The following is a 62,086-nucleotide window of genomic DNA, read 5'->3' as shown; positions in this document are numbered from 1 at the left end:
TGGAGAAGGAAATGGCAAACCACTCCAGTATCTTGGCCAAGAAAACCTCAAATGAGGTCGTGAAGTTACATAGTCCTACAAACCACTAAACGACAATAAAAAGGAATTTAATTGCTAGTCACTAAACCCAGATGAGAAGCACCTTACTGTACTGAAAGAACTACTTGATATGATTGATTGCTCACCCATTGTCAGGTGATAACAATGGTTTGACCCCTTCCCTGTCATAAATCAACCACTGTCATTTCCTCAACATGCCTAGCTGATCCAGTCGCCTCTTCTGGCCTGCAGTTAGTGGTCTGTTTTGGTGGTGGCAGGCGAGGTGGAAATCCAGACAGTCCTTCCGTTTGCTGACTCTAGTAAAAAAAAGAAAAAAAAAGTTGAAGTGTAAATCTCCATGACACAGGGAGTGATGACCCCTGTAGTCATACAATATCTGGAATAGTATCCTTTCCTGGGTGTCACCTTTAGGAAAGACATTGACAAGTTGGAGATTTAGAGTAGGGAGACCAGAATGGTAAAAAAACTAGAGAACATGCATATGATTGGTTGAAAGAAATAGGGGTATTTAGCCTGGAGAAGAGACCTAGGGACATGACTACCCTCTTCAAATATTTGACTATATTCCCCACCCTCCACCCCCAACTTAAGATGCACTTTACTTAGAAAGTAAAAATTTTCTAACTTTTGTAGCCATCTAAAAGTAGACAGTTGTATCTTGGCAGGTAGAGAGCTTATTTTCCTAATACTAGTCCCTTCCCTCTGTGATTATTTCTACTTTATTCTGCCAATATCTTTTTTTGTACATAGATTTTTGCATTCAATTTCTGCCATTCGACTGTGAGTTCATGGAGAGCAGGGGTTTTTTGTTTTTTTTTTTTGTTTTTCATTGGCTGCCCATTACTTAGCACAGCTCCTGGCATATGGTTGGCACTTAATAAATACTTATTGCAGGCCTATAAGGTCAGCCAGCCATTTGTTGGGGATAAGGTAAAGGGGATTCCTGTTTAGCCTTGTCTTGGACCTCAAGATGTCTCTTCCAGTTCAGAGATTCTGAAATTTCTATTTCGATTTCTTGTTTATAACTTGGCGTGGGTCAAAGGGTCTTAAAAGGTCGGGGGGTTGGGGGGCGGGGAGGGAGAAAGGGTGACTTGTGCTGCCTTAGACAGCTTTTAGGAAAAGTTTTCTGGAGAGCGTTGCACGACCCCTGATGCCCCAGAGAGTTCTTTCTGAAAACCCCTCTGGGATCTGCTAAGGAGACGTGGCATCTAAGTTCTCTTTCCACATCTACCAGGATCTTAGCCTTTCTTCCAACCTTCCTAATATGGAAAGTGGTCGCTTTTGTTTCCCTGGCTGAAGCCTTCCCCAGTAGCCGGTCGCCCTGGGCTTCCTAAAACAAGGAGAAGATGGGACAAATCAGCAGCTAAGGCTTTCCTCACAGAAGGCTTTCGTGCCGGGCGGGAGCCGGAGGGGAAGCTGGAAGAGATGGAGAGGCGGGAGCAGCCTGCGGACCAAAGGGCGGAGTAGAGAGAAGAGGGGAGGGGAAGGAGGCGCGTTCTCGGGGTTCTCTGGCTCGTGACCGTCAGCAGCTGCTGGAGTAGGAGCCCAGCCTTGGGTAGGCAGCATCAGAGATGCTGTCCTTTGAGCGCAGGAATGGGGCAGCAAAGCCTTGGCGTACAGCAAGAACTCTTTCCCTGCTAGTGGCAATAGCCTACCTTTTCCTAGATGTATGTGGGTACAAAAGTAGTGCCACTACCTGGACGCAGGAAAAGGTAAGGGAGATAGTGAATGAGAGGGAGTGAGAGAATGAGTGTGTGTGTATATGTGTGTGTGTGTGTGTGCGCGCGCGCATACAAAGATTTGGGGAGGGGGGAGGGGAAGTAGTGAGAAAGATGACATGTTCTGCCTGTGCAAAGTTGATAGGTAGGGATGGGAGTCTAAGAGGTACGGGGCTGGTATGGTTCCCCCCTCCCCCAGCCTTGGGAGAGACGCCCCCACACTATTCACTCATACATCAGCAACACTGGGTACTGGGGGCCCGATACTCAGAATAGGGATTTGGCTGTCTCCGACCCAGAAAGACTGGTTAGATGATGTCATGGGTCTGTCCCCTGTTGTGGTTCGATTGGGGGTGTTGAAGGCAGGCACAGGAAGTCTGCCTTGACGGGCAGTGGAAGATAGGGAGATAAGAGATAGTCTTTGGGCTCTGCCACCCACTCTGGTTGATGGATGGTAAGGCTCATTACGCACACAGCACACAGCCTTACAGCAAAGGCTAGGTACTCCTGGAAACACTCCTGCTCTTCATTGATGAGTGAAAACCTGCCCTTTGATTGCTGATTGTAGTACTCAGATAATGGGTTTTCTTTCCTTCCTTCTTCCTTCCCTTCCTTCTTTCTTCCCTCCCTTTGTTTCCCTTCTCCCTTCTCCCTTTCTTCCCATCTTTTTCTGCTTCTCTCTTCCTCCTTTTCTCCTCTCCCTAATTTTCCTTCCTTCCTTCCTTCCTTCCTTCCTTCCTTCCTTCCTTCCTTCCTTCCTTCCTTCCTTCCTTCCTTCCTTCCTTCCTTCCTTCCTTCCTTCCTTCCTTCCTTCCTTCCTTTTTCTTCTTTTTTTTTTGAGAAAGGTGGAACCAAGTATCTCAACTAGAGATATATTATTTTAAAAGCAACTTATGGTTGGGAGAGAGAGAATTTTTTAAAAAATAGAAGCAAGCTAAAAATGTGAAGATTGTAGAGATCTGTACTACTAGGATATTGAAAACTTAAGGATTAAAGGAATTAAAAGGCTCTGTGAAGCAAGCAGTTTCATGCTCATTTCCTTACTTACACAATTAGATTTTGAAATTTGAAATTAGATTTTGAAATACATTTACAGAGGCTTGTGAAAAGTGGGGTGTTTTTTTTTTGTGGTAACACCCTCTCTGTAACTTCCAAAGATATTAAGGTAAATAAAAAAGTAAAAGATCTCTTTAAAGTAATTTCTATTGGATAATGGGGAAAGTTTTATTTTTAAACACAAACCAAGCCATTCAGAAAATTTTCATACATTTAATCCAATGTGTTTTTCAACATTTTAAAAGTACAAGGTACAGAAAGAGATTTATTGGGACACAGACATATGTTCATCCAGACTAGTGAGTCTTCTCATTTTAATACCATGATTCATGTGCTCTCCGTAAAGATTATTAAAGACATCTAGTTCCTGAGTTAGTTTGGTTTTGCTTTGTTTTATAGTCACATTCTGACTGTCCATCTTGCAAATTTACCTTGTTGGCCAAAAGGGGGATCTGATAGAGATTTGAGTAAAGCAGTCAAAAGCTATTATCACTCTTTAAGTAGTATCCTTATATATTATCATCTTACTATGTGCATGGAAACATCTCTGAGGTACCCTCCAGGCTCTCTTCATTATGCTTACCACAATCTTTACTTTCCTGGGGAAAATTGGCAAAGGGGAATTATGAAAACTAGAACTTGGAGACCCACCAACTATCCTTGGTAATACATAAAGTGTCATGAATACCAACTAGTAAAGAGTACTTATAGTTTTCTCCAGGTGTGTGCAGACAGGACAATTGTGTATTGAAATGAGGTGCTGTGATTTTATAATAGTTTAACTATGATTTGAGTTCAAATCTAGGCTTTGACACTTAATGTCATTGTGACCCTAACTAGATAAGCAACTTAATTTTTCTAATAACTCATGTCTGTAGTGTTATAAGGTTTACAGTTTCCTCAAAATCACCCTGTATATTAGGAAATACAAGTATTATTATATTCTATTTTCAGATAAGGAAACTGAGTGGTAAATGAGTTAAGTGAATTGTAAATGGATACAAGATTCCAAGGCAGGTCTCCTGATTCCAATTCTGAGACTCTATGATGCCATCTTTATTTAGATCCCTTATCTATAAAATGGAAATAATAGTACTTATATAACCTACCATATAGTGCTGTTATAAGAGAAATGCTTTCTAAGTATTGAAGCACAATGAAAATTCAAGATATTGTTACTAATAATTGTAGTTGAAATAACTTTTCAGAATATTGTGGACAGTGTGCTAGTTTTGGAGTCACCAAAGGCCTGAGTTATAACATTACTGCCAACATTTGCTAGTTGTATAACCACAGATAAGTTATTTATCTAAACTTCAAGCCTCAGTTTCCTGAAGATTACAGGAGATTAATACACATAGGAGAATTTAAAACCTTAAAGTGGCATACAAATGTGAACAACTAAATATTTACTTCCAATCAATGTAAAATATTAATTTTTTTTCATTTTCTCTTGTTGGCCTTTAAAAGTCTCCTGATTATGTCTCTCTGGTGAGTGGTTAAATAAGTCATGCCAAGGATACCATTTTAATAACATGAGGAATTTCTAGGTATATTAATGTGTCCATTTTTTGTAAAGTGTGGCAAAGAAAGATTTTGAGATTTATTTCCATCTCTTTTAAATTAGGGTATGTCTTATTTATGGTGTCACCTAATATGAAAATATTGGAAAGTCTCCACCTTATGAATATGTTTAAAAATGTGCTAATGAGTTGGTTATTTGGAACCTTGGGGGCATTTCCTCATAGATACAACATTATAGAGTATAAAATGATTCAAACTGACCATAAAAGCCATCTTTAAGTCTCTATAACTGAACTATTATACTAAAAGAATGATTCACTAGGGACCATGTGGTGCAGGAAGGAGGAGGAGCAACATAATTTTTTCCCTCATCTTGAGTTCAAGGGCCATATTTCAAAACAGGTGCAGTTTATCTTTGTCATATGTCATCTCCCTTTCTGGACTTCTCTCACACATCCCAGTGAACCTCTCCCCATTGATCTCATGGTATTTTAAGCCACCCTCTGTGGCATTTCTACTTTGAAGAATTCCAGGTTCCAAGAATATTTATCATTCAATTTAAACCCTTACTCCTTTAGTGTGTCCATTATGTGCTCCAGTGAAAATAACTAGATTAAACTAATTTGCTTCCTATTCTCAATTGAATCAATCAATCAAAGCTGTAAATTAGATGTGAATGTCTATAAATCAATTTGGGAACTGTGAAGTGCTCTGATCATTGGATGAAGATAGATAAATGCCAAACATACCTCTGGGTCTTTACATAACATTTTAAACCAATTCAAAGTTGGGCATTCTAGCAACAGTTCAGTTGGGTACTGAATGGTTAAATCCACTGGTGAGGGAATTCTGAGAATGAATTTGTTCTCCCCCACCCATTGACAAGGTAATAATCTTTCAAACCCTGAAATACTGAAAGATCTAGCATCCTCATTAAATGGTTAAAGGTAGTGTCTGCTTCAAGAACTGTGAGACACATTGAGGACAAACTAGATGCACTGTGAAAAAAGCACTCAATACCTTAGGGATTCTACAGAGAGATTGATCCTTGAAGCCCAGCAGAGGGCTACACTTAAGGGGAACTTTATTAGAGTTTCACAAAGGGAGAAAAGATCTTCCAGTAACTAGGAGTTTTGAGTTCACTTTAGACATATGCTTTTAATTTTATCTCACTCTCCCCAAGGACCTTGTGTGTACAAGGGAAAAGACATTCTCATTTAGGGAATTGTTTTTGGAAAACCTGAATTTGCTATACTTGTTTACCGTTTATAAAAGTTAATAAACTGTGGCTAATAATTGGTTGGGACTTATAAGCAATAATACTAGAAACTGCAGCCCCTTACATTTTCCCTTAGAACCCTGAGAGAAGTAGGAGTCAGCTATCTTTTGGGGACAGGTTGCCATACTAAGTATCCATTGAGGATGCTTTCTTTGTTGGCACATAGTAGGGGTTTAATAATGTTGAATGATTGACTAACTAGTATAGAGGGGGTACTATAAAAATATATATGACCATGAGCAAGTCACTTAATCTTTAATTTCTTAATCTGTAAAATGAGCGGGAAAGGGAAATGGCAAAACACTCCAATATCTTTGCCAAGAAAACCCCAAAATGGAGTCACAAAGAGTTGGACACTGATATGACTCAAGAACAACATATATGTATATGTGTATGTATGTGTATACATACATACACACATAAATAGATCTAGAAAATCATGTAGGAGTTAGATGTTGATCTGAGTTTTGAAGGAAGCTAGCAGTAGAAAGAATTGTGACACAGTTATTACTGTCTGAAAATGAAACAGGCTGCTCCATCACTGGGCATGTCCATGCAAAAGCTAGATAACCCCCTTATACTGGATGGTGTAAAAGGGATCCATTCTTTCAGTGGCGTGAGGAGTAGGCTATTTAACTCCCAAGATACTTTTCAAATCTGAGAATTTATGATTTTATGAGTAAGTACACCAAAGTCAAATCCCTTCAGGGTTTCTACTTTCCATAGCTTCATTCCTATTTCTGTTTTTGTTTCAAATTGTTTACAAAAGGTTAAAGTTGGTTTCTCCAACAGCTTTGATGATAAAGAGCAGGGAGGGCAGTGGTGGTTGTTTGAAAACATGGTCTATTTGTACATCAAGGATTGGAAAAAGGAAGGATTTTAACTTCTTCATTTCCTAGTTTTTATACAGCAACATTTCTGGTGCTTATTGTAGAGTGAATTGTTTAATCTCAGTAAATGCCTGTTGAATCAAACTCTTTAGTCTATAGAGTTAAATAGCAAGATCAACATGTGAACTCTTGGAGAGCTTTTCTGACCAGAGCATAGCTGGGACTTGAATTGGCTGCATTGCTGTCATAATCTCCCCATGAGTTCATGATTTGGAACCACAGATCCTTTCACAAACTGGAGCTGATGCCACAAATTATGTAATTAAAAATATCTTGGGAGAAGCACCACATGTTTGACCCAGGAAAGATGGGCTTTCCCTGCTTTGCATTATAAGATTAACTCTTGCCCCAGTGAGACCTACCATACTTTCTCCTCTTCAATATATGTACTCCAGCAAAGCTTTATCCCAGTTTGTAGCACAGTGCCTGGCACATAGTAGGAATTTAATAAATGTTTATTGGTTAATTACTCATTACTTGATTGACTGCTTGGACCTTGATGTGACTGTCTAAAAATGTTCCTTCTGGCTGAGAAAGAGCAAAGATATTTCCAGTTTTCTGTTGCTACCTGCTACAATTCTTTGGTTCTCTCACTAAATTAACTTCCCTTGGACATCATCTTCCCCTCTTTGATTTTTCTTCTTACTCTTTCCTTTCATTCTTGTTCCTGCCCACTCTCCTTCCTACCATAAAGATTTTTAAAATAAAGTATAGTGCTGGTTTGAAATGTTCTTATTTCTTGAATTCTTCTGGGAAAAGGCAAATTTAAAAAAGTAAAAAGAAATGAAAAGTCAAAATACTCTTTATATACAGTGTGTAAGGAATGTGTTTTAAATAGTTAAATAAGAATACTTATTCCCTTCTCTCTCTCTCTCTCTCTCTCTCTCTCTCTCTCTCTCTCTCTCTCTCTCTCTCTCTCTCTCTCTCTTTAAGTCCTTACCTTCCATCTTAGACTCAATACTATGTATAGGTTCTAAGGCAAAGAGTGGTAAAGGCAAAGTAATAGGGATTAAGTGACTTGCTCAGGGTCACATAGCTAGGAAGTGTCTGAGACCAGATTTGAACCTATGACCTCCTAGGTTTCTGGACCTGGCTCTCAATCCACTGAGTCACCCAGCTACCCCATTCCCTTCTCTTTTAAATAAATTTTGACAAACATTTATTAATAGCTAGCATGTACATATTGCTTCAAGTTTTACAAAGTAGTTTATAAATTTTATCTTATTTTATTCTCACAACAACTCTAGGAGGTGAGTGTTTTTGTTATCTCCACTTTACAAATGAGGAAACTAAGGCAAATCCATGTGAGGTGACTTGTCCAGGCATTTAAGCTGAAGTTTTCCTGACTCCAGTTAGAGCCAACTATCAAGTTATCTATGATGTGTAGAGTGTTGGGGATAGGGACAAATATGAAGCAATTCCTCCCCCCCAAGATTCTGAGTTATTTTCTATGAAGTTCTTCACTATTGTCAAGGGCACTACAATTCTTTCAGTCATCCAGGTTTAAAAACTAGGGTTTATCTTCTACTAGTTACTTTCCTTCATCTCTACGACACACCCCACTCCAATCAGATCCCAGATCTTTCTTATTCTGTCTCAACACTATTTCTGACACCTATCACTATTCCATTCACATAACCTCTACCTTAGTTTAGATCTTCATTATTTCTCAGCAGTTGCAATAAGTGCCAAATTAATCTCCCTTTATCCATTCTCCTCCAATTCATTCTCTTCTCAGCCAGCAAATTGATATACCTAAAGCACAGTTCTGATCATATCGTCCCCTTGCTCAAGGATCTCCCCCAGTTCCCTAAAGCTCCTAGGATAAAAGTACAAACCCCTGTGTTTGGTGGTTAAACAGGTCTCAAGCTATCTTTCTCATGTGATTATACAAGGCTCCTTCTCATGCATCCTTTTCCAGCCAGGCTTACTTGGGTGGTATATACAACATTCCATCTCCCATCTGCTGTTGACTGGAAAAAAAGTCCTTCCTCCTAATCTCTCCTTATTCCTTAAAACTCTTATCTCCATTCAAGGTTAAACAAAAGTGTTGACTTACAGGAATCTTTTTCTAATTACCCCAAGTTAGTACCCTTAGCTCCACTCTACCCACAGCCCCACCCTGAGGGGAGAAATTCCTTTGTATATTTCTTATGAATGTAATTGGGGTTGGAGAAATGACTGGTAGCCTGTAATTTTGTAGCCTGGGGGGACAATAATTCTGTCTAAGCTCTGAGATCAAACTGAAGACTCTTTTCATCTTTGAGTCAGAGGGCTGACTTGAATCATGCCTGAGAGTTCTTAAAGGGACACATAGACAGTCTGCCAGAGATAGGCTCAAAGGAAGGAGCAGGTCCACATGGAACTGAAAAAAAGCCTGACTGCCACAGAACTGGAAGCACAGGGCACAAGGAGGAAGAAGAAATTGACAAGAAACTGAAAGGAGTGATGAAAGGAAAATAAAATAAGGCTGAACTTTAAGGGGAGAAAAGAGATGGAGGAATTTCATTGGGCCCCTATAGGTGTCTTGAAGTAGAAGACAGGTTTAAAACTACTGATTCTACTTTTAAGAACTAAGGGGAGATCCAAAGAAGGTCAGCTTTTTCATCAAAGTCCCTTCCCTGAGACTGTCTAGTTAGTGATATTGTAATGTATTCTGCTTATTAGTATAGGTGAGAGCCTTTCCTGATGCCAGAAAATCTTGAGTTCAAATATGAACTCTGATACTTAATAGCTGTGCACCTCTAGGCAAGTCACTTGACTTCTGTTTGTCTCAGTTCCCCCAGCCGTAAAATTGGGATCCTAATAACACCCACCTCCCAGGGTTGTTGTGAAGATCAAATTATGTAATAACTGTAAAAAGTTCCTACCACAATGCCTGGCACCTAGTAGGAGCTATATAAATGCTTATCTTTTCCCTTATTCCATTCCCTTTAACTAAAGTGTTTTCTGTATCCTGATTTTGTATCAAATATAGAATTTTTTCAAATGGAGACTCTCAGCTGTTAAGATTATATTAAAATTTTCACCAGAGAAACTCTCTGAAAGAGTAGAGAAAGGAGCCACCTGAAACTCTGGGCCATTATTGTTGGCTTTAGGCTAAAATTGATATAATTGTTGTTAATAGGGTGTTGTGGTTGATAAAATTGCTAGATAGAAGGAAGAAATGGAAGAAACATCAATGAAAAACTGTACCCTCCCCACAAATGCCTGGGAAGAATTCAGTTTTGTCTCTTTCAAGAAGGGAAGAGGAAACAAAAGATGGAGTACTGACCAGCCACCTGTATCCTCCATAGTGACACTCAACAGAGTTTACTTGTACATTTTGTATTTACAGTAAGACTTGGTTTTACTCAACACACTAGAATCCACCTATCTGCTATTGGTAATTAAAAAACATAAATGCAGAAAAATACAGAAAATAAAAAATTTTAATTATGTATTAAATCTGAATCATTTCCCCAAGAAACAGTAAAGCCTCCAACCAATTCCACAATCATGCTCATTTTTGCTCTGAGAAGCATTAGTGTGAGGCATTGCATTGTTTTGTGTTAAATGTTAGTTCCTTCTTCCTCAGTCGTTGTTCTGGCTCTTAAGTTCTGTCTGCATCAGAGCAGTGCTTCTCTTTGTTTCCTTAAAACTATTTAATTATTACTAATTATCCCAATGAACAAGAGTAATGATTCTGGTAGTTCTGATGAGCCTAAGAAAAGTTGTAAAATGCCTTTGTCTGTTCGTATATGAAATATTTATTAAATAATGGAATTCAGTGTTATGTGTGATTTTCAATTTAGGTGAAGGGTCTTGGAACATATTAGTTCTGTAAAACCAAGTCCTGCTGTTCATTCCGTTTCCTCCTAAGAATATAAGCTTCTTGCCTCAGATATTTCCTAGCTGTGTGACCCTGGGCAAGTCACTTAACCCCCATTGCCTAGCTCTTACCACTCTATTGCCTTAGAACCAATACACAGTATTGATTCTAAGATAGAAGGTAAGGGTTTAAAAAAAAAGAAGAATATAAGCTTCTTGAGGGCCGAGACTATTTTGTTTTTGTCTTTCTATCCCCAGAACTAGCAAATACTAGGTAATTAATAAATATTTGTTGAAATGAATTCAACCAAACTGTTAGCTTCTGCCTCCATGCTAGGGACTTTGGAAGAGTTTAAGAAAACAGTCAACAACTACCTGGATTGGTGAATCTCCACCCCTACCAACTCACCCCAAAATTTGAGAATATAATGAATCAACAACATTTACCAAAGTGGACTTGTGGACTCAGCTTGATAAAGGCTTTCCATCTCCTCATTCTCAGCATTCTAGACAGCCTAGCAGTTGTGGCTCTGTTATTCATTTATCCTCATCCTAATCTCAGAAAGGTTTTGTCAGCATCTTGGAATGCAAGTTTGTGCTGAAAATATTTCATCATCCATAAAATCAGGACATTGAACTAGATGACCTTCCAAGGTTCCCTTTCAGCTTTAAATCTATAATCCTGTCACTTTTCTTAAGTTTCACAGAGCTATTTAGTGGCAAAGAGAACTGAAATATGCTCTAAATAGATTAGGACAGACTCTACCCATAGCTATTAAACAGGCAAAAGATTTGTCCAATTATATTTTCTGTCTGTCTTCATAATTGAGTGTGCATATATCAATTACAAAGTTATCTGATTGTTATGATGGACAAGGCAATAGAGAGTTGGCTAAGTGGTTGAGTGGATTCAGAGCCAGTCCAAGAGACTAGAAGTCCTGGGTTCATATCTGACTTCAGACACTTCCTACCTGTGTGATCCTGGACATGCTGCTTAATCCCAGTTGCCTAGTCTTTACCTCTATTTTTGCCTTGGAACCAATGTTGATTATCAGATAGAAGATAAAGGTTAAAAAAAGATGGTAAACATGGATTTGGAGGGAAGAAGGTATTTGGGTGATGGCAATTTTGGCAAATGAGGCATGTTCTAAAATAGGGATGCTTCAAGGGGTTCAGGATAATAATAGGATATTCTGATAGAGGAATTTTGGGAAATCTTGGGCCAAAGACAGATTTCACTTATTTTGAAATTTGGACTACTCTCTACTCAACTTAATTCCATTTAGTTAAATTTTGTTCTGTTTTGCTAATTTTATTAAATATTTTAAGTGCCAGTTATGATGATATCAAGATTACAAAAAAGGCAGTCTTTGAGGAATTTAAATCTAGTACAAGAGATAGGATCTTTATACAAACATTATAATGTAAAATGGGGAATGACTAAATGCATAAGAGTGGTTAGAATGTCCTGAGAGTTTAATTCTAGCTTCTGTAACAGGAAAAGCTCATAATTCACATTAACAGATTACTTTTTATTATGTTTTTATATGTTACTTGAGGATTATAAGATACTTTATAACAATCTAATGAAGTATAGAATATATTATTATCTATAATTTGAGAGCTAAGAGTGGTTAAGTAACTTGCCTACTGCATGTCACTAGTAACAGAAATATGTTATTTTTATATCATATTGCCTCTCTTGAAGACTTTACAAAGGATTTAGCAATTAAGCTGGACATTTGAAAAAGAAAAGATGTCAGAAGTGGAGCTGGCCTTGAATCACAGAATCTCAGAATAGAAAATATGTCAGAGGCTATCTAGACCAATTCATTTCTGTCTCAGAATTCCCTCTCCAACATCTTCATCAAATGGTCATCAGGACTTTACAAGTGTGAGAAAAATAAGACAGCTCTAATTATTGGGACAGTTTTCTTTATGTGGATCCAAAATCTGTCTCTCTACACTTTTTAACCAATTGTTTCTAGTTCTGTTATGAAGCAAACTGCAGAACAAGTCTGATCGCACTTTCATATGATAGTATTTCAAATACTTGAAAAAATTTAATGTGTGCCTGAGTCTTTTATCCAAGATAAATATCTTTGGTTCTTTCAATCAATTCTTGAATGCCAGGGCTATTCATTTAGAATCCACAAATCCCCAAGAGTCTATGGATAAAGTCCTGGAGATGGGGATCTGGGATGGGGGTGAGGGGAAATCTTTATTTCACTAACCTCCAACTGACATTAGTCATTTTCTTCAAATAGTTAAAAATGTTATTCTGAGAAAGGGTCCATAAGCATCACTAGAAGGCCAGAGGGATACATGACACAAAAAGGGTGAAGAACCTGTGTTGTGTGTCATGATCTCCAGACTCTACATTCATCTTCACCATCCTCTAGATAATCTTCAACTTCTTGTCTATTTTCAACACAGCCATGGTCACTTTTGTGATAATAGATTTTTTAAAAGATGCTTACAAACTATCTCTTTAATTGCTCTCAAATTTTTCTAGGAATTAAAGCCATGTTCACTGGGCTGTAGTTTGCAAATTCTGAACTCTTTCTTTTTTTGAACACCAGGAGAATATTTGATAAGCTTCAGTCTTACAGAACCTCTTACATCTTCCATGATCTTTCAAGGATCACTCATAATGGCTCAGCCACTCATCTCCAACAATGCTCTAAGCAACTAGAACTGAATTGTCTTAGGTCAGGTGACATTAAGTCATCAAGGCACTTATCCCCCTATTTTTTCTTGGGGTAAGTCAAATATTCACTATTATCTACATCATTCTGCCCTTATAATTCCAGAGCTTTATCTCTTTGGCCAAAAAAAAAATCAGCAAAATAAGTGTGAATAATTTTAGTCTTCTCTATTTCCTGTTATCACCATCCTGGGAACTCAGAATTCAGTCTTATTTCCTTCTTTGACAACTCTTTTCTATGATATAACTTAAAGATATTGATGCCTATTTTCTGATCTTCATCATTCACTCAGCCTTAGCTCATTTTGAGCTTTTAGTACTCCATACACTTTTTAAAAAATTAGATCATAATACATTTGGATAGTTAGCCTAAGTTATCAGCCCTTGTTACCACTGTCTATAGATAGGTCTCTGAAACATTGTAAAGTTGTTCAGTGATTCTCCTGAGTATCCACATCAGTCTCTTATATATCCACAAATCTTCCTTTTTATTTATTGGAATTTTTTTCTTCTGGCTTCTTCATGAATTGAACTTGAATGCTTCCTATCCCTCTTTGACTTTGGATTTCTTTTTTATCTCCTAATGATTCATTTTTAGAAGTCCCATCATGGTTTCTACTTTTTCTTATGTCTCTTTGAAAGTAGGTGGTTGAAGAAGAGACTAGTTCAGCATTTTATCTTCTTAGTGTGTGTGTATAGTGTAGGGAAGACTGGCACTTCTGGTGTGAGGACTTATCCAACCCTTTTCAGGGCTTCTCATCCACTTTTGGTGTCTACCATACCTATGACTCAATTCTTACCCAGTGACTTAGGGGATGTATAGCTCAAGCATATGAAGATTTTCCCCAGAAGAATGGACACATGAGAACAGTTTGTTCCAGTAGCCATAAAGGCTCAGAAGCAGGAGCTATGGAATCCTTAGAGCTTGGTCAGACATCAGCGATGCCAAGATTATCCACTGAATCCCAGGCCATCTCCAGTCTTCTTGACTTTTGCTTTGTCACTAGACTTGGATAATTCTGGAAGAATGAGGTCAATGACTTTGTGCAACTGCATCACTTAAATCCAATTCACTTGCAAGACAGGACATCTCCCTGTGAAGTCATGGATCCTCTTTGAAATGAAGAAGGAAAAACAATAATTCTTCTCTTTGCAATCTTCCTTCTCTTTTCCTTTGAACCCCATGACTATTAGTTCCAGTCACTAGAGCTCAGGAACGTATTATTAGTAGCTCCCCTTTGAGGCTTTTGTGGATTGACCTGAGAACCCAGTCATCATTTATAACAACATAGTTTCAATGTGAAAAGCTGCATGGCTAGTCTATGACTAATTATTATTTATCTCTCAAGGCATTCTTTGCTTCAGACAGGGATAAACCCGAGTGAAGGGAAAGTCTGATTATATCCTCCTATACCCAAACAAAGGAGAATTTGGCTCAGGCTAAAACAGGAAGCAGTGATGCAGAATAACAATACTAATCAAATGAACAGGTATAGTTTTCAAGAAAGGTCAGAATAAAGTAAAACTAGAAAGTACAGTGAGTTCAGTACTGAAAGATCTGTGATAACACTGGTATGGCTATTCTTTTCATCAATACAAATCACAACCCTTCCTTACCTTAGTGGACAATCATCATGAACTAATTGTGGCCAGCTACGCTCACTACCTGTGGCCAAAGTTCTGGTGATGAGCCTCTCTGATGGACTCATACTCAAATCCGTTTACAAATCCATAGGAGCTGTTTTCTAGAGCTTGTTTCTGTGGGCATAGCCTTAGAGAAGCTAGTATGACCTTCACATTGCATTGAGTAGGATTGAAATGGAGGATTCATTATAAATCCCAGGGTTAAATAAAATGTATTGGCATGTTGCACCAAAAACGTTCTGGAAAGAAAGTATAGTCTCCCCCAAGCATTTAGGGAAAAAAAAGTATTTATATCTTTTTTGTATTTCTTTATACAATTTCCCACTCCTCATGTGATATCTATACATAGATAGGCAGTTTATAAATGCCATGAAATGGTTTTGATAATGACATCATTATTATCTTTAGTGCCATTATAAAATATAATAAATTGATGCTATATACTACTAAAATCACATCTTTGAATATCATGTATATCTAGGATTTTAAATAAAAGTGTGCTTCAGTTCATATGTCCCCAAGTAGACTGTTAATAGAACGTTAATAATTGAATTGCGTTTTAAATATAGTTGGGTTGATCACCAATCAAAGGGATGCTGTTATAAAGATATTTGTAAAGAAGAATCATTTCTATTATGTGATTAATCATTCCCTAATTTAAATAAAAATGTGTGCAGTCAGAAATATGTAATAATTTATGCATCTACACAGTTTTCTTAAAAGGTTTATCATTGTATGTATTTATTTTATCACTTTAATTGCTACAAAAATAGAATTCTTAGTATATTTATAATAACTGTTGATTATTTAAAAATTGCTAAAATGATAATTTCTGAATTCTAGTTCTAGAATTTTTGGAATTTATTGGTTAGTGGTAAAATTCACATGCAAATTGACTTTATTTTGATTTTTTAAACCCTTACCTTCTGTCTTAGAATGAATACTACATATCAATTCCAAGGAAAAAGAATGGTAAAAATTTAAGTGACTTGCCCAGGGTCAAATAGATAGGAAGTGTTATGTTAGAGGTCATATTTGAACCCAGGTTCTTCTATCTCTAGGCTTGGATCTTTTCCCACTGAGCCACCTAACTGCCCCTGACCTTATTTTTAATATAGAAGGGAATAATCTTGCAATTCTGTGTTGAAGTGAAATTCGTAAGCATTTTTAGGAATGAGTCACCTATTTTTTATTTTATCTTAATATTCAGAATGAACACCAACCGGCTATTTTGAATTCAACTGATATCCAGAAAATTGCAGAAGGCACAAATATATCTGAAATGTGGCAAAATGACTTAAAACCACTACTTATTGAAAGATATCCAGGATCTCCAGGAAGCTATGCTGTTCGCCAGGTAAGAATTTCTGGGAATATTTTATGATGAATAAATGATACAGATTTCTAAAGTCAATCTAGGATCTTATTCTCATAATAAGGAGTATTATGGCAAATGTCCTAATTGTCTAATGTTTATATTATCTAGATTTTCTCAACGATCCCCATAGAATGAGTCAAATAAGTACCAAAGCAATGCAACAAAAAGATCTATTCTGAGAATTTGTTTTATGAAAGAAAGGAGGATTTTTAGGACTCTAGCTTTATTTGTCAACCAAAGCCATAGTGATAAATTTGGAATTACTAATTTAGTGAAATCATGTTCAACATTAGCAACTGAATTAGCTGGCTAATCTTAATTTTAGCTTTTGCCTAATATATAGAGCATTCCTTTAGAGCTACAAAAATGCCAAGACTGCTATAGGAAGACTTCATTTTAGTTGAATTCCCTGCAGAAGATTTATAAGGGGACTTATATAAGAATCATACAGGCTCACAAGGACTTCTTGTAATCTATACTGCTTGTGAGATTTCCCACACTGCTGAGATCACAAACACAAATCACTGACTTGTCCTCCATTACTAGAAGGTCCTTCCTGCTCGTCTCTGCCTTTTAGCTCCTTTAGCTTTCTTTAAATCTCAACTAAAACTCTACCTTTGACAGATTGATTTTCCCAAGTCCCCTTAATACTGATTCCTTCCCTCTGAGATTATTTCCAGTTTATATTCCATGTATCTTGAGTGTACATAACTGTTTTCATTTTGTCTCTCCTTTATAGTATGAGATCCTTGAGATCAGAGGAATTGTTTTTGCTGCCCAGTGCTTAGCATACAGCCTAACACAGCATTGGCTTTTAAGAAATAATTATTGACTCTCCTTGTTAATAAACTTAAATCTACAAGTCCAAATTTTAAAGAGACTTTCAAGAAATAATGCTGTAAAAGAACCCTTCACTGTTCTCTTTTCTATAGATTTGGAGTCATTCTAAAATAAAATCTGTACTTTCTACTGCTCAAGAGCCTTTCTTTTTACTGCTAGGAGTCTGGAACAATATGGGTGCTTTGGGCTTTACCTTATCTATCTTACATGAGAGTAGAGTGGGAGTTGTTTCCGTATTCAAGAGATTCTAATAGTAAGAGACCAACTTCTTGATCCTAAGGGAGAGAACATCTGAAACTCACCAACTGATTCTTTTTTTAAAATTCTTATCTTCCATCTTAGAATTAATACTGTGTATTGGTTCCAAGGCAAAAGAGTAGCACGGGCTAGGCAATGGAGGTTAAGTGCCCAGGGTTATACAGCTAGGAAGTGTCTGAAGCCAGATTTGAACCCATGACTAGTCTGTCTCTAGGCCTGGCTCTCAATCTACAGAGCCACCCAGTTTCCTCCAGCACCAGGTGATTCTTTATGAGAAAAATGCCAGATCAGAAAAAAAAACCCAAGGAAAACAACTTCAGCTAATAGACTAGGTGGACAATTTAGTTCCTTTAGTAAAAACTAAATATTTAGGTAGCTTTAAAAAGTGAATAAAGTAGTCAATTTAGTGAATCCTGATTTGCCTTGAGACTTTTGTTACTGTTCTTACAAATTTTAGTATCTTTATAACAACTGAGTCTTTATTGAAAATCCGTTTCACAACTAAGGAGTGAATTTACAACATTATGTTTACAGCTAAGCTATACTATCAGATATCTTGTTTTCCCTTGTAGTGTGTTTTATGAAAAACTTTCAAGCTGCCATTGTTAATTAAGACAATTTTGAAAGCAATGCATCAACTTTCTACCAGTTGTTCTTCATGGTAGACATTTTAAATAAAAATAATCATTTTTGTGGAGCACAAGAGGGATAAAAAACTTGCTCCTCCTGTGTCTAATTGTCCACTGGAAGCTTTGAACCTTCCTGGTGATGCTTGTGAGACTTGTTAAAAACTTTAGTATATACATGTCAGGGAAAACAATATTTTTCTGTCATTAAGATATGTCCATTGTGGGGGGAAGGAGAGGAGAGGAGAGAGGGAGAGAGAGAGAGAGAGAGAGAGAGAGAGAGAGAGAGAGAGAGAGAGAGAGAGAGAGAGAGAGGAAGAAATAGAGAGAGAGAGAGAGAGAGAGAGAGAGAGAAATAGAGAGAGAGAGAGAGAGAGAGAGAGAGAGAGAGAGAGAGAGAGAGAGATCATGATATAGTGGATGGAGAACTGCTCTCAAAGCCAGAAATACCTGCATTTTAATCCTTCCTGGATATATAGTGGCTATATATAATGTGTATATAGTTCTTTGTATATTGTCACCCCAATTAGAATATGACTTCCTAGAGGGGACTGACTATGTTTTTATGTTTTTTTTTATCCCTAGAATTTAGCATAGTTTCCAGCACAGTGAAAGTGTTTTATAAATGTCTCTTTCATAACTGACTGCGATTGTGACCATAGACAAGTCACTTTCAAAACTCAAGACAACTCTCTAAGATCCTTTTTTAAAAAAATTATTCATTAAAAAAATATTTTTCCATGTTTACATGATTCATTTTCTTTCCATCCTCTCTTCCCTTCCCCCTCCCAGAGCCAACACTAATTCCACTGGGTTGTACAAATGTTATTACTTGATACCTATTTCCATATTTTTCATTTTTGCAATAGAACAATCTTTAAAAGTCAAACCCCCAAATCATATACCCATATAAACAAATGGCAAGGATAAGTCTTGTTTTTCTTTTGCATTTCTTCTCCCATAGTTCTTTCTCTCAATGTGGATAGCATTCTTTCTCATAAGTCCTTCAGGAATGTCCTGGATTATTGCATTGCTACTAGTAGTAAAGTCCCCCACACTGGATAATTCCACAGTGTTTCACCTTCTGTGTACAGTGTTCTTTCGGTTCTTCTTATTCCACTATGCATCAGTTCACTGAACTCTCTAAAATTCTTAAATGTAGAGAAGTTGCTGACCTGAAATGATAGCAGGAATTTTGTCACCTGTTGAGTTCTTTATACAATGAAATCACAGGTTCATTCCCTTTCTTTACCTATTAAAAAAGAAAGTAGTTCTATAAAGGACTTCTTTCTCATTGTACTCCTCTGCATGTTTTGCCTGAAGCCTACTTTACCCTACCCTTGTCTTGGATCTGACTCCTCTGTACACTGTGTCCAGATGGATCATGCCTGTCACATGATCTGAAATATTAGTGAGCAACACAGATCTCAAATGTGCTAGCCATGAATCTAGAAACACAGCCCCACAGAGTGTTAACATGTAAAGACCCTTAGAAATGATCTAATTTGATTATTCATTTAGTAATTAAATCAACCCCTTCATTTACAAATGAGGAAACCAAGGCCCAGAGAAATTCAGGCTTTTGCCTTGTCATATTGCAAACTAAAACCAGATCACAGACTCCTGACTCTTGGTCCAATACTTAGTTCATTATATGTTCTAGTGCCTTCCCTTCCCTTCTCCCTCAATCCTTGCCAATTTTTTCTTCACTGAAAAATTTCCCATTCTCTCTCAATTGCTGTTAATAAGGACATAATTTCATTAATTGTTTCCTATATTGAATGGCATCATCATGAACATTCATTTAATGATTGCTCTATTCAGGACAATGGGCTAATTACCAGAGAAGTATTCAAAGAAGTATTAGGGAGAGTTTCTGCTGTCAGTTTGTCACTATGTAAGAGAGGGTCTGTGTTACAGAAAGGCATTAGAAAATCAAGGTATCCATAACTTCTCAAATGTTTCTTCTTGGCTGCCTGAGATGTTAAATGTGGACATTGAAACACATTCCAGCTGAAACCCATATCTGTGTAGACCAGAGGCATTAATTTCCCTTTTTTCCTCCCCTTCTAGCACATCATGCAGAGAATTCACAGACTCCAAGCCAACTGGAACTTAGAAGTGGACACTTTCTTGAGTTACACACCCTATGGATACCGGACTTTTTCAAACATCATCAGCACTCTCAATCCCACTGCCAAACGCCACCTGGTACTTGCTTGCCACTATGACTCTAAGTACTTTCCACAGCTGGGCAACGGAATATTTGTGGGAGCCACAGATTCAGCGGTGCCCTGTGCAATGTTGCTGGAGGTAGCCCGGGCTTTAGACAATCAACTGCTTTCCCTAAAGGTATCTATTTTCCTCTTGTTGGTTTAAGTGAACAGCTATCTTAGCAGCTACTCAGAGTGAATTTTAGAGTCCTGGGAGTCTAAAAGGGACATTCAAGAAAGCCATGCTTCAGGTACATTTTGCACTTTTCTTTTATGATGCTGAATAAATATTAATTAGAAGGTTATGTTATTTGAGGCACATTCTGCTGTGAAAAGAGTCACCTAATTTTCACAAGTAGGGGGTACTAATCACTCTTAGATTGTTCTGTTTTATTTGCTAGATGAATTAAATGCAAAATTTTTTTGAAGGGAACACAGTAAATGAGGTGGGTTGAAAAATACGTTCTTTCAAGTTGTTTACAAAGCTATTTTATTTGTTACAAACTTTTGATCTGAGAAATGGAAGCTTTTGAGTGTAGCTTCTAAGTTATATCATTGGCAAAGCACTTTCAGACAATCTAGATGGAAAGCACGAAGCAGAAGTATGGCATTGTTATTATCTGTGAAATCTCAGCTCAATTATGGGTAGTATAGCAGGGCTTTTGTTATACTCTCAGCTCAAAGTACCCAAGGGACTCTCAGATGTGATTTCTGTCTCTGTGTTCTTAAGGGCATATTGAAAAAATAAAATGTGCTAGAGTAAATGAAGGTATTTTGTTCCGATATCACTTATAACCAAAGTAAACAAAACAAAGCAAAAAAAAAAAGCCCAACTTTTTTCACAGGCAACAAATGGCCTGTTTTCTTGAAATGTGAGGGAGGATGCTGCTCTTAGCTTAATGGAAAAAGGAGGTTAAAAACTTCTCATGTAATAGAAGTAATAGAGTCATTTATCTCTCTTTTATTGGATATAGTATACCTAAAGAAAACCCAAAACGTTTGTAGATTGCATACTTTCCTTCATTTCCTTTTGAGCACTTTGACTTTGCTTTTAGTCTAGTTGTAGTCTCATTCTTCTGTTTGCCCAAATTAATGCCCTGATTTATTCTTTTACTTTAGTGAGACCTAAGTGAACAACAACTTTGGTGCCATGTAGTGTGTTTTTGTTTTTAATCATTACATTTTGACCAGTAAGGATCTGAAGTTGGAACTTGAAAATTCATCCACATTGGGTTATGCATATACCTTAAACGGAGTAGAGATTTGTCTAGTACTTTGTGAGATCTGATTATTTATATTGCTAGATTTGGCAAAAATCTGTTTTCTGATGATCAAACACAGAGGATGCGTAAAAAGTTTTTTTCTGATCACCTTCATGAGTCCTATAATCATCAAGGTAAAACATGTGTGGGCCAAGGAAAGAGTGCTGGATATTGAATCAGAGATTCAATCCCATTGATGTTACTTCCTACCTGGAAGTCATTGGACAAGTCATTTAACTTCTCTAGGCTTCAGTTTTCTCATCTGCAAAATGCAGTTTGGACTAGAAATTTCCTGAAGCATTCTTGATCTACCGTGCCATTATTCAATCTCATGTGATGATAAACATAGTTATGGAAAACCATGTCAGGTACAGTGTGAATCATGGCAGATTTGGCTCTACCAGAAAGGCTTTGGATATAGTCCTAAAAACAGACTGAATTTTCTGTCTGAGAACCAAATTAATTGTGTGAAGCAGCTAATTACTAGAAGAATGGCTGGCTACTAGATGATGAACTTTTTATCCATGGTAATCTATGAAATCAAGTAAAAAACTTTAAATGGTCAGTCTGGCATAATCCCATCCTACTTCTGCAGAGATGATAGAAAACAGAAGAGTAGTGAATGTTAGGAATCATCCAGTTTTTAGTCTATTACCACTAACAACTCAATGCACCAAATTTGAGGTATTTGTCCAATGATTGTTGTCAAATCAAGATACTATTGAATGTTTCATAGACATCTTAAACTCAACAGATCAAAAATTGACCTTGGTATCTTTTCTCAAAAACCTACCCCTATTTTGTTTCTACCATGAATGTCATAATTCTCTTTGTTAGAATGACAGTCAATAAACATTTATTAAGAGCCTTTTGACCAGGCACTGTGCTGAGTATTGGTTTCAATAAAAAGGATTAAGATAGTTTCTGGCTTCCAAGAGTTCACAATCTAAAAAAAAAATAGGAAAAGAAAGGGGTTAGATAATTTATCTTCTTGGGACACGATGAATTCATGCAGTTGGAATGACAAATGATCTGAGGAGGTATGAGTTTCCAAATTGTTTTTATCTTATGGAATAATGAGTTTCTAGAGACATGATGACCATGAAAATAACTGAATAGGAATGGTCATGGAGAATGTTCATGAAAATAGTCTAATAAGAATGAAAAAGAACATTCCCTGGATCTCATCCTTAAGTGAAAGAGAATCAAGGAGATACTCAGATATCCACCTCCCAGTCTCTATAATCAAAGGGCAGGGAGTAAAGAGAAGGTGTGAGTTTTTGAGTTTTCAGTGATGAGGTTTCCAACATTAGGGTCATCATCAATTCATTTTCACAGGCTTAGCAAAGTACCTGGCCCTTAATACAGGCTTAATAAATATTTCCTTACTTGATTCACCCTACAAAGCCCCACAACATCAGTGGCCATATTCTACCTCTACAACATTCCCTTCCTCTCTCCCCTCTCACACAGCCACTGCCCTAGAAATGGACCTCATTTCTTGCCTAGACTATTGTAATAATACTTAAAAAAATAACAAAAAACCTTACCTTCCAATTTGGAATAAATTTTATATGTATAGGTTCCACAGCAGAAGAGCAGTAAGGGTTAGGCAATGGGGGTTAAGTGACACACAGCTAGGAAATATCTAAGACCAGATTTGAACCCAGGACCTTCTGACTCTGGGCTGGCTCTCAATCCACTGAGCTACCAATCTGCCCTCATAATAGTCTTTTAATTTGTCTCCCTCCATCACATCTCTCTCTCTCACATTTATATGTCATGTGCTTATCAAACTGATTTTATAAACATAAAAATTTAGCCATGTCACTCCTTAATAAACTCTATTAGTTTCTTATTACCTATATATTACATTTATATTCATGTATATATAGTAAAGAATATATGAAAAGACTTTCACCATCTGACCCCATTCTGCCTTTATAGACTTATTTTATATTGTTTCCCTCCATGTACACTGTGGTTCACATAAACTGGCCTGGCTATTCCTTATTCCTACCACCTATTTCCATGCCTTTACATTGGCTATCTTCTGTACCTGGAATGTAGGTCATTGTCTTCTGTACTTCCCAGATTTCCAATTTTCTTCTAGGACCAGCCCAAGTGTCACTTTCAATATGAAACTTTTCCTGATTCTTCCTCCCTTTATCCTCTACTGTTTGCTAGTGTCCTTTCCATCCCATTTTACCTATTTTGGGATCAGTTTTGTATATACCTATATATCTACATGTCTCCCCTGGCTAGGCTGTACATTCCATGAGTGCCATCCTGTTTCTGCTTCTGCCTTGGTGCCTAACATATAGTAAATGTTTAATAAATGCTCATTGTTTTATAATTTAATATTAGAGTAATTGAACCACAGTGATACTGACATTCTAATGATTTTTTTTGGAAAATTTTATTCAGTTAGTCATTTTAGAACATTATTCCTTGGTTACAAGAATCATATTCTTTCCCTCCCCTTCCCCCACCTCTTCCCATAGCTGACACTCAATTCCACAGGGTTTTACATGTGTCCTTGATCAGAAGCTATTTCCATGTTGTTGGTATTTGCACTAGGGTGATCATTTAGAGTCTACATCCCCAACCATATCCCTTCGATCCATGTATTCAAGCAGTTGTTTTTCTTCAATGTTTCTACTCCCACAGTTTTTCCTCTGGATGTGGATAGTGTTCTTTCTTGTAGATCCCTCTGGGTTGTTCAGGATCACAGCATTGCAACTCATGGGGAAGTCTATTACATTCAATTGTACCACAGTGTATCAGTCTCTGTGTATAATATTCTCCTGGTTCTGCTCCTCTCACTCTGCATCAATTCCTGGAGGTTGTTCCAGTCTCCATGGAATTCCTCCAGTTCATTATTCCTTTGAGCACAATAGTATTCCATCACCCACATATACCACAACTTGTTCAGCCATTCCTCATTGTACAATTTTTTGCCACCACAAAGAGTGCAGCTATGAATATTCTTGTACAAGTATTTTTTCTTATGATTTCTTTGGGGTACAAACCCAGCAGTGCTATGGCTGGATCAAAGGGCAGACAGTCTTTTAGCACCCTTTTAACCTTTTAGCATAGTTCCAAATTGCCCTCCAGAATGGTTGGATCAATTCACAATTCCACCAGCAATGCATTAACTGACATTCTAATGACAATGGAAACCAGACAACAAAAAGTTGTTGAATTAAATGAAAGGATGGTTTAGAGGTCCTTTTTTGAGAAAGCAAGCTAAAGTGGACTAGATTTAGAACACCAAATCCTCTTATCCCATGGTATTCATGGTGAGCCTAAGCAAAAAGACCACCATGAAGATAACTCTTGTGCATATACCAACCTTTGCTGCAGAAGATGAAGCTATTGAGAAATTCTTATAAGAACTTTACAAGATCCTCCCACCCAAATCAATATATACTTTTACTGGTGACTTCATTGAGGAGGTAGGTACAGGAGAAGATGATGAAATATATGTTGGAAAATATGACTCAAGATTAGGAGATGTAATAAACTAAAAACTTCAGGAGACTCATGGCTGTATGTCTTGAATACTACACCAAATAAGAGGAATAGACAATTCTGGACATAATGAGCACTAGGCAACATCATAAAATAATGGATTGGCTGTGCCTCAAAAGATATGAAATGAGTAGTTAATAATGTGGGAGTCATGTTAGAATCAGATGTTGGCAGGCAGACAAATCATTGACTAGTTAGAGTAAAGGTCAAGATGAATATCAAATTAAAAGAAAGGTTAATCATAAGATGATACAGTATACAGTTTTAGCAATTTCAGCCCAACCTCATCAAAAGAAGGGAAAAATTTAAAAAGCAATGATATTGACCTTTCCTATGAAATTTAAACCACATAAAGAAGTTGTTATAATGAAGAAACCAAAAGAACATAATAGAAGCCACTCTATTTAGCCAATAATAGATCTTCCTGTCAAGGAGAGGCAGAGAGACTGAGAGATAGAGAGACAGACAGACAGACAGACAGACAGATGGAGAAAAGAGGGATAGGGAGAGGAGGGGAAGAAACATCTATGAAAAATGACAATTTAGGATACAAATTCACATTTAAAACAGTAAAAAAGATAAGTGAAGATTATAGTTAATATTGCCTCAAAAACATTTAAATACAGTAGAACTATAAGTTGCATTATGGCAAAATTGGGATGAAATCCAATTAAGCCAAATTATCCCAAGAACATTCATAGATGACCAATGAGAAAAGAACTAGATACTAAACATAAACATAAATGGAAGGTGATTTGTTAACTTTTCTATAACAACAGATTTTTGTAATCAGTTTGGATTCTATTGTATATATCCTCGATGCACTAATATGAACAAGTGGTGAGAGCACATAAGAAGAACTTGGTAAGATTGGCTGGATCAGACCAAGAACACATTGAGGATATATGTCCTGGAGGCAACATCATTTTGTAGATAATAAGGGATTATTTATTAAGATAGTTCAGAGAGGGATAAATACCAAAAGAATGAGAGACAAGATCTCAGCTTATAATCCTACCTTAAAAATGTGAGAGAATGTCAATAATCACTAACCTCTAGGCTTGCTTTCTGATCATTACATGATCTAGACATGATCTAGCATTTAACACAATGCCCGACATGCATAATAGACACTTAATGAGTGTTAGATGACGACTTCATAGAATGTTTATGGTACCTTTTTATGAAAGTAAGAAAGGGAGGCAGTGGTCTTTCTTCAATGATTTTCTATAGTAGACCACATATAGTCACAAAATTAAGTAAGAGGTTTGAAAATATAAAATCCCCCTGTGATTATTGTTTGTTAATTCTTAAAATAAATTAAACAAATACAGAAAAACACATTCTTCAAGTTTCTCTTCCAACAAAGGGACTGACCTTGCAAGACTTCTTTATAAGTACAATTGCAAAGGTAATCTGGTTTGATAACCTTCTGATTATTAACATCAAGGACATGAAACAGGGAGGCACATTCCTGCCAAATGTATTTGTTGTTATGTAGGAAGTCTTGTTAAAGAGTCCAAATGACAGATTCCCCAGAGATGCTGAAGTCTTAACGTCCTTGCTTACAGAAGGTAGTATAATGATTAAATCAAGCCCCAGGAAAGCTCACATCTAATCAACTTCATTTGCTGATTGAAGATTAGCAACTTTTCAAAGGTCAGTGGTAGAGTTGGAATTCTAAGTTAGGCTCTCTGATTCCAAATTCAATATTTTTCAATGCACCTTGTTACCCCAATGGAAATACAAATGACTCAAAGTTCAATAGAATGGTTCCTTCTGAGACTAAAGATGAGGGTAGGTATAGAGACAGATGTTTCATTGTGGGAATGAATAATATTCTACTTGTAATTCTTCTATATCCAGGATTTAGGCAGGGCTGAGGAGAGATCTGGAATAGGATAGGTCTCAAGTAGGGGGTCTTCTACTAGAAATCATTCAGGAGAAACATAGGAAGAAGTTGAAGTACATAGTTTCCAAGACCACACATACATTGGTGCAGATGATCAAAAGTCTCCAATCAAGCGAGCAAACCAGAATCCCACAAACATGGATGATTTGGAAATAAGTCAGGGTGGGCTAATAATAAAGCTTGGTAGAGTAGGACATAGGTTTTTTTGGTTTCAATAGCTTGGGTTTCTCCAGTGCCTGCTCACAAATGAGTGCATGACTTAAAAGTATTCTAGATGGGTTTATAAAATGATAGTAAATGTGAATGCTAGAGCTAAATGGCCCTTTTCTTAGTAAAAAAGTAACAAATAGCAGTAAGAGCTCAGTTGAAATTGAGTAATGTGAATTTATATCATAAATCAAAATAGTTTTGCTTCCTTCAGAAGGAAACCTAGGAGCATCAGATTATGATGGAAATGATCCAGTCAGATATGGAGGCTGTGGTGAGATACTGGAAGTTATGGGAATCTAGGGTGGTGGTGGTGGTGGTGGTGATAAAATCTACATTGGAATAGTTGGGTAAGAGTATAAATTTAAATAAATTTAATATTTAATATATTTTATAATGATAATTACATTATTATAATAATATAATTAAAATAATTATAATATAACATTTAAATTAAATTTTTAAATAAATAAATAGGACAGGGCTAAGAACTGAATGAAGAGAAAGAGATTGGATGATTGCTAATTCATTCCAAGAGGGAGAGTGTCATGGTCAGAGATCTCAGGGTGTGATGAGATCTAAGGTATGGCTTTACTGATTTATGACTGATAATAGAGTTGGAGACTGACAGACTCAAGAAGGATAAAGAACTTCAGGGTCACAACATCTTGTTGGAGGAAGACAACATGAAAAGTGAAGTCATGATAGTGGGAATTAGAACAGAAATGAAAATCATTAGCCAGATGTTGAAATGAACTTGGTGGACCATAGAAAATACATTGAAAAAGGTCATTGTAGATGGATAACAGGGATTTCAAATGATGAGAAGCAGAGAGAGGACAGAACTTTAAGTTTGGAAAGGAAAAGTCAATATCATTTTCTGACATCTACTGATTTAAAAAATTGGAGAATAGGAGACAATTGGTATGGAAGAATGTGATGTTATCAGGGAGTAGCTGATTTTCTGTTAATGAAGAGATGGAAAGAAGAAAAGATAAGGCATCATGCATTTATTAAGTACTCACTATGTGCTAGGCATTGTGCTAAGTGTGTTACAAATATATCATCTTATCTATGATGTAGGCAGCATTGTGATTCTCATTTTATAGTTGAGGAAAATTAATCATGTAGAGATTTAGTGTCTTGTCCGCAAGTTGGAGTCCAGATTTTGTCATGTTGGCATTTTGGGTGTGGAAAGAACAAGAGGGAATATATAAATAATTCAGATTTATTGTTTGGGAAGGGGAGGAAGGAACAGGGGTTTAGGAGGAAATTATACTAATTATCTTAACATTTGCATCTCTCAGTTTTTGCAAACCATTCATCCTTTATCACAATTTGAACACAGTTCTTCTTGACTTAAGTGATAAATAAGGTCTTACATATTTTTTCTATTACATATATACTATATATGCATACACTTTAAAATTTGCTCTATATATGTCTAGTATATAGTATAAAGTATACATATATGTATTATAGACACATATGACACACATGAATTTGGTTAAATTCAACATTAGATTAATTTCAATTAATCAAGCACTTGATAAGTTCATGCTAGGTACAAAATACCATGTTAGGGATACAAGAACAAAAATGATACTTGTGATTATTTAGCTTACATTCTACTAGGAATATGGGATATGTATGCAATCAGATAAAGCAAGGAGTAATAGTGGTAAAGGGCTCTGGGGAAAATTTTAGCAGTGAGAGAATATTCCTAGTTGGGTAGTGGATCAGAGAATGTATCAAAATAATTAAGCTTTAAAGAAGTGGGATTCTGAAAGTCAGATAGGAGGGAGTATATTCCAAGGATGGAGGGAATGTTCTCTTTTTTTCATATACCTTAATTAAGGGCAAATACAGTACTAACACTAGAAACAAAATCAAGAAAACTTCTACAGTTATTGCTTGTGCTAAGAATTAGCAGAATAGAAACATTCAAGTCCCCAAAGGTCAAAGGATTATGGCCAGTCAATATTGGCGAGATAGTGGGAGGAGACACACACTAATATATTGCTGGTGGAATTGTAAAATGATACAACCATTTTGAAATGCAAGTTGGTATTATGTAAATAAAATGACTAAAATGTACATTTCTTTGACCAAGAAACTCCATTCCTGGGCTTATACACCAAGGAGGTCATTGATAAGAAAGTCCCCATATACATCAAATTATCTATAGCAAAGACTTTTTTTTGTGACAGCAAAGAATTAGAAACAAAGTTGATGTCCATTAGAGGGGGCAAACTATAGCACCTGAATGTAATGCATTATTAGTAGTAGAATATAGAATGATATATAATTATATATTATAAGAAATGATGTGGGTGATGGATATAGAGAAGCGTGAAAGATTTTCATTAACTGATGCAGAGTGAAGTAAGCAGAGCCAAGAAAATAATTTACATAGTAACTACAACAATGAAAATGGAAAGAATAACCATTTTGCTTTTAACACAAGAAAAGCAAAAGTGAATATAGCAAAATTATGAAGATCAAACAGAACTCAAATGAAGAGATATGAAAAGACCTTTGTGGAGTTGTGAGGCCACAGATGTTGTATATTACATGTTTTCAGACTTCCTGAATAATTGACTGTGTTAATTTTTCTCCTCTTCTTTTTCTTCTTTTTTTCCTTTGGAAAAAATACTATTTATTTTATGTGATGATTCTGGAGAGGAAAAAGAGGAGGGATGCTGGAGAAAATGATTATGACGTAAAAGATAAAGACATCAATAAAAAGTTACTAATATAGTTAGAATGAGAGTTAATAGATGGATAGCTGAAATATACTAATTGTACACTGAGGAACCAGAGGATTACCTCTAGAATGTTGGAAAGATCCTGTAAGGAGGATTTCTGGCAAAACAAGGAAAATAATTGCATAGGATGAGAGGGTTGAGAGGAGTTAGGATCTGGATTGATGGAGGAAGAGTCTATATTTGCTGAACCATCAAAGTATATGTGTGTGTGTGCATATATATAAAATTGTATTTACCTTTTTTCTTCAGTGTTTATTTTCAAATTAAAAAAATCTTAGTAATGTTTTTGTTAATAGCTTTCACTTTTTCCCTTTATTTTTAACCAGAACTCTTTAGACTCCAGATCAGATCTATCTCTCCAGCTTATTTTCTTTGATGGGGAAGAAGCTTTTCTTCACTGGTCTCCTCAGGATTCCCTCTATGGTTCTCGGCACTTAGCAGCAAAAATGGAATTTACTCCCCATCCTCCTGGAGCAACGGATACAAACCAGCTGCATGGCATTGTGAGTAGGGAAATATATGTAAAATATATGCTACACATATATAGAAATATGATAACATTATCATCATGAATACTATGTATATTATAATAGTCACTGTTATCATAATATGTCAGAACTAAATTTTTCATAATGAATCAACTAAGAAAAACAATTAAAGAAATTAGGATATTATAGAATCTTTTTATCTGGGGCTGAGCACTGTGATGTTGGCAGTGCTTTCACTGTAGTTTTTGAAGCTAATGCTATATCACAGTAGTGTGCCATGAGTTTCACTAGGTGTGCCATAAAAATATAAATGTCATGTATTTCCAGATAAAAGAAAATTTATTTAAAAAATCAATATACATTTCATTTATTCATCAAACGTTGTAGTGTCAGCAAGAGAGCACAGTGGATAGAGTGTTGACATGGAATGAGGAAGAACTGCATTTATATTTAGGCTTAGACACTTAGTAGCTGAGTGACCCTAGGCAAGTCACTTAATTGCTGTCTGACTCAGTTTCCTTCTCCATAAAATGGGAACAACAATACTAGTCCTATCTCACAGGGTTGTTGTGAGGATCAAATAAAATAATATTGTTAAGTGTTTTGCAAACCTTAAGGCAATACATAAGTGCCAGCTTTACTACTAAACATAGTGTTTGCAAATATACATATGCATTAAAAATTAAAGCATGTCAAACCCTGAATTCACAAAGAATTAAACAAAAATGTGTGCTTTTATTGAAGGGAAACTCAATGAATGGATCTCCCAATTCTTCTGTACTTTTGTGAATAGAAATGTTTGGTATGCCATAATTCTTCACAGCAAAGTACACCGTTGCACCTTTAACCAAAATCTTTGCCAACAACAGTGATTTGTGTGAAATACTTTGATAGTATTTATTTGGTCTCCGAAGGAGTACAATCTGGTGAAAACAAAAAATGACATGAAGTGAGGTACTGAGCATAACCATGCTAATTTAATAGACTATGAAAGAAATTGGATGCAGCCCCCAGGAGCTCCCTTACGTGGAGTCCCCAGCAGTTCACCTATGCTCAAAGCATCCTGCAAATTGCCACAATTTATGAGAGTCCACTAATATTTTTACTGTTGTGAGAATAATGAGAAAGAACAAATTAGTTCAAAATAAATGACATTTAATTAAACAGCAAGGTAAGTGACAAGAATGATTTGTGTTCATGTACATGGAAGCATGAATGACATGGGAATGTAAAAGGAGAGCACCCACATAGTGAACAAATGTGGTCATGGATCAGGCACTAAGGGTACAATGTTTCTGCTGTTTGCTACTTTATTTGCCACTCTTTATTAGAAATTATGTCCATGCTGGGCATTGTTTCTCTGCTCTGTGTTGCATTGTCTCTACTGGTTGTAATATTGATCCTCTCCCCTGAATGTCTCCATTGGTTTTATAGTGACTGAGCTGCTTTTTGTTTCCATCTACTGGTAATTAGCACCTTCAGTGGGAACTGCCATTTTTTTTAGACAAGCTTCTGGGGTATTACAGCTCACAAGTCTTTCCCTGGCAAGGGAAGTCTAAACTTTTTTAGTTCATTAGGAGAAGGCTATGAGCCACTACTCGTAGTGAGGAAGCAGCCAAAATAAACCTTCATAAATTCCCAATCTACCAAATGGATTAAGTCTATTATTTGGGAAAAAAAATTTCTCATGTTGATTATTAGCTGTTTCTGGTTTGGGTTAAAAACCCAAACCAACTAGTTGACTTGGGATTAAGAAATTCCTTTTACCTACAGTTAAATTTCTGAGTTTCGTTGTGCCCCCAAAACACATCTCAGAAATTTTCCCAACAAAACCTTAGAGGAGCTTTGTGACTTTGGAGTGATGAGACTCATTTCATGCATGCAAAGAGACAGTGCAAGAATAAAGCAACAGGGCATCTAGGGGGCTCAATGGATTGAGAGCCAGACTTGGACTCCCTAAAATCCTGGGTTCATATCTGGCTTCAGACACTTCCTACCAATGTAATTCTCGGCCAGTCACTTAACCACCATTGTCTAATCCTTACCACTTTTTTTGCCTATTTATTCTGAAGTTGAAGTTTAAAAAAATAAAGAATTAAGAAGCTAGTTGGAGCAATTGGTCCTCCCATCCCTATTCCATATTCCTGCCTTTATCATGCATACGTTAGAACAACAAAATGCTGACTTTTGTTTCTGATAAAAGGATCCTAGATTTAAAATTGGAAACCACCTAGAGGTCATCTAGTCTAAGCCCTTAGTTGCTCTGCCTACCTAGAGAAAGGAAACATCTGGTTTTGTTTCATAGAACTTCATTCCTATCTTACATATGGATGTAGAAAGAATATATTTCCATTTCTCTTAAGATTTTCTTTAGGATTGGGGTAGGTGACTTCTCTTTCTTTTCAGGCCAGGGCAATATGGAAAGGAATTGTTTAGCTATTATGGAATATATACATAGATGAAAAATATCTAAGGCACTTCAAAATTTTTCTGTGACCCTGACAAGCGCCTTGTCCCTCTAGTTTCTTATCATTCTAATTAGAGACAAGACGTGACAGAATGAACTATTATTGGACTTCAAAGCATCCAGAATTGGGGAGGAGGAGTTGTAGGGGAAGGTATCTGGCCTGGACACAGTAGGTAGGCAAAGTTATTTCTGTGTTAACCTCAAAATAGAGCTTGATTTTAACATTCCAGATCAAATTAAAATAAGAGGCATTTTCTCTCTGCCAAAATCCTATTTTTGGCATCTTACCAAGTTGTGGAAGGGACCCTGAATTCACAAAGGCTCTGTCAACAGAGCATAAATATTGGTAGATCCTATAGTCTGGAATAAGAGAGAATGGGGTCGATGACCAATGCCTGCCCTCTGAGGGAGGCTTGTTACCAGAAGATTGGCCACTAAGTATTCAATTCTTTAGGCTACCAGTACTCATAAAGATTATAATCTGCATTTATGTAAGGATTGATAACATCATTAATCCTTCAAATGTAAGCTGTTGGTAATATGTGTATAATACATTTGTTTATTCATATATCTTCTCCCCAAATGGTTCCCAGTTATTAAAATATGGTAGTCATACACATGAGGACAGTCTATAATGAGGAAATAATGGTATATTTTTTCTCTCATAGGATTTACTTGTATTACTGGATTTAATAGGTGCTCCAAACCCAACCTTTCCTAGTTATCTTCAAAATCCTCCTAGATGGTTTGGAAGACTTCAAGCAATTGGTAAGCTATTTGTTTTATTTGTTTTTATTTGTTTATTAGTATTTGTTTTAAAATGGGACAAATTCCTACTAGCTACACATATGAATCTGTGATTTTATTCATGGTGGTGCTCTTTTCAAGATGACAAAACATCCATACTTATCTGTTTTGTGTAACTCTTATCCATATTCTCCCTTAAATATGCAATAGGAGTCCTACCCAATGTGATAAGGGCCTTTGGGTTCTCTTGACATCTAAAGTATAGCAATGGACCATGTGGGATATTTAACCATTATTTCTTTGTGACCATGTATCTATCTTTCTTTCTTTCTTTCCTTCCTTCCACCTAAGTAAAGCCTCTGAGATGGCTATTGTGTTGAGTTTGGTCATGTTCACTATTTACAATACTTTCAGAATGACACCAAAATAACTAAAGAGATGCAAATCTCCTTGCTTATGAGCTCACTTTGGGTTCTAAATAGATATTCCTGTAGCTGCTTATCTGCTTTTCCTTTTATGTATTGCAGAAAAAAATCTACATGAACTGGGTTTACTTCAGGATCATTCTTTGGAAAGACCATATTTCCAGGGTTATATGAACCGAGAACAAATCCAGGATGACCATATTCCATTTTTAAGAAGAGGTAATATAACAAATATTGTTTTTTACAACATCATAAAATTCTATTTATCCTGTTAGTCAGAATAAGGAATTATGATCTGTGATTTGCATGTAAAATTTCCATAACAAACATAAACAAAGTTGGAACAATCAGATACAGTAGTTTAAATGGCAATGGAATGTATAGTAAGTTTAAAGAAAAAACTACAGCTCATGCTGTTTCTTGCTAATCATTGTTTGAATGTAAATGAATATTTCTTACTAATTATAATGTTTTCAAAAATATAATATTTTTGCATCCCACACAAAACCAGTATCAGAAGTTGATAAGTAAAAAAACAAACAAACATGTAAACACTGTAACTGTTCAAAGGAAGCTGACAGAATCTGAAAGACAACACAGTAAAACAAGAGCAGAGAACACAAGATTTTAATAAGAATCTATTTGAATTAAATAACTATTTTTTTGCTCTTACTCTTTACTGTTACACAGTTACAATATGGTAATTGCTGGCTTGCCCAAGGAGGTTATTGATTGAAAAGGCAGAGCTGAGGTTAGGCAAGAGAGAATGAGCTCTAAATGAATGCTCCATATAAAAGGGAAGGGCTGGAGATTCTGTCCCTCCCACCCTAGTCCAATCTTTACCCACTTGAGAAGAGAGAGTGGAAATAAAGACCAATGTATAAATCTGATCACTTGGAAGCCCTAGTCACTGAAGACTTCCCTGGAAGGTGGACAATTGTTTTCTCCTTCAGTTCACATGGTCTTCTCTGAAGCTTCTTGGCTTCCTAGAATTTTCATAAAGAATTCCAGCTATCCCAGCAATAACTTTCATACACCATAGTTTTTACTCATATGCAGCATCTTCAAAGAGAAACTTTACAGTGTCATTTTCCAATAAAACTCTTAAATTAATGCAAAGCTTCTGGAGAGTGTTGAGAGATATTCTACATGTTTAGATGGCAAAAGTCAACATGTATCTCTGTTAGTGATGGCAAGATATGGGAACCCTTTTTACGGGGAAAGGATGTTGGGGATCCAAAGTCTTAAAAGGAAAGAATTGAAGTTGCTTGGTTCTTCTCATGATCACATGGTCAATCAATATATAATGAAGCTATCTCTAGGAATTAATATATATATATATGTATATATTTATATTAGGGATAGTCCTGGATTGTGGCTAGATAGATTCAAAATACATTTCAAATAATAATACAAGGATTAAGGAGGACTTGAAAAGGTTTCTAGCCTTTAAAGGTACTTTTTGCTTACCTTTAGAGGTATGGAATGGGGGAAGGATGGTAAGAGGTGAGATGTTGAGGATGACACCTAGGTTTCAGCTTGAATAACTGGTACCATAGTGTTAACCTCACTAGTAATAGGGAAATTAGTTGTGAGAGCTAGATAATCTTTAAGATCCCTTTCAGCTTTGATGGTTTCTGAATCTTTGGGTAGAGCAAGTGATAAGCCAGCATTCAGCAGATAAGCACAAGTCAAGATAGATATACCTTCTAGAAAAGGATCCAGTAGAACTGAAATATCAAAGGACAAGTCTAAGGAGAGGATCAAAAGGTCAACAAGCAGATAGTCAGTCAGGAACTGGGAAATCCAAAGAATTTGTAAAAGCAAGTCAAGCAATATAGACCACACCTAAGGCATCACAGTATATTTTACTATACTAATTTATGTACATGATTTTACTACTTATGCAGCTAGGTGTCACAGAGGTTAGAGTATTTGACTTGGAGGCAAGAAGTCCCAAGTTCAAATCTAGTCTTGGATATTTACCAGTTCTGTGATCCCAGGGCAAGTCACTTATCTCTGCTTGCCACAGTATTTTAATCTATAAAATGGTGATAATAATACCACCCATCTCCCAGGTCTATCTTGAGGTTAAAATGAGATTTGTGCTTTGCAAATCTTGAAATGCTATATGTTAGCTAATAATTCTTATTACTAAATTCTAAACTCCCTGAAGTCAGGGCATATTTTATTAATCTGTGTATCTCATATAGAATTTAACACAATGCTCTGCACATAATAGGTATACAATTAAAATTTTAATTCAATTCTACAAAAATAAATTGAGTAACTCTTACATGTCTGACATCATGTTAGATATCAAGAAGAATCAACAAGACATGATTTTGAGTATGTTAATATGTGCATGAATGAATGAATGAATGAATGAATGAATGAATGAATGAAGAGGGAGTACAAGAGGAAAGGGCAGAGAAAGACATTAATTTTTGTCTTTATATACTTTGGGTGCCTCATTTAAAAATTTGCTTGTAGTATAAGAATTCTTTATTCTTCTTATTGTCCTGAAAGGTTCACTTGTTTACAATTAATTTTTTCTTTTTAGGTGTTCCAACCCTACATTTGATACCCTTCCCTTTCCCTGATGTCTGGCACACCATGGATGACAATGAAGAAAATCTGGATAAGCCAACTATTAACAATCTCAACAAAATCATCCAAGTCTTTGTGTCAGAGTATCTTCATTTGTAATGTTGTGCAAATATTAGGAGGGGAGGGGGATTAATTGCTTTGAAGGTGGTGCCAGACATTTATGTTCACTTTTAAATTCTTACCCCAAGGAAGTTTTATATGGGCAATTCCTAGAGAAACTTATTCTATAAATGGTCTTGAATGTGTAGTCCTTAAAACGTAGAAAGATTCCGAGTCCTAAAAGAGCATTATTTTTTTATTTCTTCCTAGAGGCAAAAGCATAAGCATTCCAGGGAAGATACCAAACAACTGCACCAAATTAGGTGCCACATATTCAGTTCCAACATCTCCAAACAAAAAATTAATGGTGATGGGTATGTGCAATTTGTAGTGTTAGTTTTGTGATTTTTTCACCCATTGAAATTTATTTACTTCCTATAAAACAAAGTAGAGGAGTGGAAGAAACTTAAAAGTTCTTCAAGAAATCATTGTGGGGTTTTGTTTTTAGAGGTGTATATGTGTGTGAAAATTAAAATCAGAATTAAATTCCATCTTGTGAATTTTTTTCAAACTCGAGATTTATATTGCACAATTTTAGGCAGTCTAAGCTTTTTTTTTTCTGTTGATCAAAAGATTTAGAGTTGGAAGAGATCATCTAATCCAGCCTCTTTATTTTTAAGATAAGGAATCCGAGGCCCTCAAGAAGGGAAATGACTTTCCTAAGGTCCCACAAGTCCTGAGAATCCAAATCAAATCTCTTTCCCCATACCATGCTGCCTCTTAAAACTTAAGTAAAGTTTTTACAATTAATGTAAAATATATTCAAGTTGGAATATATAAAACAATTTTATTTAGAAGGGAGTTCATGGAAACACAAGTTTTCTGTGCTCAGTTATAGCACATATAGACAGATATACAGATCCATCTACTAAAAACTGTTGTTCAGAAATAGAAATTTACTAAAATTTTTAAATGATTCATTTTTGTAGTTCCTAAAATCCTGCCATGTAGGCAGCTCTGAGGCCACTGGGACTCCTGCCAGAGAATCCTGGAGCTATACTGTTACCCTGAGTTATATTCTTATGATTTGAAGTGGTCCACCAATAAATGCTAATTTCATTAATGCTTCTGGAAAAGAACATCATAGGATCGTAGGAGAAAACTGACATAGAGGTGGTGATATGCCTAAGACCACCCAGGTTAGAAGTTGCAGAGAGAGAAGATATAGTTAAAGGTGTTTGGTTCCCAATTCAGTTATCTTTCCTCTGATCTAAGATGTCCTTCAATCAAAAGATAGAGACCCTGAGACCAGAAATAATTATAGCTTCATATAGCCATAGGTTTCTCTTTTAATGCCTTCTTTTTTTAAAAAAAAAGTTTTTCTTTACAATGAATTTTCTTTGTCTTTATTCTATGATGTCAATAGACATCAGATTAGGAGAGTGGAAGGTCATTGAACTGGCATCCCATGCCCTGAAGAGATTTTTTTTTAGGAGCTTTTAGTAAAATGTAGGACTTTAGGACTTTCCTGAGTTTAAATCTGGTCTCAGACACTTCTAGCTGTGTGATCCTGGGCAAGTCATTTATCTCTATTTGCCTCAGTTTCTTCATCTGTAAAATGAACTGAAAAAGGAAGTAGAAAACCACTCCAGTATCTTTGCTAAGAAAACTCTGAAAAAGATCATGAAGAGTCAGGCATGATTGAAAAACAACTGAACAACAACAAAGGACTTCTGGGATTACACCACTGAACTTAATATGGAACTGCTTCAAAAGAAAGTTATAAAAGTTTATTTGTTTATGTAACTTGGCCCAATATCTCCAAAACTTTATATTTACATGGACTGGGTTTAATCTGAAGGGTTATCAACCAATCCTTTTGGCTTTTTATGCCTCTACTCAGAGTTTCCTCTAGAATATCTCGGAATATAATTAAAATATAGCTTATGTGTAGATCTCCAATGATGTGGGTAAATGGGTCCCCACATCATTATATACCCCCAAGGTATAATAATACATATTTTGGTCATAGAAGATTAACCTTTTTCCAACTTATTTAAAATACATAAAGCATGAGTTATCACGTTATTTATGTTATCACACAAGCAAACTCCAACACAATCAACATATTTTTCTTTCCTCTCTAGTGAGTCTTATCTTTTCCCAAGGTCCTAAAATTCTTTTTACATCACATTGTATTTTGGTCTCTCCATGGAAAGGAACAAATCTGGGGTTGCTAATGGGATAATCTCACTGTATTCCAGAAAGTCACAGGAATATCTGCAGCCCCCCAGACTCAGTTTGGAAGGAAACATAAGCAGAGCTGCCCAAGAGACAAAATCCCAACATATCAGTGAGTTGCCTTCCACAGCAGATAATGCACATTAGGCATTCACCCTTCTGGTATTACCGCGAGGGTTTGAGCTCCCAGAAGCTTGGGGATTTTATTATACTTGGGATTCTATAAAGGTGATCCCTTTCCCATGGTACCAAAACCATTTGAATAATTCACAGGAATGCCAGAGGGAAAATCCATGCTTTTGCTCTCCCATGCTGGGGCTTTAGTTCCTTGCCACTCCATCTTCACAGGTCGTATATACATCCTTTTCCCCCCTAAAAGACTGGCATTTCTCAGGAACTTTCAGAAACCACTATTTGTCTGGTAGATGGCTGAGTTCTAGAACTCTGGAACGTGGGTTTGTTAGAAAGGCAAACCTTGGAGCTGGTACTGTATTGGGACTCATTTTCTCCAAAAGAAGACTAGATTCTGGGATAATGCTCTCCAAGAGATCTCACTTCCTACTTTTGGAGACTGAGGCTTAGAAACTGGACATTATAAGGAGATCCTTCCTCCTTTATACGAGAGGTTAGGGTGCAAAGGTAGATGCTCCTCCAGAAAGCTGGCACTTCTGCTACTACTCAGACGCCCTGGTTTCCCTCTTCACAGATGGCACTTGATTGACAAGTTATGCTACTGCTTCTCAAAGGCTGGGATCCAGAATGTGGGGTTTAGGAACTCATCGGCTGTGGAGGTGAGGGCATGTGCAGCTTCTAGGTGTTTCTTCCCCAAGGTAGCTAGCACCTGCCCCCAAGATCCATTTTTGCTTCATTCTCAGGATCATACAAATAAGAATAAATGGACCTAAAGAGTTCAGCGTTTTGTCAGCTCTCATATAGGCCAACACAAAGGGGTTCTTCCTGAGACCATCATATGAGAGTTCAAGTCAATTAATTTTTTAATTACCTGAGACCATCATATGAGAATTCAAGCCAATTAATTTTTTTTAAGTCAGATTGAGTCATTGAGAATGAAACAGAAGATGCCCTTGATCTTGCCAGTCAGATAAAATGGATATATTCCCACCTTCCAAAAGAAGATGCTCTCTAAAGTCCTAAATGAAGCTCATTTCTTAGTAAACTCATCCAGATGGTCTGGGAACTCCTCTGATCAGCCCTTTACATTTAGAGAAATAGGCTTTTTTTTTTAAAAAAAACCCTTACCTTCTGTTTTAGAATCAATACTATGTATTAGTTCCAAGGCGAAAGACTGGTAAGGGCTAGGCAATTGGGGGTTAAGTGACTTGCCCAGGGTCACACAACTGGGAAGTGTCTGAGGCCAGATTTGAACCCACAACCTCCCATCTCTAGGCCTGGCTCAATCCACTGAGCCACCCAGTTGCCCCGCTCCCAATACCTTCTTTGATGTAGGCATGTCATGCAGGACAGTCTGGTACTACTGTCTCTCATATCTCACAATGGATAACAAAGTTCTTCAGAGAGACATAGAAAGTGTTCTTGTACCACTTCTGACCTCTGACTGTGAGTGCTTGCCTTGTGTGAGTTCTCCATAAAATAGTCTTTTACGCAAATGTGTCTGGCATTTGAACAATGTGGCCAGCCCTTCAAAGTTGTGCTTTCTGCTAGTAAGAGTTTGAATGTTTGGCAGTTAAGCTTGAGAAAGGACCTCCGTGTCTGTTACCATATCTTTGCCAGGTGATCTTCGGAATCTTCCTAGGATAATTCATATAGAAGCGAATCAGTTTCCTACAAAGCAATTTGTTTTAAAATAATATACATTAAATAAGCTTTCTAGTCCCAGACCACTTCTTGTCTTTCTCCAAACCATAGAGTTTGTGTTCAAAAATCTTTTTTTTCTACCAAAGGAAAAGATATCATATCAGAATAGACATCACACAAATCAACCCAGATGATGCCAGGGCTAAAGAATCTAAGCTATGAGATAGGATTAAAGGGGGTTTATCCTTAATCCTTGTTTGAGGAGAGGAACATTTGGAATGGTTTCAATGATAACATGTTACTATTTTTATACTCTAGGAAACTCTTTTAAAATGCTAATTGTAAAATAAAAATTAAAAGGAGACATAACAGAGAACCTAACTAGAGTTACAATATGTCAAAGAAATCTAAAAAGTTGTTTTGGGAAGCAAAGAAAAATTAGTAAGAGATTTACTATAATCCATTGAGTTGGGGTGAGCTGAATTATTTTTAGAAGATAAGGTTGGAGGATATGTTGAAACAGGGAAAAAAGAGGGAAAAAATAAGAAGCTTAGACAAATTGCTTATTCCTTTATTGTTCAAATGGAATTTCCTAAAAATTTATTCTGTAAAACAATACAATAATGTAGAAAAAGCAAATTACAACATCTAAAAGAATGTTAATATTGTAACACTGAAAATTGTATCTGAAATAAGATCCATGTAATTCAGAGGGGATATTATTCTTTACTTCATATCTATAAAAGCACTGCTAGAACTCTTATACTGTATTTAGAAGATTTTGGTGTGCATTTTAAAGTATTGTACAGATCAGAACAGGACAACATGTATATTATCTTCAAGCCTATAATAAATGGAACTCTTTTTACATTTCAAGGAACATTAGTTCAAATGAAAATATTAATAAAGGAACATTTTTAGCATCGATATGGAAAACTAGCTTTGAGTCCCTAGTCTTGTCTCTGGGTGACCTTAGGCAAGGTATTTAAATTCTCAATTTTCTCATCTCTAAATTGGGAACAAAAATTCTTGGAGAGTCTACCTTATGGGATTGCTGCAAGAAAAATGATTTGTGTATTGTCAAGAGGTATAAAAAATGTAAGGTAACATTATTATTATTGCCATTGTCAGCTAAGTGGCACAGTGGATAGAGTCCTATGTCTGGAGTTAGGAAGTCCCAAGTTCAAATGTGGCTGATACTTACTAGCTGAGTGACCCTGGGCAAGTCACTTATCCTCTGTTTATCTCAATTTCCTCAACTCTAAAATGGGAATAAAAATAGCATCCACCTCTCAGGGTTGTTGTGAGGATCAAATGGGATAATAATTGTAAAGCACTTTGCATGGTACCTAGAACACTTTAGAAATGCTTTTGCTCTTTCCAGGATTGAAGGGAAAAGGTAGATACTTTCAAAAAGGAGAAAACTTTAAAGTGGTGATATACTCTCCACACAAGTTAACAAACATTTCCAGCTCTTTGTCAAATACACAATTCAGCATTTTTCATAGAGCCTTTGGAAGTCATCACTTTTTGAGTATGTTAGAATCATTCTAGGCAGGGATTGGAGTAGATGGGGGTCCCCTTTGGGATGCTGAGAAGCATGTCTGTGTTGTTTTATGCTCTTCATAACTTCACCCCCTCCTACCTTTCCAGGTTTTTACACCTTACTCCCCTCCACATATTCTGTATCACAATGACGCTTGTCTCCCTTCTGTTTCATACACTTTGTTTCTAGATTCTGGATTTCTTCACTGGATTTTCCCCATGCCTGAAATGCTTTCTGTCCTTATCTCTACATCCTGGTTTCCCTGTTTAGTTTTTCCCCAGTCTCAACTAAAATGCCATCTTCTATGAGAAAACTTTCCTGGTTGTCCTTAATCTTAATGGATTGCCCTAGAGGTTATCCTCAATTTATCCAGTCTGTATATTGTTTGTACAGAGTAGTTTGTATATTATTTGTGAGGTCCTTGAAGGAAAAGACTGGTTTTTGCCTTACTTTGATTCTCCAGTGCTTGGCACATAGTAAATGATTAATAAATAATATTAGAAGTAGTTAGGTGACTCAGTTAGATAGCCAGGTCTTGAGAGAGGTTCAGATCTGGTCTCAGACATTTCCTAGCTGTGTGACCCTGGGGAAGTCACTTAATCCCAGCTGCCTCTCTTTTACCACTCTTGTGCCTTGGAGGTGGTACTTAGTTTCAATTCTAAGATAGAAGGTAAGTGTTTTAATAAATAAATAAGCCAACCAACCAACAAATAAATAAGTAACACCAAACTGTCTCATAGCTATGAATAAGATCCAAACAGTCTATGTTTGGGGCAAATTCACATATGGGCAAAGAAGGATTCAGTCCTGAAGAACAGCACAGGAGTTGTTTTTACCTTTTATGGTTGGGCATTGGTCTTCTAAGGATTATAAATGAACTAGACACTGGTGTTACTTTAAGAATGGTAATTGATGGTCTTAAGGACCTTGTAGTGAAGGACAATGGTGTTGAATGGTAGGAGCCTTGATAGGATGACTCCTGCTCTCTCACTGACTCATTTCTTCTGGGTCGTGCTGTCAAGGGGTGCTACTCAGGAAATTGGGGATCCCCTGTTATAAGAGGATGATGGGGAAATGAAGGAAAGTCTCCCCTACTAGGTGTAGTAAGGGGTACTCCCAGATTCCCTGGAATGAGGAGGTCAAGGGAATAAGCCTCCCCCCATCCCTACCCCTCCATCAGAGGAGGAAGAGCCTTGATTAGCACTCTGTTAGCTGATCTGTAGCCTCAATGAGCTACCTTCCTTTAGATCTTAGAATAAACCATTTGAAAAATATCTGACTGCATGTGAGAAGGTTTAATGGGCAATGGCTATAAGGAAAGACAGGGAGCTGGAATGATGAATTGGGGTCCCTGAACTGTGTCCCTGAAAGGTCCCTTACTCTGGCAGTTTTCAAGCAAACCAGAGTTTTTCCTTCCCTTCCGACTATTACTCACTCCTAATTTAATACCACAGGAGCTAAGGAATAGTAGGAGCAGGTGCAAAAGGCAAAGGGTAGAGAACCTGGCTCTCAGGCAGAGTCCACGACTCTCTTGGGTCTGAAGAGCCTTGACACTCTCATTAGATGTTCTCAGAGGAAAAATGTTGTGGAAATACTTTGCAGGAGTAGCCAGAGGGCTAATTACAGGTGAATCTTGGGTAGGCTCTTGGTAAGATCTTCAGCAAAGAATATCCTTCCTGCCTCTTCGAGATCTACATTCAAGTATCCTAGAGTTCTTCATGGAGCTCCTCTCAGTCCATTCTTCTCTCCCATCATCCTCTGCTACCAACAGTGTTTGCTCTCAGGGGATTACAATTTAATCTTCACAATAAAGGAAGAGCTAAGTAACTTCATTGTTACAATCAGGGGATAGCCAAATCCAATCTTCACACTCCTAATCTTTTCTGGAGTTTGTCTAGAATTTTATTATGAACTATGACCCCCTATTCAATGCTCTCTATGCTGGAAGGTCACATATTTGGACTATTAGGCTTCATTTCAGGGGAAAACAAAACAAAACAAATTCTACCTGTGGTTGTAAGGCTGCATTGCCAGACATATCAATCTTACTCAAATCTTCTTAAAGTTTGTTCCAGCAAGTAGGAAAGAGCCTAACAGGGTACCAAGCAAGACAGCCAGGTAAACATGGACTCACTCCATAAGTTCTCTATACCTGCCTGTAGCTGTAGTCATGGCTACATACCACAACTCTGAGGAAGATGAAAGGGAAAACCCAAGACCATCTCTAACAGGCAGATGAGAGCATCCCAGAGCCTCACTTCCCATCTGCTTCTCACTCTCACATACCATGGCATGATTCATGCAAAGGATGGGAAATTCTTTCCAGCTCCAAAAGGACTCAAAAGCTGGCATTTAATATTTGCTCTTTCTCAGCTAAGTGTAGATAGAGTTCTCATCACTTAGCTCCAGTGCGTAGGATCTCAGTTGAGTTCTTCTAACCCAATATCCCTCACTGACCTAAATAAAGCAGATATTATCATACATTGAGCAGTGATTCTTTTTTTTAAACCTCATCTTTTGTCTTAGAATTGATTGGTTCCAAGTCAGAAGAGTGCTAAGGGCTAGACAATTGGGGTTAAGTGACTTGCTCAGGGTTACACATCTAGGAAGTGTCTGAGGCCAGATTTGAAAGAACATCCCATCTCTAGGCTTAGCTCTCTGAGCAACCTAGCTGCCCCCCTGGTGGTAACTTTTTACTTGAGCATAATTTGGATTTGAATGAGGCAGAGTTACACAAAGTCATCAATCTCATTCATTCTTCCAGTCATCCAAGTCTAAATGCAAGATAAAAGTCAAGATGACTAGCAATGGCTCTGGATGTAGTGGATGACGTTGGCTTTTTCAGTGCCTAATCAAGCTCTAAGTGCTCCATAGTGACCCCTTCTCCCACCTTCAGGGTTGTTGGAACAAACTTTTCTCATCTGCCTCTTCTCCCAGGGGATGTCTTCACATGCCTAGGATAGACGCCTTACTATGTTCCTGATATATTTGAAGCCTGTCAATTATCCTCAACCTGGTTTAGTCCATCTGCCAAGGTGGTTTATCAGAGTGTGGCTGCTTCCTGGAGTCACAGGTTAGAGCTGGGTGACAGGAAGACACCAAAGGTGGATGAACAGCCCTGGAACAAGCTTGAAAATTCATCATAGATACTTAACAAAAGCTTGTTCCCTTGCCCCTTTCTCATGTATATATTTTATTTTATTCATTTAAAAATGTTATTTTCAGAAGGATTTCATAGGCTTCACCAGACTGCCAAATGGATCTCTGATACAAACAAGGTAAAAGACTCGGACCTAGAGTAGAAAAGGCTAACTGGAAGTTGGTATACCTGGATTTGAGTGGCAACCCTTTGCTGAGCTCAACCATGACTTTGGGCAACTTATTAAACTCCTCAGATTATCTGTAAAATGGGGATAATGATCCCTACATCAAATAGTTATTGTGAGACTTAAAGTGAGATAGAATGTGAAAGTGCTTTGAAAGTTATAAAATATGCAAGGTGTGTAAACATGTAAATTGTTACTATTTACCCATTTCATAGCTGAGGAAGATGAGGCATGAGGAATTAAATACCTTGTTCAAAATTGTACAGCAAAAGAATCAGAAGTTACTTCCTTTGATTTCTGTACTGTTTCCGTTATGTTACATTGTTTAGTTTTAACTGGATTTCCCAAAAATTAGATATAATTTACTATCAGAACACAGCTAGGTTGCTCAGTGGATAGAGCCCTGGACTTGGAGTTAGGAAGACCTGAGCTCAAATCTAGCCTCACACACTTACTAGCTATTTAACCTGGGCACATCACTAAATATTGCTTGCCTTAATTCACTGGAGAAGGAAGTGGCAAACTACACGAGTATCTGCCAAAAAAACCCTTCATGGACAGTATGGTTCACAGGGACACAAAAAGTCAAACACAACTGAACAACTGAATAGCAACTGTTGGGAGGCTCCTAGAACAAGTAAACTTCTTCTTTCTATCTGTATTCAAAAAAGCGGACGATTAAAGTTGCCTCAGAAGAAGCCATGACTTTACTGACAAGAATTCTTGGTGTTGGGGGCAGCTAGGTGGCTCAATGGATTGAGAGTCAGCCCTAGAAATGGGAAGTCCTGGGTTCAAATTTGGACTCAGATACTTCCTAGCTATATGACCCTGGGCAAGTCATTTAACTCCCATTGCTTAGCCTTTACCGCTCTTCTGCCTTAAAACTAATACTCAGTATTGATTCCAACATGGAGGATAAGAGTTAAAAAAAAAAAAAGAATACATGGTACCTTAGGGGTCAAAGAAAAGGACATCAAGACTTTCTGAAGTGTGACTACTCTAGCTTCATTGCCTTTCATTTGTCTCCTGGCATTAGAAAGAGAAGAGATTGCCAAAAAGAAAATGAACAGGCTTCAATTAAACTTGGCTCTTTTTTGTTTGTTTCTTGAATGAAGGACTCTTGTATTTCTTTTCCAACATTTTGTACAAGTTGATAGATCTTGGAAAGCTTCATCATAGAGAAGTTTCTGGACCATCTAGCAATCTGTTAACATGGCACCCTGGCAATAGGCAAAGAGATTAACTAACCTCTGAATGAAAATGAGGATCATTAGAATTTGACTGAAGAATATAAATGTCTGCCCTTCGGGGGGTTGGCAGTCGTGAAGGCATATTAGTCCAAGACATTCTGTCTGTAGCAGGGACAGATAAAGCCAACCAAGTCTGTGCTGCCAAAGGAAGGGAGGTATGTTGGCTTGCCATGGACATTTCACACTCTAGTAGCTCTCTTCAAAGGAAGTGTTCAGAGTATTTTATACGAAAGAAGACCTTCTATTGCTCCTTCCAAAGATATGGAAGTATTCTGAAACTGGTACATTAGGGGGGCCAACTAGGTCACTGACATGCTCAGGAAGCAATGGCAAAGAATATTTCACAGTGGCTGAGATCAAGGAACCTGAGCCCACTCAGGGTTGCACATGGTCACATCAAGGATTAGGGAGTAGCCAGAAGTTTCCAGAAGTCAGGAACAGATGGAAAAATTGAAGTCAAAGTAGTTAAAAAGATTCTGAATGGTCAGGAAGTTATCTGGGTTAATGATCAGTGATGAGTTTGAATTGTGTGGTCAGTAACCTTGGTAAGTAGGTATAGGTATCGAGGAGGACATAGATCAAAATGATAAAGTCCTTGGCTTCCAGGTGCTTATAGTCCATTTACGTTATTTACTCATAAATTATAAGTCAATCAATTAGCAAGCATTTATTAAGCACCTTCTCTGTGTTAGACACTGTGCTAGGCTTTAAGGATAGAAAGAAAATAATGACATGAGAAATAAATGAATTATGAAGTATGAATGAAGCAGGAACAGCTAGTTGGCACAGAATGCTGGATATAGAATCAGGAAGACTCATCTCCCTGAATTCAAATCTGGCCTCATACATTAACTAGTTGGGTGATACTGGGCAAGTCATTTAACCCTGTTTGCCTCAGTTTCCTTATCTGGAAAATGAACTGGAGAAGGAAATGGCAAAGCACTCCAGTATCTCTGCCAAGAAAACCCCAAATGGGATCATAAAGAGTCAAATACCACTGAAAATGACTGAATGAGAAGACATAGTCTGTTAAAAATCCCTCATGAAAGAGGAAAGTGAGGTTGTTTACTATGGGTAAAGATGGATGATTCATCTTCTTTCAGACACTTAATTACTGAGTAATCTTCTTGCATCTCTTTTTGGTTTCCTTGATGCATTCTGGAAATGTCTAAGGTTACCTTCTCTCTGGTTAGAAGGCAAAGGCAAAGGTTAGGGTTGTTGAGTCATTTCAGTTGTATCCAACTCTTCATGACCCCATTTGAGGTTTTCTTGGAAAAGATACTGGAGTGGTCTGCCATTTCCTTCTCTAGTTTATTTTACAGATGAGGAAACCAAGAAAAATAAGGTTGGTAGTATCAATCAATTACTGACTCACTGGAAATACTTCATTAGTTAACATTAGAAAAGTTGAAAGATGGGCCAGACTTGTTCCCAGTGTCCATAGCTCCCTGTCCTATACCCCCTTTTAATACCTTGGTATTATTTAAAAAATTTTTATTTATCTGCTCCTCTATTTCCCTCACATATGTAATAGTAGTAGTAGTAGTAGTAGTGTAGTTACTAATACTAATTACAAATATTAAATAGCAGTAGCTAATAATGATAGTAATTAGAAGTTTTTAGGAATTAGTCATAGTTGCTAAGGGTTAATAGTAGCACTGCTGCTAGTTAGTGGAAGCATTTAGGAGTTATAGTTAATTGCCATAGTAATTTGAAGTCAGTGGTAGTAGTTAATAGTCAACAACTAACATTGAGATAGCATTTTAAGCTATGCAAAATGTTTTCTTTTGTTACCCTGCTCCATCCTAACAAAATTTGCTTCATCTTTTTTTGTTCAGACTTAAATGTGAACAACTAAGAGTCTTAAAAGTATGAAATTTCTCCAAGATATTTGTTTCTTAGCAGGGACCAGAACCTTAAGCAAAAATGAAGACATCTTAATGATGAATTTCAGGAATTATTTATCAGGTAAGAAAGAGTATTTTTTTCAATGTTAAAGTCTTCTTGGGATTCCTAGGTTTATGCTTGACTCTTTCATGGAGGGCTTATGCCACTTTAGCCCCTAGTATAGCCTCTCACCACAGGACTACAGAGAGCTGGCCCATATTCAAGCCCATATCCAGCACCTACTCAAAACCATAACTCAGAAGCCCTCTTAGTGTATGTGCTTTTACCAGCTGGTCAAAGAATATAACCCCAAACAAAAGACATTTAATTAGATAGTAAAACAAATGAAATGACAAGGAAAACCCTTCTTCATTAATAAATGGTACATTTGCCATGATAAGATTACATGGGCAGAAATATTTTGTAGATCTACATGACACAAAACATTACTGTATATTCTTTACTATACTTTGCTTTCTTAAGTTTCCTAATCAAAGCTGATGCAGTTCATAAAATAGGTAAAAATCAACATTTTGTTGTGTTTTACATTTCATTCTGCTAAATTAAAGCCTTTAAAAAGGCAATGAAACATTACAATAGGGGGACACTAGGTGACTCAGTGGACTGAGAGCCAGGCCTATAGATAGGAGGTCCTGGGTTCAAATTTGACCTCAGACAGTTCCTAACTGTGTGACTCTGGGCAAGTCACTTAACCCCAATTGCTTTGCCCATACCATTCTTTTGCCTCTAAGACAGAAGGTAAGGGTTTAAAAAAAAAACCCAAACAATGCAATAATACAGTTATTTCCTAACAGCAATAACATCAACAACAAAATTTAACAACTTTATTAATAACATTGAAATAAAGATTTCATTTTAATGGTAAGATAAACACATGTATTTTCACAACATAAAGCAACCACAAAAATGTACAGTAGGAGACAGCTAGGTGGCTTAATGAATTGAGAGCCAGGCCTAGAGGCAGGAGGTTAGAATCAATTAGTCAATACACTGTATTGATTAGAATCAATAAGCCAATAAACCAATACATAATATTGATGCTAATCAATATTGCCTATTGGTTCCAAGGCAGAAAAATGGCAAAGGTTAAGCAATTGGGATTATATGACTTGTTAAGGGTCACACAACTAGGAAGAGTTTGAGGTCAGATTTGAACCCAGGACTTCCTGCCTTTAGGACTGATTCTCAATATACTGACCTACCTAGATGCCCCCTAGGTAAGGATTTTAAAAATATGTATAGTACAGGATATATAAATTTTTAAAAACTTCTAAAGTTTTCTTCTCTTGGATGTGCCCTCCCAAATTCAGTTCACCCAAGTGGAAGTTACTTATACATAGTATATGTAGGACAAAGCTTACAGGTTGGAAAAGTTTGTGTTCTATATCTAATTAAAGCATGAGTTTGGAATAGAGGGTTGTGTTTATTGAGATGAAGAGTGATTACTTCAAGCTATTAGAGGTTTTATTCCTCTTTCTTTCTTCCTCTGGCTCATTTTCGTGGAAGACCCAAAGAACCATGAATTTGAGAATATGGCAGGGGTGGGTAGCAATGAGTTTGTCTTAGACTCAGGCAACCCTTGGAAGGGAAATCTCTAAAACAATGGGTGCCAATTGGCAATCAAACATTAAACAAGGAGTTACAAGAACTTTGTACCCTTTACACATAAAGAAGCTTTGTTCAGAGGTATGGATTTTGACCTTAGGTAAAAAAGGAAATGGAGGTTAGTAGGGCACCAATTAAACAATGTGTTCATAGAGTAGTAGATGATAGAATCATAAACAAAGATCTGAATGGGACCTTTGGGGCAAGGACTCATCCTTCTGTTAAATTTAATTTTGGTTGGACTTAATATTTAAATTGGTGGTCGCCAGGGATTTAATTACTAAATCCCAAATTAATTACTGAAGTAAAATGGAATTTATGACAGTTTATTTACAATAGAGAGAAGATTATTAATGAATGAGAGAGGGGGGAGGGAGAAAACTCCCACTTCCTCTGAGCCAGGTAGAAATTCTAAGGCTCTAATCGGGGAAAAGAGTCTCAAGACTATGGATCTTTCTTGGAGGCTTACACCTCCAGAAAGGCAGGGTCACTAAGTCAGCCTTTCACTCACCAATGGTGACCATCTAAAAAGAAAGCAGTCTGAGGTCTCCTGTACAAGCTCCTCCAGGGGTCCAGTTCCACAGCTAAGTCTGAGTGTCCATCTTCCAGTCTCTCCTCCAAGTGATTCTTCTTCCCTCTAAGCTCTAGAGACTGATTCTCTAGTCCAACTCCGAGTCAGAGGTCTATCTTCTATCTATCTTGTGGTCCTCTATTTAAAGATCTTTTTCTCTTGTGTCACCTCCTCTAAATTTCATGTCTACCAATCACAGCTTATACTCCTCTTCAGGACTGCCCAACTCATTCACATGTGGGTCACAGACCTCCCACTCCATGCATGAAATGGTTGTTCACACCTTTTTGTGGTTAGTTATATCTTTTGTAGTTAGTTAACACCTTTTTGTAGTTAAAATGGGTAGATCTACTTCAAATACTGAGTTACCACTTTTTTGGGGATTAAAATCTAAAAATAGATTGTGGATTACAAATCAGTCTTCCCAATAAAGGAAGAGCTAAATACCTTCATTGTTACTATCAGGGGATTACAATTTAATCTTCACAATCAAGGAAGAGCCAAGTATCTTCATTGTTACAATTTGGAGATAGCTAAATCCAATCTTCACACTTCTAAAGAGAAAAGGCGTATCATTATTAAATTACAAGGACTGACAAACTCTCCTTAAGGGATTAAAAAATGTCTCCCCCCCCAAAAAAAAGATTAGTTATTTTTTTATGGGAGAGCCCTGATTTTCTAAGAATTGGAGCTTTTCTGGAATTTAAGCTAATAAAGCAACATCCAAACTTCTTCCTCATATATGGAAGATGCAGTACCTTAAATCAGGACGTTAGCTCATTGCAAAAGCTAGAAATAAAAACAACTACCACAACCTTGCTCTGAATTGAGTCATTTCTTGATGCTGCCATGGGACCAACAAGGTACCATCAGATAGCAGCCACTTAGCATGAGCAGGGATAATATCCAGCAAAGTTGATATGCTATATCTATTTGCAGAAATTATAAGCCTGGCAAAGAGTACATGAGAACAGAAGGAAATAGGCTCAGGTGTAGCTAGTTGACTCAGTGGTTAGAGAGTCAAGGCTGGATGTTCTGGGGTTCAAATCTGGCCCCAGACACTTCCTAGCAAGTTACTTAAACCCCATTTCCTAGCCCTTCCTATTATTCTGCTTTAGAACCAATACTTACAATTGAGTCTAAGACAGAAAGTAAGGGCTTAATTTTTTTTTTAAAGAAAATAGGCTCCATGGGAAATGGGATGACATTAAAAAAAACCCAAACAAACTAGTATTGGAGACATGGAAATATGTACTCTCTGACCATATGATTGCTATTAAAATATCCCTTCCTACATGTGTGTGCCTCTCTATGTGTATCCTTGTCACAAACATTCAGTATATATATGCGCCCATCTACACATGTTCCCTGGATGTGTCTATTCTTCCCACTGATAGTATTTATAATTGTAGAACTGTCCCTCAGATTCTAGGAGGAGATTTTCTATTATTCCTTTCCTTAGTGTGCTGTTTTATTAAATGCCTTTACTTTGAATTGTATCATTTTTTTTGTTTGTTTGTTTTTCTGGGGTTTTTTTGCTCACTAATAAAAGTAAATCCTTCATTTGGGTCTGATGAGGTATGTTTTTTGAGCAGATGAGGTCTTATAGAGTGCCTGGAAGTTTTCTGGAGAGATTCACATGTGAGTAGGGGTGATCCTGGGCATTGCACATAAATGAGGAAACAATAGCTAAGTCAGGCAGTGGAGGAGAGCAGACTGTTCAATTTTCAGTGTGAGCCACTGACACCTCTGAAATTGGCAAACCCTCCAAGTCAGGGCTTGGTCTTTTATTTCCTTGATTGTCTAGGCTTGAGAAAGTGCTGGAGGAAGTGTTAAGGATGCAGACTAACTCTTCAAGTGTCTTGTGAACCTTTTTCCTGGAGAGCCAGAGTTACTATTAATACTAATCAATTCTATATTGTGATATTAATATCGTTATACATTTACAAACATTCTGCTCCATGTAAGGACACATATTATTCATGGTACTTTCTTGGATCTCGACTTTTTTTTCAGGATTGGTCTTCATCTACTTCCTTTAGTGTTCCCTTTAAGGAACATTCATTTTCTTTTCATGGTCAAAGGGAGAACTCTGCAAATCTAAGATGTTTACTTGGTCTCAGATTTTCCCAGACCAGTTGGGGCAGCCAAGCTTCAGGAAAATTGCAAAGGCTGCATATGGCCAGCAGATGGTGCATTTGCCTCAAGGTTTCTGACATGACCTATTTTTCTCAAATTGTCAGGATTTCTAAAAATCTTGGACAAAAACAATTTGCCTGGAGTCACCTCTGAGCTGCTCACGCTTGGCTTCCAACTTTAGTCCTTTTTCCTCGTAACTGACAAAAAGAAAGAGTTATTTGAGAGGGGTATCTGCTCATCTTGGAAGATTCTCTTGGATGGGGTTCAGCAGAGCTCCCAGCAAGACCTTATGCTACAGTGGAAAGAATAACAGATTGAAAGCAGAGAATCTTGCTTGAACTCTCTCCCTCTGTTATTTTCTACCTGCATGATTTGGAGAAAATGCTTTCCCAATCCAGACTTCAGTTTCTGGATCTATAAATTCAGGAGACAGGGACTAAATTATCCCTCCCAGCTTTGAATTTATTATCCTTAAGTGAACATGTATTGCCAGTTAGACTAGATATTTTTAATGTTTTAGGGGAAAAATTACATATTGTTTGGATGACTGTTATAGTCAAATGATGTATCTTTGAGACTAAAGAGGAGGCATCTAGGAAGTGTGGCAGACTGGGACTGGATTCAGGAAGCCCTAAATTCAAATTTGATTTCACACATTTATTAACTGTACACCTCTGGACAATTCACTTAAACTTTGTCTGCCTCAGTTTCCTCAACTTTAAAATGGAGGTAATCATAGCATCTTTTACCCAGGATTGTTATGAGGATCAAATTAATTAATATTTGTAAAGTACAATGACTGGTACACAGCAGGTACTTAATGAATGATTGTTTCCTTCATTATTGTGGCTACTACTTCCATCAGGGCTTATTAAAATCCCTCCAATTTGTATAATACTTGTTGATAATATAAGTAATCCAAAAAGTGTTTCTTCAGTGAATTAGAGGGCTTTATCCAGGAATTTTCTTTGTGGACATGGGAAGAGTGCTAGGGCTGTTTAGAAACTGCCCATCTTTCATGATGGGCCCATACTTTTTTCAGACATATAATACTAACTGAATTTATATAGCACTTTCAGGTTGGCAGAGTGCTTTGTATGCCTCATAATTCCACGAGGTAGTTAATATTGACATTATTATCTCCATTTTTCAGAATGAGGAAACTGAAGTTCAGAGTGGCTCACTGACTTGAGCCTAGCTTCACACAACTAGGATTTTGGAGACAGGATTTGAACCCAGTCCTCTTTCCACTACATTGTTCTCTATCTCATGTACAACTCATAAGATGAAAGCTTTTATTCCACTTTAAGTAGATGATCCATTTTGGTAATATTCCACTGACTTCTTACATTTGATTTATACCTTTCTATGCCATTATAAATTATATTTAATTTGGATCCTTATGAGATCATGAGATTCTATTACTTGTGCTAATTGTGAGAATTTTGATGTTTAAAAGAGAGGGCTAGGGGCAGATAGGTGGCTCAGTGGTAGAGATAGGAGGTCCGGGGTTCAAATCTGACCTCAGACACTTCTAGCTATGTGCCCTTGGCAAGACACCTAACCTCCATTGTCTAGCTCTTCCTGCTCCTCTGCCTTGGAGTCAATACACAATAGTGATTCTAAGACAGAAGGTAAGGGTTTGAAAAATAATTATATAAAAGATAGGGTTTTGGTTTTAGGGACCAGTTTGGGATTTTAAAAAGTAACAAAAGCTAATTAAATTTGGTTGGCCAGATTAACATAACTGATCACCAATGAGGAGAGAACACACACAGGTGGGGAATCATGAACAAGAGAATGAAAATCCCCCATACAATGCTTCTGGATCACTCCTAGATACCTGAAGGGTGAAGTAGTCCTTTGGGGATACACCCCCCCCCATACATGTACATGGGAACATTTGCAGAATTCATGTGCATATATGCACAAATAAATATGTTGGCATATATTGTCACATGCATGCACATTCATATGTATTATATGTATTTTAAATATATTGCCATTTATCCCTACATATACACATTCATACTGATGGATAGCTTCCATGGAAAGTACATCCAACATCATCATCTGGGTAGTATGTATCTTCTTCCACTTTCCCCTTTGTTCTTTGATTACTTGATTGATTTTTGAATGACTGTGGATCTCATTGAAGAGAACTTGAAATTTCTTAGGGATTCATGTAACAAGAAATGTGGTCTGCAATCAGGAAAGTCTAGAAAACCTCATCAGTGGGGCAGCTGGGTAGCACAGTGGAATATCCCAAACACAATGAAGGTGTCTGGGGGGGGGGGCTGGGGCACAAGAACCAGAGAATACAACCTTTGATTTTCCAGACCCTGATGTCCTACTACCCATTGTCCCTATCCACTGCCCTCCCCATACTAATGAACCCCATGTTACCTTGAAGGTGGGTAACACTTATTATGATTGCCTATTAGACACTGGAGCTACCAGGTCTGTATTGAAGAATGTACCAGATTTAAATTATTATTCCGTTGATTCACAAAGTGTAATGGGAGTATCAGGAATACCCCAAAGAGTTGATAAACTTGCCTCTAGAATGGTGTCTGTAGGACCCCTAGAGATACAACATTCCTTTCTTTTGATGCCTGACTCCCCTTTAAATTTGCTGGGGAGAGACCTTCTATGCAAACTCAGAGCCACAATAACTTGTTCACCAGATGGTTCTTTATCATTGGAAGTACCAGAGGAATCTTTAAATTTACTCCCTGTACTTCTCTCGGAAAACCAGGAGGCAAAAGAGCCTTCCACTTTTGAAATACCTAAAGATATACCGGAGTCTCTTTGGGCCACATCTTCTTCCGATGTAGGCATACTAAAATCTGCTGTTCCTGTGCAGATAAAAATCTAGCCCACCTCCTTCTATCCCTCAGTATCCCCTCTCAAAGGAGGCAATTGGGGGTATTACACCAGTTATTAACTCATTAATAGAACAGGGAATAATAATCCCTTGCAAATCTGAATACAACACGCCCATCCTGCCAATTAAAAAACCAAAAAGAGGGCCCGATGGCAAGCACCTCTATAGATTCGTACAGGATCTAAGGGCAGTGAATAATCACGTAGGACATCAGGGTCCGGGAAATCAAAGGTTGTATTCTCTGGTTCCTGTGCCCCAGCCCCCCCCCCCCCCCCGACACCTTCATTGTTTTTGGGATATTCCTTGGGCACCCCCCTGAAAAGTGCCCCCCTGAAGGGCACCCCCCTGAGGGGCATTTGCACCTCGAGTATTTTTTGGACGAACACCATTTCTCATATATTGTTGTTGAGTATTAACATTTTCTTCATTTGGAGCATTGTCATTATTTTCCCAATTCCTATTTCTATAATTCTGGTTTCTAAAGTTCTTATTTCTATATTCATTATCGTTATTTCCATGGTCATTATTATAATTTCTAGAATCTCTAGAATTCTGGTTTCTATGACCATTATCATCATTTCTATAGTTATTATTTCTAAAGCTATTATTAAACTGTGTATTCCTTCCAATTATCTTAAGAAAGGTTCTACATTCCATCATTTTGTGGCCCTTTTCACAGAAGTGGCAAGTTACTGATTTATTTGTGAATTCCCGTAAAGGGGCTATAGTCTCTCCCTTATTTTTCAATTGTCTCTTTAACATTTCAATTTCTTTCTTTAAATCTTCCACTGATGTATCATCTTCCTCAGGTCTTTTTACACGACCTTTATAAACATAGGTTGCTACTCTCCTTAGTTCATCTAGGTCCATAGAGTCCCAATTAGGGCAGCTAGTTTTAAAGTAGTCCTTTACCACTGAACAACAATTCTTAACAAATCATCTATGTAGTTGTTTAATGTCTCTTTCTCTGGACAAATCAAGGTCCATATATGTATTCCCTACGTCAATAAGTCTGTCCATAAACTGGGAGGGTGTTTCATCAATATGTTGTTGGGTTTTTTCAAATTTTTGACCATTTTTCAGGTCTATCAGAGCAAGCTCTCATGGCTGTCAATAATGCTTCTCTGGCCTGGTTTAGTTTTGTGTAATCTAATTCAACATTGGGGTTCCAATGTGGATCTTCAGTTGGCCAATAATGTCCTCTTCTACCTTGTTTTTTATTAGCCAGAGAGACAATATTATTTTTCTCTCTCTTTGTTAATAATTCATCTAATATATTCTCAACATCCAACCAAGTGGGGTCAAAAGTTCTGAATATGTTCTCTAATTTTTTTTATAATTATTATTGGTTCATCCTCAAATGATGGCATTTCTTCCTTCAATTTTTTTAAATCATCAGGGCTAAAAGGTGTATGATGCCTTACAGATATTAAATTTCCATTTTTATTAAAAGTGGTTACTTCCCTTAAAGGAAATAAGCTATCTGAATTATTTGGTACTCCTGTTTCTAGGCATCTTGCTCCATTTTCAATTGGGTAAGTCTGAGACATAGAAGGGTTGGGCACATTAAAAGGAGGGGTTTGTTATAATCCCATTGTGCCAGATAATTCAGAGGTAGGGTGTGTACTTAAAGTTGATTGTGTTGTGTTGGAAGCCTGGGTGGGGTATGGACTTAGAGTTGATTGATTAGAATTAGAGTTTTCTGAGACTAAGGGGGCAGGGGAAGCAATTGGTTGGTTTGACTGAGAATTGAGTTCTTTAAGGAAATACAATATTAAAATACAATAATCAAAAGCTGAAGGGAAAGTAGTATATTGATTAGTTTTTGCCATAAGTTCCATGAGATGAGCCCTTTCAGAGAGACAAGGAATTCTGTATTTATAAGATTGGTCATGGGGCTGCTGAGCCAGTTGCTAAGTAAGTTGCAGACCAATGTTTGTATTAAGAAAAGAACAAAGTATTTACCGAAACTTCAGTTGTTAACTAAGTTCTGAACTGTCTGTGACTCCATATTTCTAAAGTAAAAAACGTGGAAAGCAGGACAAGGCCAAAGAAGTTTTCCCAGGTTTTTCTAGTCTTAATTTAGGCAATTGCTAGCCAGGACCTTAGGGCCCTGTTGCTAAGATCTAAAACAGCTTAATTTAAGGAGAAAAAAGGTTTTTTACTCACCCGTTCTTGCAGCTGTAAATTTGAAGTCAAGTTAAAAAAAAAGAAAACAAAACTGACTGATATGCAAGTAATAAAGCAAAAAAAAAAATAAAGCAAAGAGATTTCACAGAAATATTTTGAGGGTTTTCTCACCAAATTTGTGGTCAGCCATAAACTGTTAGATTTAAAATAGTTTTGAGCTTTAAATAGTTGTAGATAAGAGAGTGGGAGCCATAAAATGTGATAATTAAAATGTTTGGGAGCAAGGGAAATATATAACAATTATGACTACTGAAATATGTTTTCTACTGTGTCTTGGGTTTATATAAATATAAGATGGTCGCCAGGGAATATATTCCCAATTTATGAATATGCCCAAGCCAACTGGGTTTTATAGAGAAATTTAATTTATAATACACTGATTAATCAATAGAAAAAGAGAGAAAGTAAGAAAGGAATAAGAATGAAGGGCCTCAAGCCAATAAGGCCTAGACCTCAGTCCTAAGAGATAAATCAGTCAGTTGATTTTATCACTCACCCAAGATCTCTCTAGGTAAGGCTTTCTCATGCCAACCTCAGGCTCCACCTTCAAGAGAGCCTCCTTTCAAGAAATGTTTCCAGAGAATTCTCCTCCTGACTCCTCCTGAGTTCTCCTTCCACTGCCTCCTTCAAGACCTCTCCAGGAGCTCTCCCTCCAGGACCTTTCTCCTCTCAGACCTGCTTCAGAGCATCCACCCCTCAGTCCTCAAACTCCACTATCTTTAAGCCAAAAATCTAAGTTCCCTCCCCTTAGTTCTCACATCTACCAATCACTGTTGATCTCTCCCCTCTGCCAATGGTGGCTCTAGCTTAACCCAGGACTGCCCAGACGTCTGCCTCCTTTGCACATGTCTGTTGAAGGTCATATTCTCAAATAATTAAATCTTGATCTTTCCTGCAGCCCTTCCTAAATCCTGTTAGACTGAGTAGGGTGGAGACTGTAGTTTCCAAGACCTGGTTCTGTCATTCCAAGTATCTCTATTGTATCAATTCTAAAATCAATCATGACTCAAAGAACTTCCTGTTCTATGCTTAAGCATGGTCAAAGCCCTTTCCATTGTTTAGCAAAAGGTTTCTGTCCTAAAGTAGTCTTAAGTGGGGAGGAGAAGGATCCTTCCATGCCAAGGAGTTTCATATTCCAAAAGAGTTCTTACTATCAGTAGGAGATTTTTTTCAAGTATGAAATTTCCCAATGGGGAAATTTCCAACATTCATACGTCTAAGAAATTTTAAGGTTTACAGAGCATCAGGCCTGATGTCAGGAGAACCTGAATTCTGATTTGGCCTCAGGTACTTCCTAATTGTGTGACCCTGGGCAAGTCACTTAACCCCAATTGCCTAGCTCTTGCTGTTCTTCCATTGTAAAAATGAAGATTTGAACCCCAGATTTCAATCCCCAGAAGTCCTTGGCAGTTCCCAGAATTCCCTATAATCTCATCTGAGTCCTCACCTGAATGTGAGATCACAAACTATTATTTAAAGGACTCTCCGCCTACTTTGGTCTCTTCCTATACTCGGAGATTGCAAGGATGTCAGTGAATAGACTAAGTGCGGGAGGGTTCTGAATTTGGCTTTCAGTCATGGGCGAATGGTTTATTATTTTGTATCCTTGAATTCTAATAATCTTAATAAACCTCTAAAATATAATACTTTTTGTAGAGAAACTAATTTAACTATTATAGTTAATAGCGACCATGAAGGGACGAGATTAAAAACTCTCAATTAAAAAAAAAAATATAGCCTAGATAATTATTTTTTTTAAACCACGTTTCTCTGGCCAAGGATTTTTACCCTTTCAAAACTATTGCTGATTTAGCTTGTTCCAGCCATCTGCTTCGGACCTTCTTGATTCAATATCGCTCACCTGGTCCCAGCCCTGCAATCCAGACCTGTTTGACCCAGATCCACTCTCCTGTTCCTGCCCCACCCCACCTACAACTCTGGCCTCAGAGCAGATCTCTCATTGCTCCAGGCCCAGAACTCACTTCCACCAACTGGTAAAATGGGGGTGCTTTTCCTTAGGCTATGATTAGCCTCCATGGGGCAAGGGTCAGGGGATCAAAGGTGGGGAGAAAGAGGAGAAGGAAGAGACTTTTCCAAATAGGAAGTTACAAGCATGACTGCTTTAAGAGGATATCTTTTGAGTATACTGATACTTTCATTTCTCTCACCTGAGATTCAGGGGAAAAATTCAACTCCCTGTAACTCTTTAGCCAAATTTGAGATTCCAAAAACCCACCCTCACTATAGGGAGGCAGCTCAGTGGCTTAGTGAATTGAGAGCCAGGCCTAGAGATGGTAGGTCCTGGGTTAAAATGTGGCACCAGACACTTTCCAGGTGTGTGGCCCTGGGCAGCTCACTTAACCCCCATTGCCTAGCCATTACTACTCTTCTGCCTTCTGATAATAGGCATCTAAATGGATAATTAAATAAAACAAAAACAAACAAAAACCCCCCAAGGAACTTTAAAGAAATTAGAGGTTATATTTTTAAGGCATTTCAGACTCCAATGTTTTATAAAAATCTCTGTATTTTATTGCATTTTACTGATTGTTTTGTTTAAGATTTAATCTTCTTGGTTTAAGTTACTATATTACTACATTCAATACTATTCTGTTACACTGAATAATTTTAATGTACTGGGTTTTAACTACTGTTAAATTCTGTTGCTTTTCCCCTATAACTGTGCTGAACAAATATTATTGAGTAAGCCCATATAAAAACAGTTTTTCTATTTTTGACTTTGTAAATTGTCACATAGAGGATAGATGAACTCCATCATAAAATTGCTACAATTGTTTAACAACCTTTGGAAATTTTAATGAGCTAAATATCTCAAATTGATTTTAAGGGGTCTTAGACATGATTTTTAGAATTTTTCTTAACAAACTCTGGTCATGTTGCCTGCCCCTAACAGGAGGTAAGGTCCATTTTAGTAGCTGAAGTGAAATACAATTATAACCTCCACCTCCCACATTTAGAAAAATGTGAACGGAAGCTGGTAAATTAATCCCAGGGCATATAGTACCCCTGGAAGGCTCCCCAAAAGAGGAACATCTCTCATTTATAACTCTTCAGCTCACTTTACTTCCCCCAGAATGATCTAGAATTCTTGATGATGTTCAAAACCCAAAATAAGTTTCACTTTGTTTAAAAATGAATTTACTTAGGTTGAAAGATTTGCTACATTTGTAAAAAATTGTGAGAAATATCCATCAGTTCATAGGCTTTTAAAAATGCCATACAGAAACTCATGTAAAAAAAAACAATAGTGTGTTTGTTGGCTATTGTAATTAACTGGGCTATTGAGAATTTTGGGGATATTGATACCTACATATTTGTACCACTCTTCTTTATAAAACAAAAAAATGTTACCTTGTGAAATTAATTTCTTTGTACTCACAGTGGATCATGGCCAGATATTAAGAGGAAATGGATCTCATTTTTGGTGAGAAAGCCTTGTATTCTATATTTTCTTAGCTGACACAGTGTGTCAATGATTATAAGCTATATTTTTATTTTTAAAACTTTTTTATTATATTTTTCTTACATGTGCAATATACTATTTCAGTTTTTCATTTTTTTTCTCCTTTTCATATTTGAAGCACATGTCACCAGTATTAAGATTTTCTTTAACTTTTTGATTTTGCAGGAATGTAAGTTTAAAATACATTTGCTATAGTGTCAATCCATGCCCCAAAAGCTTGAGACTATAAAAATGATGCCACTAATTGTTTAAAAAAATTATGGGATTTTGCTTAATGATTCTGTCTGATTCCAGGACAAGATATACAAAAGAGCCATTGCACAGGTCCAAAGAAACCAATCCAGAAATGACTGATGTACTTCTAAGCCAATACAAAGGGCTTGAATCTATTGTGAAGACTCAAGGTTGCGATGCTTAACATACGTTAAGATGTAGACCTTTCTTGTATACACACTCTTTGGGAAAATACTTACAGACGAATATCCCAAACTTGGCTCCTAACTTGGCTCCTATTATCTAGTTCCTTTTCTGTCTTTCATAGTGTGGCAAACTTTCTGTAGTCCTGGCTACTGACTGGGTAAATGCTTACTTGCTTAGATCATTTTAATTGGGCCCTGATTCAAGAACATTTTGTCAATGTGTCTAGCAATTATTGGTTTGTTCTTTTTTCCTCTTATCTTCAAATTATTGTAATCTTTAAG

The 62,086-nt window shown here is 37.0% G+C and overlaps 1 protein-coding gene across 1 annotated transcript; it reads left to right on the top strand.

The window, feature by feature from the left end:
- Nucleotides 1-1,397: 1,397 nt before the first annotated feature.
- QPCT (glutaminyl-peptide cyclotransferase) lies at nucleotides 1,398-37,013 on the top strand. The gene is made up of 7 exons (XM_001366417.4): nucleotides 1,398-1,772; nucleotides 15,899-16,045; nucleotides 19,864-20,142; nucleotides 30,013-30,189; nucleotides 33,310-33,409; nucleotides 33,916-34,032; nucleotides 36,377-37,013. Exons 1-7 carry the CDS (start codon nucleotides 1,632-1,634, stop codon nucleotides 36,520-36,522), a joined length of 1,107 nt encoding a protein of 368 aa, XP_001366454.1. The 5' UTR covers nucleotides 1,398-1,631; the 3' UTR covers nucleotides 36,523-37,013.
- The last annotated feature ends 25,073 nt before the right edge of the window (nucleotides 37,014-62,086 follow it).

Source organism: Monodelphis domestica, chromosome 1, assembly GCF_027887165.1.
Source record: "Monodelphis domestica isolate mMonDom1 chromosome 1, mMonDom1.pri, whole genome shotgun sequence".
In the NCBI taxonomy this organism is placed as follows: domain Eukaryota; kingdom Metazoa; phylum Chordata; class Mammalia; order Didelphimorphia; family Didelphidae; genus Monodelphis; species Monodelphis domestica.
Note: the sequence above shows the minus strand (reverse complement) of the source record. Positions and strands in the feature narration are given on the sequence as shown.

What these genes read in the sequence shown, in the direction of transcription:
- QPCT (XM_001366417.4), top strand. Translation starts at nt 1,632, where the DNA reads ATGCTGTCCTTTGAGCGCAGGAATGGGGCAGCAAAGCCTTGGCGTACA. An exon ending in TGGAAGACTTCAAGCAATTG is followed by an intron (nt 33,410 to 33,915) that starts GTAAGCTATTTG and finishes TATGTATTGCAG; the next exon opens with AAAAAAATCTACATGAACTG. An exon ending in TATTCCATTTTTAAGAAGAG is followed by an intron (nt 34,033 to 36,376) that starts GTAATATAACAA and finishes TTTTCTTTTTAG; the next exon opens with GTGTTCCAACCCTACATTTG.